This window comes from Vigna unguiculata, chromosome 8 (genome assembly GCF_004118075.2).
Source record: "Vigna unguiculata cultivar IT97K-499-35 chromosome 8, ASM411807v1, whole genome shotgun sequence".
In the NCBI taxonomy this organism is placed as follows: domain Eukaryota; kingdom Viridiplantae; phylum Streptophyta; class Magnoliopsida; order Fabales; family Fabaceae; genus Vigna; species Vigna unguiculata.
Window position 1 is genome coordinate 1915751 of NC_040286.1, and position 68988 is coordinate 1984738.

Sequence of the window (68988 nt, forward strand, 5' to 3'; positions counted from 1 at the left end):
AATTCAAAATTATTTAGAACCCTTTGGATTATGACTAAAGTACAGAAAAAGAAGAAATATATATATATATATATATATATATATATATATATATATATATATATATATATATATATATATATATATATATATATATATATTAGCCTAGTGTATTTATCTAATTTTAATAAAACTCACCATGCAAGACGCGTGTGCGTTAAAATAGTAATTAGTGGTTTTACTTTATCGGGTTATATATCTCATATGAATTGGGTTTCTATACGCCCATACTCCAGAAAAAAAAAATAGTTTACATAATTATAGTTGTATTAAAAGTTTCTTTCAAACAATTTACCTTGTGCTTTTGGTCTATTATTTATCAAACTATTTTACATAAAAGTATATATCACTTATGTGAATTTATTATATTATTAATCTAAATAAACTCATTAAAAATAGTTTTTTTTTTCACATTTATAATATAACCAATTATATATAGGTAATATAGCATGAAAAAATAATTTATTTATAACATGAAAAATAATATATATATATATATATATATATTAATAAACATATATTCTTTAATGTAAGTCAATATTATTTTATAATTTTACATATTGATAATTCTATAAATATTTTAAATAAATGTGTGACATTATTGAAAATTTAAGTGTGATAATTAAGAAAAATAATTAAATTTTATAATTTTAACACACTATATAAAATATAACGTAATAATATCATTATAAAAGAAATCCTTATGTTTAGTTAATTTTGTTGATATTGTTGAAAATCTAAATAAGAATATGTTCGGTTAAAAAGGAAGTATTGAATCATATAAGAAATAACATTTATAAATGTATTATATGCGAGATTAATTTCTTATATTTAGTTATTTTTTCATTAGAGTTTAATGTAGGTTAGATAGTATATATTTTCTCGAATAATTTAACACATTTTTGTTCTTACGAGTTTTACATATTTTTTATATGGTTAAAGTGTGAGTTTAACTCCCACATTGACCAGAAATGAAAAAGTAGAGCACTATATAAGAATAAAGACTCATAAACCTATTGCTTTAAGGTTTTGGGTTGAGAGTGGTATCAAAGCCGATGGTTAATACCGGCTTAGACGAGTGCAGTACCAGTATGGTCCTAGTATCGAAAGTCTTCCTGACAGTGTGGGTCAGGTAAGCGTGTCCCGTTAAGAAGAACAGCAACCTAACATTTACTCCTTTAACTTTAACTTTGAATAAAAAATGGAATTAATCTTTTTCAAAATTTTTAAATTAATTTAGTTCCTCAATCCTATAAATATGTGAATTTAGTACTTTTAATAATATTTTATTTGTTTATTTGACTTCTAAACATATTTTATTATAGTATTTTAGTTTGTTTACATATTTCACATATTTTATATGCAATGTTAATTAAGAAATGCGTATGAAACATCAAATCACCTTAAAAGAAATATCATTTAAAGACTACATCCTCACATATATTGTAAGATGAGAGACTAAATTGATTTAAGGTTTTCAAAAAAAAAATTAATTTTAATTTTCACTAAAATTTGGAAAACAAAAACATATTTAACCCTATTTTTTATTATATTTCACATTTTTTTTTAATTATTTCGGGGGTCAAATATGTTCATTGCGAATGTTTACACAGTTATGTATCTAAAATTAAAACTTGTTACGAGACGACAAATATAGTTATATGTATTCAATATTTTTTTTAATAAAAAACATAAAATTCAAATCGGCCATTATTTTAGTTCTAGCTGTTTCATATGACCGTTGGGATAATATTGTTTTGTTTTTGAAATTTTATTGTTATCTTTATTTTGATAAAGTAACTCTATAGATGTTGGAAAATGTTGCTTTACATGGAAAAAAAAACTGACAATTATAGGTAAATTATAATTTTAAATTTTAAATTTGAATTCATATTTATTCAAAATTTTAATACATTTCAGTTTTTTAATTAATGAATATAATATTTTTAATTCAATGTGATCAGTTTTATCAAATTTTGTTATATGAAATTTCATAATAATATTTAAACAGATTTAAACATGAAACTAAAATATCTTTTATATGTCAAAAAGTTAAAATCAAAATATATCAAAAATTCTAATTTTATATTCAAGTTTAAATACTAAAATCATCGTATTTAACTTATATATCAACAACTAGAGGTCTTGGACATCAAACTTTTTTGTATTATGTATTAATTTTATTAAATATTTAAATGAAATATAATTTTGCTTTTTAAATTATGATAGAGATAATATTGTATTTAGATCCATTTGAAAATAGTTTGAGTATTATTTATTTTTATTTTTGATTGATACTTTTAAATTCATCACTGTTTTAAAAAATTACAAATGATTACATTTGTGTCAAAATTGATCTTTATTTATACTAATGTGATTATAATTGATGTAATTACCAAAAGTCATTAATTAAACTTGATGGATTGACATGATAAGACATTTATTCTTGCATGTTATAAGAACAATATTTATTTTGCTTTCAACCGTTCTTTCTTTTTTCCCTCAAGACTACTAGTCTTTTCAACTCACAGTTTGTTGTGTATAAAATTAAAGTACGATGGAAAAAATATAAACCAATAATCAATAATTCTTGAGAATTTAATGAATTAGTTATCATTTAAACAAGTCAGAAAACAAGAATTAAAAAGTCCTTTATCCCAGCACGCGCCTTATAAAATAATAGTCAATAAATTAGTTAATGAATGATGGTTGGAATATTGTAACTTCCATTCCAATTTTTTAGGTATTTGCATTGACTCATTGACTCGTCATTGATTCAAGTCCATGATGGAAGGTATTAACAATGAATATCACTTATTGTCGTTAATGATGAGTTTTTTCTTTTATTATTATTATTATTATGGAAATAAGTAATCTTCATACTCTATCAAAATTAAAAAAAAAAAAAAAGACACTGAAACAAAAACTTGTGTCACAAAACATAAGTGGAGTTAATCAAGAACTTGATTTACCACATAAACACGTATATATAGTATATTTAACAGAATGTTTATTTGGTTATGTGTGATATAAAATTGATTAGAATTGATTTTAGAGTTAAATATGTTTTTTATTTTTAAAGTTTTAACGAAAGACAAATTAAAGTCTTTAAAGTTAAATTAATTTTTTTTCGAAATTTTGGATCAACTTAGTCCTTCATCTTTAAAAATACGTAGATTTAGTTATTTTAACCAAATTTTGTTAAGTTTATCTAACGTTTCAAACACATTTCAGTTAGTATTTGAATTGTTTACCCCATTTGACACATTCTCGCTTTAATATTAACTCAAATATTATTATAAAATGCGTTTAAAATGTCAAATAAACTTAACAAAATTTGGTAAAAATGACTAAATTCACACATTTTAAAAAATGAATAATTAAATTGATATAAAATTTAGAAAAAGAACTAATTCCAAAATTTACTGAAATTTAATGGACAAAAACATATTTAACAGATTGATTTTATAACACAAAATCACTACCTGTTAAAAGATAAAAATGTTCAAAATAATTAATTATTATTTTTGTGTTGGAAAATTAATTATCTAGGGACGAACCAAACACACAACAACTTTAACACAGATTTTGAATTTAGGGTTTGGTTGTTTGGAATTATTTCTCCACTCTTCTAGAATACACGATTACAATGTGAAAAATTACTCTCAAAACCTTCCTTTTATGTAGTGCAAAAACAAGAACACAAGGGTTGCCCTAAGCATTCAAAATGATTCAGCTGTGTGGTCAAAGATACTGTTTTTAGCAGCCTAAGGTTGAACAATACTAATTATTTTCTTTCTCTATGTACGGTTTGAATTCTAGTATTAGCTAGCGTATAAAAAAATTCCACGCTTATAATAAAAAAAACATATAAAAAATTCCATACGTTTACTCATTGTCCTGTCACCATAAAGAAAAACATAAGTAACACGTGAAAACGATTTAAAATAAAGAAAATTATCTTTTGACAATCTTTTGTATGGACAAACTTCACGAAATTTTCATAAATAGAATTAAATAATTTTTTATTTATTTTTTAACTATAATAAAATAATAAAATAATAATTTTTTATCTAATAATAGGTAATTTGTCAAAGTTGTTAAGACAAATTTTGTGAAACTACCATTTTCCTTAAAATAATCTGAATTTTTTTTTCAAATGTCAATAGTTTTTCCATTTCCATGTTTATCTATTCTTTTATATGTTTTGTTCTTGGTAATAAAAGAAAAAAAAAGTTTCTGTGGCATCAGTTTAATACTATAAATACAATCCATTTTTTTAAAATTTTTGGATAATTACATGAGCCCATGTTTTATTACGAAGAATCTTTATGATTTATTTTTTTAATCGAGTTAATAATTGATTATTTATGTAAGTACTTAAAATTTCAGATAATCATTAATGGATGAGAAAAGATTCATTTAGGTCATAGATTTAACATTTTATTTTGAAGGGTTAAAAAATGGGTCGTGACATTTTTACAAAAAAAATCAATCTTTTTTATGTGAGTAATTTTGCATGAGAAAGTTTAAAATTCAACATAAATGTCTTATATTCTCTATGAGTATCTTCTTCTTTCTTACTTTTCCTTCGCGATTTCGACATCATTTTTCTTTTCTTGTATCGATAAGTCAAATGACATTCTTCTTTTATTTATGTGAGTAATTTTGCATGAGAAATATTTCTGTCCAATTGGATTGTGATTTAGCGTTCTTCATTGAAGTTAATTAGTGGTCTAAATCTTTATTTTATTTTTAAATTAATACACTGATTATTTAAGTCATATAGGATAAAGGACAATCCTCCTCTTTAGCTTATACAAAATAATTTAGATTATTTTCTTATTTAACTCATTTTTATCTTAAATGATACTTCTATACTGAAATTTTATTTGAAAATCATATTTTATGGAAATTTTTTTGTAATACTTCATTATGTTTGTTTTGAGCCAAAACGAAATAAATTTTAAAAAGAAGGAAAATCTCCAAAGTTTATGTTGAATTCCAACATCAATTTATATAGGACCAATCAAGTCTAATATGAATTCGTAAGGTTTACGTTTCACGTACATTTATATCAAAGTCTTACATGACATAAAAAGTAAAAAATATTTAACTTAAAATACCTCTTCTGCTATAAGATGTATACCAATAAATAAAAGACACCCACTTGACCAAAATATTCTTATAAATATAAATCTAAATATAATTCCGACTCTCATACTAAATAAAAATAAATAAGTTAAAAATTAATAAAAAAAAATTCAATTGTATTAAAATTTTGAATAAGAAATAGTTATAATCTAGATCAAGATCAAAATGGATCAATATAGAATCTTTACCAGTTGTTTAAAAAAAAAAAATCTTAATTCATAGATTTATTGATTACCGTGTGATCATCAAACACCGTAATGTCACGTGAAAACTAATTCAACGCGCCAAGAACAAGGCAATAATCAATCGTCAACTTGTTCATTCTTTCCATGGTTTAGCTATATATAAATATACACCTTCTCCTCATCAAACTAAGCCATGAAAATCAGATTTTTCTGAGTAACTTTGTGTAACACTTCATAGTTTTCTTTGCCCTTTCCTAAGCTCAGTTCATTCCATCTCTCTCATTCTCTTTCGTCTTAGTAAGTCATCAATTCAAATCCATGGAAGCATCTCAAGCTCAAAGCAAAAGTGACGATGGACCCATGGTTACTGTGCTGAGTATTGATGGTGGTGGCATTCGGGGAATCATTCCCGGAATTTTACTTGCTTTCCTCGAATCAGAACTTCAGGTAATTAATAATCTATGGTAACCAAGAGAAAACGTTTATATGTGAATTAATGCAGGAAAGTAACTAATAATGGTGCATATGCAGAAACTGGATGGTGCTGATGCAAGACTCGCAGATTACTTTGACGTGATTGCAGGAACAAGCACTGGTGGATTAGTCACTGCAATGCTCACTGCTCCAAATGAAAAGAACCGACCCTTGTATGAAGCCAAAGATCTTAAGAACTTCTACCTTCAGCATTCCCCAAAAATCTTCCCACAGAGCAGGTAAATATATACCATAAACTTCGTACCAAATCATTCAAACCTAAATACACTGTGTACTAATTTACCGTGTGATTTTCCCAAATACAGTAGCTGGAATTTAATCGCAACGGCGATGAAGTACGGCAGAACTCTGACCGGACCACAGTACGACGGCAAGTATTTACACAAGCTCATTAGGGAAGAACTCAAGAACATAAAATTGGAAAACACATTAACCAACGTCGTTATCCCAACATTTGACATAAAAACCCTTCAACCCACAATCTTTTCCAGCTTCCAGGTTCGTCTCTCCCTCTAAATTATTATGGGGTCGCAAAAAGTCACTCACTTGAAAATAAAAATTGCAGCTTTTTTTTTTAACAGACAACATTTGAAGAAAATTCGTAGATAACAAGGAATATATATATGATTGTTTGTGTAACGAAATTATTACTATGATGTGACAGTTGAAGAAGAGGCCAGATTTGAATGGGTTGTTGTCTGATATATGCATTTCAACCTCAGCAGCACCAACCTTCCTTCCAGCTCATTCCTTTGAAACCAAAACCCCCGATGGTACTTCCAAATTCGACCTCATAGACGGTGGTGTAGCAGCAAATAACCCGGTATTATAATTTGTATAAACTCTCATTAATTATTCTTAATTATGCATTTTTCAATGCCATTAAGGAGAATATAATATGATAATAAACTGATAGATAAGTTAATTTGGTGTTTTGAAGGCACTGGTGGCGATGGCAGAAGTGTCGAACCATATCTGCAGTGAAGGTTCATTCGGAAAGATGAATGTGAAAGCGATGCAATACAACAGGTTTTTGGTGCTATCGTTGGGAACGGGTGCTCAGAAACAAGAAATGAAATACAGTGCTGCTGAGGCATCTACTTGGGGTGCGTTGAGCTGGGTTACCACCACCACCGGCACTCCTCTCATCGACGCCTTCACTCATGCTAGTTCTGACATGGTTGATTTCCACATCTACTCCGTTTTCCAAGCACGCCATTCTGAAAACAACTATCTCCGAATCCAGGTTCTTTCAAAAATATACCTACAGTGATTCTCATCATGTGTGTGCAAATGAAACGAAACTCATTTGAATTCTTTGTATTCAAATCTTGTAGGACGATACTTTACCTGGGGAATTATCTTCGGTTGACATTGCCACGGAGAAGAATTTGAAGGGTCTCGTCCAAGTTGGGGAAGAATTGTTAAAGAAACCAGTTTCACAGATTAACTTGAGGACTGGTGTTCATGAAACTGTTGATTCTGGCGAAACAAATGCAGATGCATTGAAGAGGTATATCTCGTAATCTTAAACACAGATGTAATATTTTATAAAATAAAAATTACAATTATTAAATTTTAACAATTTTTTTTTATAATTTTAAGTGTTATTTTTTTAAGTAATTTTTTTTCATTCTCAATATTTAAAAATCACTTAAAAATGACATATGTTATAAAAGAAAATTATTAAAATTTAGTAGTTAAAATATGTCCGATGTTTTATCAACGATGTATTGCTTCAAATCACAGTTTTACGAACACTTTGACTATTTTTTTTGTCAGGTTTGCTGAACGACTATCCAAACAGAAGAGATATCGTAAATCTGAATTGTCTGCTTATGGGAATTTTTGAAAAACTTGTTGGTTGGTCAATATGATATATGATTGGAGTGATGATCCATTTCATAGTGTTATTGAGTCACAATAAATTGAGTGTCTTTACAGTATTGCATCATGTGCTGTAAACGCTCTGTGTTTCTTTGTTTTCCTGTTACCAAAGGCTTTGTAATGTAATCATTTTGGGTTATACCTAAATTCATTTTATTTTAAAAGCATGCCTTATTTTATTTATTAGCCAAATAAAGTATTAAATAATAGACAATTGTTCCAAATAAGTATTATTAAATAGACAACTGTTTTGAAAATTAATTCGACAGGTACTATATTAAATGGGAAATGAAAGTTGCATGTTCATAAACCAAAAGTGATTTAAGCCAAATTTTAAGCAAGGGTTTGATAAACCGGAAATAAAATTTCCAAAATAAATAATAATAATAATAAATAATTGTCGAAAACTTTTACAATAATTAAGAAAAATTTGTTGATAATTATTGATGATCAAAATTCGGTATTAAATATTTACCATCAAAGTCTGTTGGCAATTATCTCTCTTAATGACAAATTTTGAGTGTTAGGTAAATATTATGATTTGATTTTTTTTTTCATTCTTTTCTTCTTCTATTTCATCATCTATCCTCTTCTCCTTTCACTCCTCTCTCTTTTGTCAATGTTGTTGTCGCTTCTGTCAATCTTCTCCTCTTCTTCCTTCTTCACTTTCTTATTCTTTTCTTCTCTTTTTCTTTTCTTTTTTTAACCTTTTATCCATCTCCTACTAATTTATAACAAATATTGAGAAAACTTTGGTGCATATTTTATGGACGAATTTATTGATAAATTTGTAAAAAATTGAATTATAAACGAATTATCAAAACATTCTATTATTAACAAATTTACAAACAGATTAAAAAAATATTATTAATGAATTTAAAAAGAAAAAAAAATCAAATTGGCGGATTTATCGATGGATTTGACTATATTATCATCAAAACTCAGCGGCAACTGTGACTATACACTAACTTTTTTTTTTATCAGGAAATAATATATTATATATAGATAAAACACATGAGGTATCTTACAACTCCTTATACAAAGTTCGCTTCTTAATGTGATATAAGAGTCTGAGTTAAAACTTATCCTAACAAGATTTGTTGTCTGTTGGGTCTATTGTATTATTTGTTGTCGCTATATTTGCTATTTGTTGATCTATCATATTATCCATTATCGGAGTACTACCAGATCACCAATGGTATATACAAATAAGACGAGTTTATAGTATAGTGGATACAAATCTCACTTTACAAACTAATTTTGTGGGATTGAGTTGGACTTAGAGTTATGTTCCTAATCTAAGTTTAATGGTTTAATATTCTCTCACGCATCTCCTCTTGAATATCTTCACTTTAAAGACACGATTATCATGTGAAGAACTACTCTGTATATGTATATCTTCTATGTGTATTAGAAACAAGGCAACAACAAAAGGGTCGATGTATTCAAATTACTATGAGGTTGAAAGCCTTAAAAAGATACACGTTTTCAGTGTTTTAGTACCTATCTAGATGAATCATTGTTAATTTAAATATTAGATTCATATCCCTTGAAATCGATGCATTTCTGGATTGGCCAGTGGACACTATAAAAAAACATGATTAAAATGAGAATAGTATAGCAGGTTCAATAAACAAATGAAGTGTGGAAGTATTCAACGTCAATATCTCTTAGTTTAAAATGATATTATCCATGTTATTTGAAAATTGATTTAACACGCTATAAAAAAAAAGTCAATAATTAGAAGGATTTCCCTGCATGTTGGTGAAGTTTGGTTAGTCTATATATACAGGTTCTCCTCATCAAACCTAGCCATGAAAACTAGGGTTTCTGAGTACCAATAAGCTTGCAGAGAAGTTCAACCTCTCTCTCTTTCTCTCTCACTTATACTCATAATATTCAAATCCATGGCAGCAATGAAAAACCATGTATCTCCAGTTCCAAGAGAATCTGATGAGAAACACCTTGTTACTGTGCTTAGTATTGATGGTGGTGGCATTCGGGGAATCATTCCAGGAATCATTCTTGGTTTCCTCGAATCAGAGCTTCAGGTAATTAATATCTTCAACAACCAATGAATAAATAAATAAATATATGTGTGTGTTTTTGGATAAATTTTTTGTCAAAAAGAAGGAGAATATTATTAAACATTTTCACAACCTAATTCAAAACTATCTTATTATACATAAATGAAATATTAAATTTCAAAAATAGTTACATATATGAGAATTTTTCACATTTTCATTTGTTATTATTATTTTTTTTAATTTATAAGAAGACTTATTTTAAATTTTTATTATTGTATTGTTTTAGAAGTACTTGTTATTTAACCAGACAAAATAAATAACATCATAGAGAAGGTTTGAGTAAATATAAATTTCAATATATGACATTTGATAGATTATAAAACTATATTTTATAAAAAAATTGATTTAATCTCACTTTTGGGTCCTTTAGATTAGTGTATAATCAATTTTTCTTTTCATAATTTTAATTGTTCAAATTTTGGCTTATATATTTAAAAAAAAAATTAATTATCATAGTTTTAATGACTCCATTATCGCCCACAAATTAAAAAGCAGACATTTTAGGTCAAACATTACTGGTCAGCTAATAATGTTTTTGAGAGATTTGGACCATTAGCTTATTAAATTTTCGTATAATAGAAAAACCGAAAGGAAAAGTACAGTAGTAAAGCCAAAATTGTTCATTTTTAAGATGCAAAGAAAAAAAAATGGTCATTTAAAACTATGGAAACATAAATTATTAGTCGCCATGTACGAATAAAAATAAAATAATTAAACCAACAGAGGACCAAAATTGTCCGCATCAGAGGAACCAAAACCAAATTAATTATAATAATTAAGCTTAAAAGTTTATATTCATTTATTTATTGAAGGGGATTTGATCCCTTCCATATACAATGCTAACTAAAGTCTGCTATTGGTTAACGACGTGCATTATTGCTATATTAATATAATTAATTATTATCACATCATGAAAGCAACAATTTTGGTTGATTGTTATACCTTCTGGAATTCTATTTAGTATTATGTTAGGTGCAACTTATTGTAAACTATAAATTAAGTTGGGTTAAATATCTTTTTGTCCTTTAATTTTTAGTAAATTTTGGAATTAATCAATTTCAAAATTTTAAACTAATTTAATCTTCATCTTTTGAAATACGTGGATTTAGTCCTTTTAATCAAATTTTGTTAAGTTTATTAAACATTTCATGCGCGTTTTATAATAGTATTTGACTTAACATTAAAGTAAAAATGTGTCAAACAGTATAAACAACTCAAATAAAATCCTAAAATGCATACGAAACATCAAATAAACTTAATAAAATTTGATTAAAATGATTAAATACACATATTTCGAAAGATGAAAGACCAAATTGATCCAAAATTTCAAAATTGATTAATTCCAAAATTGACTGAAAGTTAAGGAATCGGAATCGTATTTAACCCAATTAAGTTTAGTCTATTTCTTGGAGCTTAATTAAGATTAAATTAATGTGTGATTATGGTGTGTGCAGAGGCTTGATGGTGATGATGATGTAAGATTAGCAGATTACTTTGATGTGATTGCAGGAACAAGCACTGGTGGATTGGTCACTGCAATGCTTACCGCTCCAAATGAAAATAATCGACCATTGTATGCAGCCAAAGATCTTAAGCGTTTCTACCTTGAAAATTCTCCAAAATTCTTCCCACAGAACAAGTAAAAGTTCCTTACTTTACCATAATCTTCATGCCAAAATCAACATGTACTAATTAAGTTTAATGGAATCTAATTAATATAGGTGCTGGAATTTAATCGCTTCTGTGATGAAGTTCAGCAAGACTATGTTTGGACCATCGTACGATGGGAAGTATTTACACCAGCTTATTAGGGAAAGACTAGGGGAAACAAGGTTGCACCAGACATTGACCAATGTTGTCATCCCAACATTTGACATCAAACGCCTTCAACCTACCATCTTTTCCACCTTCCAGGTTCTTTCTCTTTCTGTTTGCTCGACCGAGTGTTTACTACTTCATCAATGACTTAGTTTTGAATCGGACTATAACTTTTTTTATTTAAGAGCTAGTTGAGAATTGAACTCCTGACTTTAAAATGTTTACCACTTCGTTAAAAGTTATAACTTTTAGTCATAACGTAATTCTTTCTACTTATGAGTCCAAGTATCATGATTCGATTGTGACTCGGCCCACCCGTCCTCCGTCACAGGACAATTGCTGCCACCCGCAACACTATTAATTTATTATATCAAATATATTACTCATTTATTGTGGAAAAAATGAGTTTTATTTGAAAATCAAAAAGTTTAATCCCATTTTTGTTATATAATGCCAATGATTTAATGTTTTTTTTCTATTTATTTTTAACTTAATTTGCACGGCAATGAAAATGACTTTAAACAACCAAAAACAAGACAACATGTAAAATAATATAGTTTAAACATAACAAAGGTAACATTTTTTTTAGATGTGACTTAAAAATTATCTTAAACAACATTTATATAAATATGGACTTATTTATAAAAGTGTGGTCTAAAATACACTAAAAATTAAAGTTTTTATATTAGAAATATTTTCTCATTCTTTTTTTTTTCTGAAAGCGCAAAACTTAGTTCCAAAAATGAAAAAATTTAATTTTCTTCCTTTTCTTTAATTTTAGGTTGAAAATGGCAAAAACTCACAATATTGAAATTGTAAAGTTTTATAAAACACGTACATCAAAATCGTTGTCTTTTATGAGAATTTTAAGCAACGATTCTAAAATTATTGTCGTATTGAAAAACATTACCTATTACCTACAGCTACGCTCACCTAGACTACGTCTAAATAATTGTTGTCCAAACTTTACTTAGTTTTTGTGGTTTAACTCAATATTTTATGTTGTTGACTAGAGTGATTTTTGTTGTAACAGTGATTTCATATTTGTAAGAAAGACTTTAGATTAACATTAATATTGTTCCTCTTACTTTTTCTATCATTCATATAAAATATTTATGTAACAGTTGAGGAAGAGGCCAGATTTGAATGCATTGTTGTCGGATATATGCATTTCAACTTCAGCAGCTCCGACCTATCTTCCAGCACATTACTTCGAAACCAAAACCCAACATGGTCATGTCATGGGAAAGTTTGACCTAATAGACGGTGGCGTCGCAGCAAATAACCCGGTACATGCACAATCTTAACTATATTTCAAACCAAAAAAACTAAAATCTCAAACCATATGTCTTATAAATTTAAGTCTGAGTCTAAGTTTTACATTGGCTAAAAATAAAAAAGTGAAACACTATATAAAAATAAAGATCTATAAATCCATTTTCTTAAAGTTTTGGGTTGAGAACAGTGTGAATGTCTTGTGATTGAGCTCAAGTCTCCATGGTATTGTATCTCTCCAGTAAAATCTCTTATATAAACCTAATAAAAAACTAACTCAGTAGAGTACAAATCCTTGTATCGAAAATCTTTCTACAAACCTGATAACATGAACCAAATTAATGAACCAAATTAATCTGGTGTTAACTGGGTGGTGCAGACACTGGTGGCCATGGCAGAAGTGACAAACCAAATTTCCCACGAAGGGCAAGGTGGTAGCTTGAAGGTGGAAGCCATGCAATACGATAGGTTTTTGGTGTTATCATTGGGAACAGGTTCTCAGAAACAGGAATCGAAATACAGTGCTAAAGAAGCTGCTGATTGGGGTATCTTGAGCTGGGTTTCCACAACCAGTGGCAGCACCCCTTTAATTGATGCCTTCACTCAAGCCAGTGCTGACATGGTTGATTTTCACATTTCCTCCGTTTTTCGAGCACTCAATTCTGAACAAAACTACCTTAGAATCCAGGTTCTCATCAATTTTATTTTAACTTAATGAAATATATACAAATAGTGTTTCTCATATTCACCAATATTCAACTTTCTTAGGACGATACGTTAACTGGGAACTTATCTTCTGTGGACATGGCCACTGAGGAGAATTTGAATGAACTGGTCTCCGTTGGGGAATCATTGTTGGATAAACCAGTTTCCAGGATTAACTTGAAGACTGGAGTTTACGAATCTGCTAGACCCTCTGAAACAAACAAAGAAGCCTTGACCAGGTATAAATATTAAGTTGGTACACTAATTATTTATAGTCTGAATTTGATTTAGATTTTTGAAAAAATAAAGTAATTTGATTTTCTTGGATAAATTTTCTGAAATGGATCGAGATTTTTATTAAAATTGACACTAAAATTATGTTAATTATATCGGTAAAACAAATTAGTCTTATCAACATTTTTAATTTTACAGAAAATTTTTTTATCTATTTCAATAAATTTAATAAAAAAGATCAAATTGAAACTAGAAAAAATTAAAAGACTAAACTTAATATTTTTTTACGAAACATGTACCAAAAGAATAATTAAACCTAAAATATTGAATTTTAGTATGATATTTTGAATGAGCTTGTCTAACTCTTATGCTTGACTACAGATTTGCGATACGACTATCCAAACAGAAGCGATTTCGAAAATCTGAGATGTCTGCAAATAATGGAAATTCTCAAAAGACAGTTGTATGATGAATATGATATTATGATTTGTACTGTGTTATATATCTTTTTTATTACCAGTGTTGTGTTAAATATAGTGCATGTGACTTAAGCCTAGGTGCTTGAACCGGGGTCAACGGTTCATAGGTGTTCTTAGGTTAACAGTAATTAATCCAAATAAATTGAGTGTTGTTGCAAGCTTGAATTATGTGATGTAAACGCTTTGTATTTAATTATAATTTTTATGTTAAAGAATGTAAACTTAATGTTTATTTAATTTTGGGTTAAGAAATTCTTATGTACTTTATCTCTTTGGTTTCTTGTAATGAATAAAAGTCTATACCATGGTTACGTTTGGGTTACACTGACCTTCCAGTACACGAATGCATCTTATTTTTAAATCTGCCCTTCAACTACACGAGTGCATTTTATATTTAAAACATGGCATATATATATTAAGTTGAATATCAGAATAACCAAACAGCAACTTGTGGCTAAAATAAAATAAAAAAATAATGCAATAAACAACTCGCAATCAATAAAAAGTGTACCAAAACTCTTATCTATATATATATATATATATATATATATATGTTTTTTCTGCAAAACAGAGTTGGCTTACACAGATTTATGCTGCCATTTTTGGTCTTTTGTAACTCTTTTCTGATACAGTTCCCAATATACAGATTTTTTTTTCTTCTCTTGTGTTTTCTTTCACTATCTTTGCATCTCCCTAATATTTTTCCTACTTGGGATATTTAGCCAAAATTTAACATTCTTCTGATTCCACCTATTAGCAGACTTTTTTAATTATTTAAAATTAGATTTTAAAATTAATTCAATTCTATAAAATTGACTTTATTTATATGTTGTAAATTATTTTATCTCTAATTGACGTTTTAGTTCTGATAAATCTAAATACAAGGACATGGAACCACAATTTAAAATTTCAAAAAGTCTATGCCACACCTTCAATTTTACTATTCATGAAATTAACTGAGTTCTGAAACTAATTCTACAAATCTCAGAATACTTTTTATTACAAAAACATTTTGATTATTGGCTTCACACAATATGATTTATATGACTAGATAATAAATTAAGAACTTAGTCGAATCAATGTATATGAATTATTTACTCGATAACTTATTCAAATAATTCTCAAGAAAAACCAACTTCAGCTACAGTCAAAGTTTAAAAAAGAAGCACTTAAAATATGTAGGTAAACGTTGCAGAAAAAATTTCATTGATAAAAGGTTCATTAGTAATACCATTTAGTAATTACTATATCGATCACTATGAGATGGCTTCTACTATAGATTAATAGTATTTACATTATGGAATGTCTTTAATTAGCTAAGGTTAAACTTCCACTAAAAAAAAATAAAGGTCCCTATAGATGTGTTCATTCAATATTATTTTTTAATAATGTTAATTATTGTAATTAATGTGAGTACTATTATTTTGACTCTCAATACACATTTTGCATCTACTATTTTACCCTTTAATTTCTTTCTTTCTTTACAAATACAGAAGTTAACCTTTTAATGACCAAAATACAAAAAGTGGGTTGTCAAATGGTACGAGAATTGTAAAAAAAACATTTTCCTTAGTGTAATTGTTATTCAATGATTATAAACATATTAACTGTTATCTTATTTGTTACAGGGTCTTAATGCTAACCATAATCCTAGGATCATATATTGCCAGAATTTGTTATGTGTATATACTATTACCATCACTGTAGTTAATGACGAAATTTGACTAACGAAAGAAAATATGTTATAGGATGAATATCAATAAAATCAGGAAAAAGAATTTATATTATTTCAGTTGATTTACAACTAAAGCCAAGTAAAAACTAAAATATAATAAACTAGCCCCACAAGTTTATTCAACAAGAAAGCCTATTAAGAAATGTCAAACAAAAAAACTAGTAGAAAAAAATATGATGAGTGATTAAATTGTATAGAATGATGAAGAGAACTAGAAGGGGTTCTTAGTGTGTGGGGATCTCATTTGAATGTTATCAATTTCTTTTTGTACCCCAGATTTTCTTGTACACGCCAGATTTTTTAAATTACTTATTTTGTCCTTTGTGATTTATACATCAACCTTCGTAGCCCCATTTTTTTTTTCTGCTTATCCGCTAATTTTTCTGCTTTTCTTTTCTCTTAGTTGCATTGGACATTAAGGTTTTGACAAAGGAATTAGTTGAAGATTAAGGTTTTTAAAAGTTTGAGGGTCAGGGACTCATTTTGTTACCGGTATTTTTTTTCATAGTTTCTGAACAAAATGATGATGCTTGCATTGGTTTTCAATAAAATTTTAGATTGTGCAATTTTTCAATAACTCTTTGGTTTTTTATTCTAATAATTATTATATAACTACTATAATTCATAATGTTGGTTTACTTTACTTTTAATTTTGTTTTTTATTTAGTTTTAGGGTATACCGAATTAAGAATTTGGGAATAACAATGAAATCAAGAATAATATATACGAATTTATATTACTGCAGTTGATTTACAACTGATGTACAAAAGGCAAGCAAAAACAAAAAGATAATAAACCAGTCCTGAGGTTATAGTTTTTTCCCTCTACGTCAAACACGAGTTCTATTAAGAAATGCCACAGAAAAGTTACGAGAAAGAAAAAAAAAAACATGATGAGTATAGAATGAAGAGAACTAGAAGGGGTTCTTAGTGTGTGGGGATCTCATTTGACGGAGCCTCCTCTCTTGCGACAGTATTTTTGAAAACCTGAAACCATTAACAATCGATGTCATTCTAAACCAACCAGATGAATGTAGTTGTTATGAACAATGTTGTTGTTTTTGAACTAACCTTGTAAGAGCTTGTTGATTAGTTTCCCCGTTTTTGAGTGGCTCAAAGAGACCATTCTCTAAATTAACCCTAGAGACTGCTTTCTTCAACAGATTTTCACCGATTCTACTAAGCTTCTCCAGGTTCTCCTTCGTAGCAATGTCAACTGAAGAATCCGTTCCAGACAATGTGTCATCCTGCAATTTATGTTCTTCATCCATTAGCTTCATAATATATATATATAGTATTTGACCAATTATGCATGCATGCTCATAAAAATATTAATTAATTACCTGAATTCGAAGGTAATTATCTTCTGAGCGAAGTGCTTGAGTGACAGCAGATAAATGGAAGTCAACCATATCTGCACTCGACTGAGTAAAAACATCGGTTAAGGGAGTGCTGCCATCGTAGGTTAGCCAATCCAACAACCCCCATTTGCTTGCAATTTTAGCATTGAATTTTTCCTCATTTTTTGCTGTTCCAGTGCCTATTGAAATTATCAGGAACCGATTATATTCCATAGGCTTCATGGGAAAAAAATCAGAGTTTTGCTTCATGATTTGCTTTGTAACTTCGTTCATGGCAACTAAGGTCTGCATCATCGTCAAATTCGGAAAACAAAACAAGTTACTGATACATTCCAATATACAGTAATAAATGTGAAAACAAGAATTGATTAGTGAATAATTATGGTTATACGTACCGGGTTATTTGCACAGACGCCACCATCAATGAGATTGAATTCGTGTATGTTCCCTTCAGAATCTTGGTTCTTGAAATTGTGTGCTGGGAGATAAGTTGGTGCAGCGGAAGTGCTTATGCATATGTCTGAGAGTTTAGCATCCAAGCAAGTAGACATCTTCATCTGCATCAATTCATTTCAAACCTTACTCTGTTACTTTCTTTCTCACCTTTCTATCAATTTAATTCTCTTCGGTGTTAATATATATATTAACATTGACATATACATTTAAAAAAAGGGAAAATAAAAGACCGGAACCAACTTAGTTTTACTTTTTCCTAAACTGATATCATCAACGTATTTTGAAAAACTGAAAGACAACTATTTTTGTTTTATTAGGGGAAAATTGTTTAGTCAAAATTTCAACCCCAGGAGTCCAACGAGAACCATAAACAAATAAATATATATAGGTCCCAAACACCAGGAAAGTGGAAAGAAAATTCCTTTGAAAAGTGAAAAGAAAAGAGAAAGAGAGAGGAAGGTTAACCTGATAGGAAGAAAAAATAATGGGTTGCATAGATTTGATGTCGAAGGTGGGAATGACAACGTTGGTGAGAGTCTGATGCAATCGAATCTCTCCAAGTTTCTCTCTGACCACCTGATGAAGGTATTTGCCATCGTATTTGGGTCCTCCCAAAGATCTTACCAAGTTTGCTATTATAGTCCCACCAAGGCCACTGCATATACAAGTACATTTAAATGATCAAAAAAATGAATAAGGAAAGACAGAGATGCATGCATGATGCAACAACATTAATGAACGACAATGACCTTTGCTGTGGGAAAATCTTAGGACAGTGTTCCAAGTAAAAGGGCCTGATGTCTTTGGCAGCAAAAAGTGGTCGATTGTTTTTTCCTGGAGCAGTGAGCATAGCTGTTACAAGACCTCCCGTGCTTGTTCCTGATATCACATCAAAATAATCTGCAAGCCTTGCCTCTGGACCATCCAACTCCTGCATTTTCATCGTGTACATGTATATATCAATATCATTATTTATTTAACATGTCAGTTAATTTCATTTCTCATGAATGGAACTTGATTAATGAATAATTAGTATAGTTTGATGGGTAATGAATTAGGTTTTGGATATACATATACCTGAAGCTGAGACTCAAGGAAATCAATAATGGTGGCGGGGATGATGCCCCTGATGCCACCACCATCGATGCTAAGAATGGTTACCAAGTTTCCATAAGTTGGAGGCTGAATTTGTTCAACGGATGACTCTGATATCTGCATGCTTAATTTGTGGCTGCGAAATCAAAGGGTGTAGTTTGTTTATGAACAGAAAGCAATGTGCAACTAAAAAGATTGAGGGTAGCGAAGTAGGCACGGGTGCAGTGGTGTATATATAGTGGGAGGTGGAGGCAGTAAAAAAGATGAGAAAGTATTTAATATTGAAGGAAGACAGAGTCAATGTAGAAATGTTGTGCCTAATTTTGATGGTAAAAGACGACTGCATAACTTTCCTAGCTGACCCTCTGATGGAGATGGCGATAACTATTTATTTACTAAAATATTTATGAAACCTGTGAATGCCATACAGAGTGAAGCATGAAGCATTCTTTAGATTTGAAGGAGACATGTGAAGAAAAAATACACACGGCACTTAGTGACATCAAAAGAATTTATAGCAATCTATTTAATTCCAAGCATTGTTATTATTATTCATTTAAATCTGTTTGATAAAAGCCGTATAAAAGTACTCATTTTTTTCAAGTATATTATAGCAGAGAGTCACCACCCATAGTTCAGTTCCTTTCAAAGTGATTTAATTAGATGTTGTAAAATGGAGATGGGAAAGTGAGATTGAAAGAATTAGAATAGTACTAACTAATAGAGCATTATACTAATTTTAAAAAGTTTATTAGTGCTTCCTGCAAAGATTGAGATATATGTTTTTGCAACTTGTTACCATCACCAAAACTTTACATTTTCCAGCCGCCTCTCAAAACACTTCTAGAATCTTATCAAAGTGCGCAAATTTTTAATACTTAACATGAAATTATATATCGAATGATTTCATCCCTTTCCAATCTTTAGAACACATAAATAAAATCACAATTGTAAAAGAGGAAAAAACAAGAAATTATAACTCTTTATTCAGTACAACGAAATACAATTCATCGATAAAAGAAAAATTTTCTTGACAGATTATGAAATTTAAAATATCTTTAGAAATATTCACTGACAATGAATTTGTTAGCAATAGTTAGTAAATTAATTTTTCATGCAACAGAACTATCTTTTATGCTGCGTTCAATTGAAAGACAAGATTTGAGAGGTGGACAGATTTGAGTGAATTTAAGAGTGAATTATATGTTATTTTTTAAAGAAATTTAGAGGTAATTGTGAGTAGATTTAAAACGGATTTTTATAAGTTTGTGAGATATTTGATTGGTGTGATAAAATAAAAAATATGTTTTAATAGGAGTAGTTTGTTTATGAACAGAAAGCAATGTGCAACGAGATGTGATGGGTAACAAAGAAAGATTGAGGGTTGTGTGGTTTGTTGTTAGCGAATAGGCATGGTTGTAGTGGTATTTATAGTGGGAGCTGGACCCAATAATAAATATTTATATTATAGTGCATAGTTGAATTGAATTGAAAAGAGTAGAAAAGTATTTAATATTGAAGGAAGACATAGTCAAAAAAACTGAGATGTTATGCCTAATAGGACACATTGGTTCTTTTGTTTTAAATGGCTCCAAACAGTAAAAGACGACTGCACAACTTTCCTAGTGTAGACCTAAACATGCATGAATCCGATGGCGATGGCTATATATTATTATATGATAGTATAATAATATATTTATGATGACGTGAATTACTCGTGGGGATAAGGACCTTTAATTAGCATATGTGTGAATCCTTGTTTGGATTCAAAGGAGATTTGTGAAGAAGAAGAAGAACACAGACGCCATAACTTTGTCTCATTGGTGATTACGTGAAGGTGATGGGTGTTATGTTATATATATATATATATATATATATATATATATATATATATATATATATATATATATATATATATAAGGGCAATCTATTCAATTCTAAGTATTATATTTTAATCTTATGTAAAACTTATAAAAGAAGTGAATATATATTATCGGAAAGAGTTTCTAGATTGACGTGGGAAAAATGAGATTAAAGAAGCTAGAATAGTTGGAAATAAGGAATATAACGTAGTATTTGTAAATTGATTAGTGATTATCTGAAAGTTTAAATATATTATTTTGGAGGTTGTCAACTTATTAGTATATATGATTCATCAATCAAGGCAAGGACTTTGATTTTGAAGCCGCCATTGATAGATATTTAATTGTGAAGGTTCGAACAAATTTAACTAAGAAAATGTTAGAGTACAATAATGTAGTGTTGTTTAAGTTTAGAATGGTTTCTTCCTCTTAAATTAGTTCTAGTTTAATAATAGCTCATGGAATTTATATAATAATTTTAGGATTGGGGTATCAAATGATTATTAAATTATAAATATATTAAAGTTATGAAAATTATTTTTAAAATATTAAAATTTGTTCAATTTCTTCTCATTTTATTAAAGACGTGGCAGTCCTTTAATAAATAATCCGAATTTTAAATTGTCTAAATAAAATATTTAATAATAAGTGGTTATTAAAAGATGTAACTAATTATTTCTCTAAGTTACATTATTTCAATTAAAAAGAAAAAGGAAACAACTTATAGACAATATTCCACTTTATCACAAAAGTCAAGTTGAAAAAAGTGTAAAAGAAGATAAAACATAGTTGTTCAAAAATATGTTCTCGAAGAACTACTCCATTATAATCCTATTAGATGCAGGTCTCTATCAGAACTTCAGTGTTTTGGGGCTTAAGAGAGGGATTTCTTGTTTCTGCATATGATTTATGAGTTTAATCTCTATTCCTTTTGTAAATTTATTTTTAGCTATCAAATACAAAAGATTACATAGCTTCTTTTATTTTTTTGCAGAATTTATATTGCTATGTACATATTTATATTACAGATTTCAGAGTGTACCAACTCATGTTACCAACTCATATAACAATTGTGAGCTTTGAGAATAATTTGTAGTACTTGATGAATATTTTTTGCTAGTTTTTCTTGACTAATACTGTATTTGAATTTAAATTTTAATGTGTATATTTGTTATACTTTAATATAATTTAGTTATCTATAATAAGTGTTATATCTATCTTTTATAACTGAATATAGATAAACAAATACAATAAAATGTAAATAATTGTGGTTGAAAAAAAAATATATGAATGCATAAATGATAAATGAGTAAAAAAGTATTAGTAATTTAAAAATCTATGGAACTTAATGGAGATTTTGAAACTTATGATAATTTATGAAAGTAATTATTTTGCAGAAGTTCTGAAACTCATGATATTTTACGGAGTTTTTGAAACCATGATATTTTTTACAGAAGTTTCAAAATACATGGTAGTTAACCAGAGTTTTAAACTCACAGAACTTAATGGAGGTTTTAAAAACCTTCGTTCAATATAAGAGGATAAGAAACCCTTACAATTGATTGAGATTCGTAAAAATCCCGACAAACACATTTTCCAAGAATAGTTTAGCGGAAAAAATCGAAATCCTGAATAAATAACTTAACAAAGGTTTTAACCCTGATAATATAAAAACAAATCTTTGTTAAAACAATTTTTTCTTGTACTGATGTGTCATCTTGCAAATTGTTGAATAAATTAATTTGATCATTTATGCATATATATTCTTTATACAGTTGGATATCCACATTGACTAATAATAAAACTAATTTACGAAATATAAATGGACCAATCCTCTTTTTACAAAGTTAATTTTATAATATTAAGCCTAACTTTAAAGTCTAATCCTTAACCTGTATACTTGTTGGAATGTTTTTTCGTGAGAGAGGTTAAGAGATTGTGCACATAAAAAAATCCAACCATATTTCCAACATAAAACTTTAAAACACAATATTATTTGGTTTTTCAATGTGTCACCCACCTTTTTTTTTTTGTTACTTAATTTGAGAATTTCAATTTATTCTCAAATTCTTAAAAAAATAATATATGATGTGTTAAGGAGTTACCTGAATTCGAAGGGAAGATACGAATTTAACCTCATTGAATATTTCTTCATTTGTGGCTGACCCAGTAACTATTGAAATTATTTAGCTATCGTATTTCAGAGGCTTCATGGGAAAGAAATCAAAAAGTTTGCTTAATGATTTGCTTCGTTACTATTCATGGCCACCAAAGTCCTCCATCATGAAATTCCAAAAACAGCAAGTCATTAGACATATGCAATGCAACATGATTCATCACCGATCACTTCTCAATTAAATAAAACTTCCAACAACAACACTTAACTAGTGAATAAGTAAACACATATAAGTACCAGGTTATAGGTAATTTTAATTCAGTAACTGAAAATTAAAAGTAAAAACAAATGAAATCATTTTTTTTTCTTTATTTGTTTGGATGAACATAGTGTTAGGTTTATAGAGAGAGTTTTATTAAAGAAATATAACATTAATGAGATCTGAGTCCAATTACATAAAACATTAACACCATTTTTAATCCACCAAAACTTTTAAGACAATAGATTTAAATATAGAATAGACAGCTACTTTGATCTTATTAGTCAATAGTTACTGTTTGAGATAGTTTTGAATGCCGTGTCTTTTGTAGTCAAATTGAAGAACGACAAATTCAGAAGTGAAGAATATGGTAAAAAATATTATTATGTGGAACTGATCTTCGAAATGGTGTTTGAAATGTACTCACCCTAGAACTTGGACCTGAATCTTCAAATTGTTTAGAAAAATGTCGCGTTTTTATACAGTGAAAATATAGTTATACAGAAAAGTCACACCTCATTAATTAACGTAAGTATTTGTTTTTCTAAATAACGACTAGTGTGGGTGCCTCTCATTTTACTTTAAAATTTAAAAGAAACATAATTCTACTATAAGTTATGATGTAATAAATGAGAAAAAATAATTTAAAATATTGAAGAAAGTATCTTAAATTGAATAAAATATTATATACCAGGATAGAATTTTAAAGTGATAGTACATGAGAGAATAAACATTATAAGGATGTACTTTGTTATTCTAATAAAGATTAGTAAAATAATATAATGTTAGCATATTATATGATAAAAATAATGTTATGGATTATGAAGATAAAAAATATATATATATATATATATATAAAAATTTAAAGCATATTGTATGATAATCATATAATAAATTTTCTTTTAATAAGACTGAAATAAACATTTCGTGTCAGTCAAAATTCAATAATAACAAATAAAAATCAATGTTAACTAATTCACTATAAGAAAATTTTGGATTATCATGGTAAAACTTTTCGGTAATCCAAAAATATTGTTAATAAATAAAAATTTATTGATAAGTGACCAATGATAGAAAATTCATTAGAAAAATGGTTGTCTATAAATATAAATTTTACCAATTGATAGGAGAAATCTGTTAATAATTACTAATTACAAATAATAAAAATCCATAAATAAATATTAATGAGATTTGGTAATCAATAATTATCTAATGATAAATGTTGTGATTTAGTTCTTCTCCTCCTTATCTTTCTTTTCTTATTTTCACCCAACTCCAATTATTTATAAAAATATATCATCCGATCTTGACATAAAATTTGACATTCACTTTACCAACAAATTTTCAAAAAATTTTAAAAACTTTATCGACATATTTTACCACAAAAGGATCAAAGCTCAAAAGAATTTGTTGATAGACTTTACCAACGTAAATATTTGTTGATAATGGATATTCAAATTATCAGTAGAATTTATTAATGTTGTGTTACGTGGTAGTTTCAACATTTCTTTTGAAGAGAATTAAAAGTAAGAGAATGAAACGATACGAGATTTATCAATTTTTTTGTTAGGAATTCAAGTGTGATTCTAAGTCTTACATTAACTATAAATGAGAAAGTGGAGCACTATATAAGAATAAAGACCCATAAATCAATTGCCTTAAGGTTTTGGGTTGAGAGTGATGTCAATGACTTATGTGGTTGGGCTCAGATCTCATTGGTGTTGTATCTCCCCAGTGAAACCCCCTCCTCTGTAATCCTAACAAGTGGTATCAGAGCCAATGGTTAAAACCGACTAAGACGAGTGCAGGTCCTAGTATCGAAAGTCTTCCTGGCAAGGGCTGGAGGGGGCTGTACCAATGTGGCTGAAGGGACTCACCCTTGAGGGAGAGATTGTTAGCTAGAAATGAGAAAGTGGAGCACTATATAAGAATAAAGACCCATAAACTCATTGCCTTAAGGTTTTGGGTTGAGAATGGTATCAATGACTTATGTGGTTGGGATCAGATCTCATTGGTGTTGTATCTCCCTAGTGATGCCCCCTCCTTATAAACCTAACATTTTTCGATCTTGCGTATTGGGAGGTCATATAAGCTTATTCATAAATGAAATACAATTTACCCTCTTTGGTTGAAGAGGTGGATCTTATCCCACCTCAAATGAAACATATTTGTGTGGGCATAAAAGTGAGAGATCTGATCATACCTCAAATGGAATGGATCTATGTGGACGTGAAAGTGAGAGATCTGATCCTACATGACATGAAACATATTTGTGCGCTTTAAAGGGAGGGGATTCAATCCCACATGTGCAGATCGAATCCTAAGTACATGAACTTTATGTTATCATGTACTATTGGTGGCTGCTTGATGGGTGAACCTTATTTTTCTTTGTTAATTTTGTTTTTTCAATTTTACCGGTTAAAAAAAGTTTTACTCATATAAATATCAATTTATACTGCTTATTACATAAAGAGCAAAAATCGTAATATCACAAGTACTCCTATTCTAGCTTCTTTAATCTCATTTTTCCCACGTCAATCTAGAAACTCTTTCCGATAATATATATTCACTTCTTTTATAAGTTTTACATAAGATTAAAATATAATACTTAGAATTGAATAGATTGCCCTTATATATATATATATATATATATATATATATATATATATATATATATATATATATATATATATTTATATATATATAACATAACACCCATCACCTTCACGTAATCACCAATGAGACAAAGTTATGGCGTCTGTGTTCTTCTTCTTCTTCACAAATCTCCTTTGAATCCAAACAAGGATTCACACATATGCTAATTAAAGGTCCTTATCCCCACGAGTAATTCACGTCATCATAAATATATTATTATACTATCATATAATAATATATAGCCATCGCCATCGGATTCATGCATGTTTAGGTCTACACTAGGAAAGTTGTGCAGTCGTCTTTTACTGTTTGGAGCCATTTAAAACAAAAGAACCAATGTGTCCTATTAGGCATAACATCTCAGTTTTTTTGACTATGTCTTCCTTCAATATTAAATACTTTTCTACTCTTTTCAATTCAATTCAACTATGCACTATAATATAAATATTTATTATTGGGTCCAGCTCCCACTATAAATACCACTACAACCATGCCTATTCGCTAACAACAAACCACACAACCCTCAATCTTTCTTTGTTACCCATCACATCTCGTTGCACATTGCTTTCTGTTCATAAACAAACTACTCCTATTAAAACATATTTTTTATTTTATCACACCAATCAAATATCTCACAAACTTATAAAAATCCGTTTTAAATCTACTCACAATTACCTCTAAATTTCTTTAAAAAATAACATATAATTCACTCTTAAATTCACTCAAATCTGTCCACCTCTCAAATCTTGTCTTTCAATTGAACGCAGCATAAAAGATAGTTCTGTTGCATGAAAAATTAATTTACTAACTATTGCTAACAAATTCATTGTCAGTGAATATTTCTAAAGATATTTTAAATTTCATAATCTGTCAAGAAAATTTTTCTTTTATCGATGAATTGTATTTCGTTGTACTGAATAAAGAGTTATAATTTCTTGTTTTTTCCTCTTTTACAATTGTGATTTTATTTATGTGTTCTAAAGATTGGAAAGGGATGAAATCATTCGATATATAATTTCATGTTAAGTATTAAAAATTTGCGCACTTTGATAAGATTCTAGAAGTGTTTTGAGAGGCGGCTGGAAAATGTAAAGTTTTGGTGATGGTAACAAGTTGCAAAAACATATATCTCAATCTTTGCAGGAAGCACTAATAAACTTTTTAAAATTAGTATAATGCTCTATTAGTTAGTACTATTCTAATTCTTTCAATCTCACTTTCCCATCTCCATTTTACAACATCTAATTAAATCACTTTGAAAGGAACTGAACTATGGGTGGTGACTCTCTGCTATAATATACTTGAAAAAAATGAGTACTTTTATACGGCTTTTATCAAACAGATTTAAATGAATAATAATAACAATGCTTGGAATTAAATAGATTGCTATAAATTCTTTTGATGTCACTAAGTGCCGTGTGTATTTTTTCTTCACATGTCTCCTTCAAATCTAAAGAATGCTTCATGCTTCACTCTGTATGGCATTCACAGGTTTCATAAATATTTTAGTAAATAAATAGTTATCGCCATCTCCATCAGAGGGTCAGCTAGGAAAGTTATGCAGTCGTCTTTTACCATCAAAATTAGGCACAACATTTCTACATTGACTCTGTCTTCCTTCAATATTAAATACTTTCTCATCTTTTTTACTGCCTCCACCTCCCACTATATATACACCACTGCACCCGTGCCTACTTCGCTACCCTCAATCTTTTTAGTTGCACATTGCTTTCTGTTCATAAACAAACTACACCCTTTGATTTCGCAGCCACAAATTAAGCATGCAGATATCAGAGTCATCCGTTGAACAAATTCAGCCTCCAACTTATGGAAACTTGGTAACCATTCTTAGCATCGATGGTGGTGGCATCAGGGGCATCATCCCCGCCACCATTATTGATTTCCTTGAGTCTCAGCTTCAGGTATATGTATATCCAAAACCTAATTCATTACCCATCAAACTATACTAATTATTCATTAATCAAGTTCCATTCATGAGAAATGAAATTAACTGACATGTTAAATAAATAATGATATTGATATATACATGTACACGATGAAAATGCAGGAGTTGGATGGTCCAGAGGCAAGGCTTGCAGATTATTTTGATGTGATATCAGGAACAAGCACGGGAGGTCTTGTAACAGCTATGCTCACTGCTCCAGGAAAAAACAATCGACCACTTTTTGCTGCCAAAGACATCAGGCCCTTTTACTTGGAACACTGTCCTAAGATTTTCCCACAGCAAAGGTCATTGTCGTTCATTAATGTTGTTGCATCATGCATGCATCTCTGTCTTTCCTTATTCATTTTTTTGATCATTTAAATGTACTTGTATATGCAGTGGCCTTGGTGGGACTATAATAGCAAACTTGGTAAGATCTTTGGGAGGACCCAAATACGATGGCAAATACCTTCATCAGGTGGTCAGAGAGAAACTTGGAGAGATTCGATTGCATCAGACTCTCACCAACGTTGTCATTCCCACCTTCGACATCAAATCTATGCAACCCATTATTTTTTCTTCCTATCAGGTTAACCTTCCTCTCTCTTTCTCTTTTCTTTTCACTTTTCAAAGGAATTTTCTTTCCACTTTCCTGGTGTTTGGGACCTATATATATTTATTTGTTTATGGTTCTCGTTGGACTCCTGGGGTTGAAATTTTGACTAAACAATTTTCCCCTAATAAAACAAAAATAGTTGTCTTTCAGTTTTTCAAAATACGTTGATGATATCAGTTTAGGAAAAAGTAAAACTAAGTTGGTTCCGGTCTTTTATTTTCCCTTTTTTTAAATGTATATGTCAATGTTAATATATATATTAACACCGAAGAGAATTAAATTGATAGAAAGGTGAGAAAGAAAGTAACAGAGTAAGGTTTGAAATGAATTGATGCAGATGAAGATGTCTACTTGCTTGGATGCTAAACTCTCAGACATATGCATAAGCACTTCCGCTGCACCAACTTATCTCCCAGCACACAATTTCAAGAACCAAGATTCTGAAGGGAACATACACGAATTCAATCTCATTGATGGTGGCGTCTGTGCAAATAACCCGGTACGTATAACCATAATTATTCACTAATCAATTCTTGTTTTCACATTTATTACTGTATATTGGAATGTATCAGTAACTTGTTTTGTTTTCCGAATTTGACGATGATGCAGACCTTAGTTGCCATGAACGAAGTTACAAAGCAAATCATGAAGCAAAACTCTGATTTTTTTCCCATGAAGCCTATGGAATATAATCGGTTCCTGATAATTTCAATAGGCACTGGAACAGCAAAAAATGAGGAAAAATTCAATGCTAAAATTGCAAGCAAATGGGGGTTGTTGGATTGGCTAACCTACGATGGCAGCACTCCCTTAACCGATGTTTTTACTCAGTCGAGTGCAGATATGGTTGACTTCCATTTATCTGCTGTCACTCAAGCACTTCGCTCAGAAGATAATTACCTTCGAATTCAGGTAATTAATTAATATTTTTATGAGCATGCATGCATAATTGGTCAAATACTATATATATATATTATGAAGCTAATGGATGAAGAACATAAATTGCAGGATGACACATTGTCTGGAACGGATTCTTCAGTTGACATTGCTACGAAGGAGAACCTGGAGAAGCTTAGTAGAATCGGTGAAAATCTGTTGAAGAAAGCAGTCTCTAGGGTTAATTTAGAGAATGGTCTCTTTGAGCCACTCAAAAACGGGGAAACTAATCAACAAGCTCTTACAAGGTTAGTTCAAAAACAACAACATTGTTCATAACAACTACATTCATCTGGTTGGTTTAGAATGACATCGATTGTTAATGGTTTCAGGTTTTCAAAAATACTGTCGCAAGAGAGGAGGCTCCGTCAAATGAGATCCCCACACACTAAGAACCCCTTCTAGTTCTCTTCATTCTATACTCATCATGTTTTTTTTTTTCTTTCTCGTAACTTTTCTGTGGCATTTCTTAATAGAACTCGTGTTTGACGTAGAGGGAAAAAACTATAACCTCAGGACTGGTTTATTATCTTTTTGTTTTTGCTTGCCTTTTGTACATCAGTTGTAAATCAACTGCAGTAATATAAATTCGTATATATTATTCTTGATTTCATTGTTATTCCCAAATTCTTAATTCGGTATACCCTAAAACTAAATAAAAAACAAAATTAAAAGTAAAGTAAACCAACATTATGAATTATAGTAGTTATATAATAATTATTAGAATAAAAAACCAAAGAGTTATTGAAAAATTGCACAATCTAAAATTTTATTGAAAACCAATGCAAGCATCATCATTTTGTTCAGAAACTATGAAAAAAAATACCGGTAACAAAATGAGTCCCTGACCCTCAAACTTTTAAAAACCTTAATCTTCAACTAATTCCTTTGTCAAAACCTTAATGTCCAATGCAACTAAGAGAAAAGAAAAGCAGAAAAATTAGCGGATAAGCAGAAAAAAAAAATGGGGCTACGAAGGTTGATGTATAAATCACAAAGGACAAAATAAGTAATTTAAAAAATCTGGCGTGTACAAGAAAATCTGGGGTACAAAAAGAAATTGATAACATTCTAGTACTAACAAAATCTATAAATGGGCCGTTTTTGCATACGGACCCAATTACCGTATGAGACTTTCTTTTTGATTTTTATTTCTTTTAACAATTTCTTGATCGAAACGTCAACGTAAGTCGTATTTAATCATATCTCCGTCTTCACTGAGGAACCATAATTATCAGTAACATAAGGATAGTTTCCAAGAGAGGAAGCAATCTTTGTTTTCGTGAAACAAAAGAAAACTAAGATTTGAGGTTCTTCTAGCTTCCATCATCATCATCGTCATGTCGGGGATGGAGAGGCTTCAGAGGATGTTCGCCGGTGCAGGCGGAGCCCTAGGGCACCCCCCACCAGATTCCCCCACCCTTGATTCCTCCGAGCAAGTTTACATCTCCTCTCTCGCGCTTCTCAAAATGCTCAAACACGGTACTTTTTTCTTCTTTCTCGATCCCTTTTCTTGTTTCGTTAGCCCGAATTTATAAAAAACCCTAATTTTCTGTGCAGGAAGAGCTGGGGTACCCATGGAAGTGATGGGTCTGATGTTGGGGGAGTTCGTGGATGAGTACACCGTGCGCGTTGTGGATGTGTTTGCGATGCCTCAGAGTGGGACCGGTGTGAGCGTTGAAGCCGTTGATCATGTTTTTCAGACTAATATGCTTGATATGTTGAAGCAGACTGGAAGGTACTTTTTGGGTTCGTTTAAAGTTTCGTTGTTTTTGTGAGAGAGGATTTGCTTGTGGTACACATATGGATGGTTGAAACGCTGTTGGTTTGTCGTTGCAGGCCGGAGATGGTTGTGGGGTGGTATCACTCGCATCCGGGATTCGGGTGTTGGCTTTCTGGAGTGGATATTAACACCCAACAGGTTTTTGGCTGGTTCTTTGATCTTTAGTTCATCATGGTGGCATATGTTTGTGCTTAAAAGTTAAATTTGAAACTAAGTGAGCAATTAATAGGTGTGTATGACATTTACTTCCTTTTCTGAAATGAAAGATCTGTAATTGAGCTGACTGACACTGTGTTATCCATATAACATTTGTTTTCTTGTTGTTCTTTACGAAAAAATGAGGCACATGCTAATTGTGATACATCTAAGGTTTTAAGCTATGATCTCAGTCACGGTTTTGTTGTGATCCTTGATAGTGCATTAGTTGTGAACAAATATGTTTTTATATATTTATACAAATTAAAACTTTATTTATGTGGAACTTGTGATGTAAAAGTGAAGATGGAAAATTACCTTTTGTTATTGGTAATATGGATGTATAGACAAGTGATATCTGTGCTTTGGCTCAAATAAAGAAGCATTAATTGATTAAAACTAATATATATTAAGTAGATGCTTGGGAAGTGCTAATGGGGAGAGGGATGGATTGCTTGGTGTAGGATTGTATGTGTATCTCATTGCATCCCAATCTTAGATTGGAATGATTCTAGTTGTGAGGGTTGGAAACTCGAGAAGAAATAATGCTCGAGTCATAAAACTTTACTGTACTTAAATATTGATAGAAGAATGCTTAGTATTTTCATTCTTGCAATTTAAGTAGGTACAATGGAATTAAGAAAAGTTAGCACAATATACTCTGTGATATGAATGAATGAATGAATGAATGGGACAATTAATGGTTAAAACTTAATGTGGTTTTAGACAGGTTACACATGGGATTTGGTTAAGTTAGCCATTATAAACCCTTGTTCCATTAGGGATTTTGGTTTTACATAGTTATATGTAATATGTATGTACTTTCTAATGCAGAGTTTCGAGGCTTTAAATCAACGTGCAGTGGCTGTGGTGGTGGATCCCATTCAGAGTGTTAAAGGCAAAGTGGTAATTGATGCTTTCCGGCTGATTAATCCACAAACTATGATGCTGGGTCAGGAACCACGACAGACAACTTCCAACTTAGGCCATTTAAACAAGCCATCTATCCAAGTGAGTGTTCCTTTACTTCCTTATGCTGCTCTGTTTTTGCCTTTTGTTGTTACTTATTGTTTTTGCAATTGTTTTTGCAATCTCCTTTTTAGGCTCTGATCCATGGATTGAATAGACATTATTACTCCATAGCAATCAATTACAGAAAGAATGAACTTGAAGAGAAGATGTTGCTTAACCTTCACAAAAAGAAGTGGACCGATGGTTTGACACTCAGACGCTTTGATTCACATTCGAAAACTAATGAACAGACTGTTCAGGTTAGTTAAGAGTTTTCATTGTGAAATATGAATGTAGATCATTCAACCTTTTAATTTCTGTTTTCTTCTCCCCAGTTTAACTTTTTATTTGTTTAATTTATTGCATACATGAGCCTTGCACAAATAATACACAAGACAAAATACTGTTCAAATGTTACCACGCACTTTCTTGACTTTTCACACTGCAGTAAAGGATTGATATGGCTCTCAATTGGAAATTCTGTGACATGGTTTAGTAAATTTCAGAAACTTAGTATACTAATTGGTTGATTTTTTTATTCTTTCTGTCGTTTCCTTGTCTCTCAACTTCTTTTCCCCTCTCACTCGTAAAGAGATATAAAATAAAATGGTTTTCACTGATTATTGTCGTATAAGGTGCATGATAGTTATAGAAACATTTAGGAACATGAGAATACAAAATTAGCTAACAAACTTTAATCTCCCTATACGAATGAAAAGGACATTGGATGCACTACATTAAGTTATGGTTAGGTATTGAAGGAAACAAATATTAAGCTGGTGATAAGTGACACGACCACAATACACATTAGATTAAGGGGAGAAGGGGACTAGTTGTGGACATCGATTTAGTGATGGGCATGGCATCAATCAATGTGGCCACATAGCTTTATTGAGCTTATAAGCATGGTTCAATAAAGTTAGATCAAGGAAACCTATTGGTTAGTCTGCTAGACATCTATCTTCAAGGAGAGAGTGCCATACAAAACGTTTTTGTTGATGTCCATTTGAATTATATAAATCATTCTTGTTAAAGTGCAATTCAATGAACTATACCAATAGGTTGAGGTCGAATGACTGGACGAACTAAAGGTGTTTTGAAATAAGAACAATAAATTCATCATACATTGTTAGCTTTGTTTTAGAATTTTCTTTGGTGCTGTTGAGACACATAGAGTTTGGAATGGAAATATAGTGATTTTGGTATTAAAAGCTCCATCCTCGACATGAAGATGTTGCAATAGCAGTGTAGTGGTGCGGAGCAGCCTTGTTCTGTGACAGAGTACAGACACTTATTAAGTGTTAATTTCAAAACGTTGAATTAAATATATAATATATTTGAAAAGAAACAAGATAAAACTCCTGCTGCCAGGAAAATATTCTGTTATAAGTTGAAACCTGCTCGTAACGTATATATAAATACTGCCTGGTTGAAAAAAAAAATCAAGGAAATTATCACTTTTCAAAAACTCGTTAAAAGCTGACAATTTCAAAATAAGTTAAACTACAGGTTGGGATTATTTTTAGGAAATACTTGCCTTTATTTCAAAGATCCTCTCTCTGATGAGTAAAGGGGGGGAAACTAGCAACCGTTTATTCAGAAAATAAGCTGAATGAGAAATTCAGGAGATAATGTTTTTATTTCTGGTGATGCAGGAGATGCTAAATTTAGCATCCAAGTACAACAAGGCAGTGCAGGAAGAAGATGAGTTGCCACCTGAAAAACTCGCAATTGCAAATGTGGGAAGGCAAGATGCGAAGAAGCACCTGGAAGAGCACGTTTCCAATTTGATGTCATCAAACATTGTTCAGACTTTGGGAATGATGCTCGACACTGTTGTTTTCTAGAGTTAGCATTGTCCAATGTATTCCTCCTTACAGCAGCATTTCATTAAATACTTCTGACAAGTTTGTCAACAGAAATTGTTTTATCACGGGTATTCGTATTTTTGTGTGTTCTTTAAAATGCAGGAGTTACATGTTAGAGGATGAGAAAGAAACATATTTTAATCCCTCTTCTTGATCATGAGCTAAAAGTTTTATTTATTTGTTTATTTATTATTTGCCAAGAGTAGGATCTTCTACATAAACGTGTTGATTCAGGTGTATCTGGAAACACGGATCCATTAAAACTGCATTTGAGCTTTAGTTCAGTCTTTGAAATTTATAAATAGTCTACTACTAATCAATTTTAGAGACATTTTCACAGTTTTGAAAGCATACTTAAAACACGAATGAATTGGAACCAATGCATTAAATTGAAGGAGGCTGATCTCTGTTGAAGAAAAGAGCCAAGCGTTTGATCAAATCCTGAGCCTTGTCACTAGCCAAGTCAAGAAGATGAAAGACATGACCCTCCCCTTGAGTCTCCTTAATTTCCACCACCCCCATCCACCCACTCCTACTCAAAGCATTGTAATAAATCCACCCTCTCTCCTTCAGCACATCCTTCTCCGCCACACAAACCAGCACCCTCCTGCACCCTAGCCATGCCAAGCTTGGTGCTTCCTCCCCCACCGGGTTAACCCGTGGGTCATCATTGTCCGGCGACTCCGGACACACAAAGGGCCAGAGCCGGTCCAGCACGGCCTTCTTATCCAAATCCATGGTCTCGGATCCGAAAGGAACCGAACCCCAAAAATACGGGTGGACAAGACAAACTCCTAGGATGTCTATTCCAATGTCCCAATCCGGGTCCCCAAGTAACATTGTTAAGTTATGCACTATGTTGGCACCGGCACTGTCCCCGGCCAAGAACACTCTTCCGAAGTCTACATTTTCATTCAACCAAGGCTCTGGTCCAGCGTTACTGCGGTGTGACGCGACCCATTGCAGTGCAGCCCACGAATCCTCGTACGCTGCCGGAATAGGGTGCTCCGGGGCCAGCCTGTACTCGACGGAGACGGCGACGAGCTTGGCTTCGGCGGCGACAGCTGCGATGTAGTGGTGGTAGGTTGACGTGAAGGGGGAGGAGGTGCAGAAGCCACCGCCGTGGAAGTAGACCAAGAGAGGGAGGCTGCGGCGCTGGTTGGTGGTGGTGGATGGAGGTGTCGGGAGGAAGAGGCGAGCGGAGAGAGTGGAATGAGGGTTGAGAGTGACGTCTTTTGATGAAACGGGGTGAGTGGTGGGGGTGGAGGGTGGAACGACGTCGGTTCCTTTGAAACGTTGGATGCGACCGTCGGTGAAGACACGGATGAGGCCGGGGAAATCGTGTGCTACTTCTGCCTCTGCGGTGGCCGGCGCGTGAGTGTCGTTGTCCATTGAAGTGAGTGAGTGATTGAGAGAGAGAAAGAAATGGCGATAGATAAACTACATGGAGAACTATCACCATCCACTTATGTTTTGTGGCTACTTCTTGCACTATTACGATAAGGTTTCATCATGCAAAATTTCATATCTTATGTTCTTCATGTAGTAATATCAAAGTACAATATTTTTACTCACATTCAAATTCAAATAATATTTTGGAATTAATTACCATCGTATCTTTAAAACACTCTGTCTCACGAATGATTATTTTTGTTTTTGAATTTAAGATTTCATTTCTGAAATTAATAGCTTATATCTTCCTCTTCGTCGTTAAGCTCTGAAGAAATTTGAGGATTTGAATAAACAGTGTTGGTGTTCCTCTTCGAAGAATTTTGAAGCTTCTACTCTGATTCAATTAGTGAATCCCAGTCACTTAATCATCTTGCTTTAATATGTTTTAATCCCTAAACCTAATTATTGTAGTCTCCTTACACGTTTAGAGATTAAAATGACAACAAGGGATTATGATTAAGAACTTATTTTGACAAATGAATAATTCCACGTTGAAAATGACTTAAGTTAATAAACTTCATGAATCAAAATGACAATAATGGTAAGCACTTGAATAGAATTTTTTTTTTCTAACGACAAGACTAAACAAATAGATGAATTACATTTTCCGAATTTCTTTCTTTAATTGTAATACTTTCAAGCATTTGATTAACACGGATACTTTTAAGAATCGAAGTGATTGTGTGTTTAGTATCAAAGAAAAATAATATTTGGACATTTAATTTGTGACTTAGTCCAAAATATAATAAGTCTTTTTTATTGTTTTTTCTTTTAAATTAGGGCTATTGGTTCAGTGTTTAAGGCATTAATTCTTATTTATTTTCTTTCATTATGCATGAATAAATTTATTTATTATTAAGTATATTGAAAAGTTGATATTATAGGTGATATTATCTTTTTGTTATAATTTTAGTATTTTAAGTGTTATAAATAAGTTTTCATTCATTGGTTTTGGTTAGATTTTATAGAAATTATTTTAGAAATGTTAAGAACCTTTATTCAATTTTAGTTCATTAGAAAGTACTTTAATGTTGTTTTGATGGATTTGTAAGGTACAATACTTTTACCAATTAACCTTTTTTTTTAATTGACTAAAACTGTTTAAAAATTTAATAAATGTAATTGACTTCGTTTTGATCATTAAACTATATTGTTAATTGACTAAAGTTACTAATTTTTAAGTGGTTTTAGTTTATTAAAATATTTTTTTGATCAACTAAAAAAATTGTGCAACTTCTTAAGAGTTGTCTTAACTAATTAAGTTGTTTTTAAATAAATAAAACACATTTATTTTTCTTACTTGTTTACTTTTCTAATATGATATAAGTTTAATACATTTGGGATAATAAAATGGGTTGGGTCGTGTTAAAAAGGATGAGTCGATTTAAGATTTTAATCCATCAATCTATTTTGGCTTAATTTGTCCAATCTATCAATTTGACAGACTAAAATCCATAGCAATCTGTCCCGATTTTGGTTGATTTTAGTTTACATTAAAAATTAAATAAATAATAATATTTTTTTTTTATTTTTTATCATATTTTTGAAAAGGTATAAATATATAATAGTATTGTAATTTAAATTTAGGTTTTAATTATTAATTATAATATAATAATATAACATATAAATGAAATAATTATTTTAATTTATCTCTAATTAAAAATATTAACTAATCAATTAAAAGTTTAGAAAATATTTTATAAGATTAAATATGTTTTTAATACTAATTTATATGTATACATAAACAAATTTTAAAATAAAAAAAAATTAAAAATTTTGAAAATAAATTGAGAAAGAATAGACCAATTCGGTCGTCCTATATAAGGTGTGTTACTATTATTGGTCTGTTTCTGTTTGATATCGATCCTATCCTTTTTTTCACGGATTACGGACAGATCAGATCAAAATGATTGAACTGACCTGTTTTGTAATCCTTAAACACACATGATTTTTTTTTTTTGAAGAGTAATTTTTTAAAAGTAGAAGTTAAAAATTAATAAATTTAATTAATGGTGATAAGTAAACAAGAAGATACATTTCCTTGTAAAAGTGAAGGTAATTATATAATTTTTTGTATTTTTCTCTTGCCCCTTTATCTCATACAAATCTCATCTATATTAAACTTAGATTATGTGCTTTGAAAATTCAAACAACTTTTAATATAGTATTGTAAAAAACCTAAACCAATTTTTTCTTTAAAAAATTGATTGATTCAAAGTTTATTATTTATTTATTTACAAAAATATTTGACTTTTTTTTTTGGAAAAGTTTAATTCATGAACCTCCAATAGTTTTACATCATTTAGTATCAATAAGATGTGAACCTATACTTTTAAATTGTTTGGTATTAATATGATCAATCAGTATAAATGAATTACATGAATTGCTCTCACCCTTTGAGTTATTGGTTCTTGATCTGAAGGTGAACAAGTTCTTAGTATTATAATTCCTACCATTTTCCTTTACTTAATTATAATCAACCACCTTATGTAATAGAGAGATGAGAGAAACTATAATATGTTGTTAAAAACTAATTTCTCAATATATTAATATTGGGTGGTACAGTAGTAACAACTTGTGCTTCTTAATTAAGTGTTTCAGTGTCCAAATTTTCTTAATTTAACTCTAAATATAGAATAAATTATCATTAAAAAATGTAAGTTAAGGATTTTCCATACAAACATATTCTTATACTAAATATATACTTACATAGCCTAAAATTAACCAATAATATAAATACGTTTCCACTACAGAAAAAAATAGAGGGCGAAAAAAAAATAGTTGCAGAAGTTTTGTTGTGTTAGTGTTGGTAGGTCGCGTGTGTCTTCTGAGTTTTCCCTTTGCAGGCTTTGAACTGTGAACCGAAGAAAGAAAGAACGAACAAACGAAGATGGAGAAAATGATGCGTCTCAGATCACTGTTCCGATCACTGAGTTGCAGATCTTATCACGCTTTTTCTTCCACCAACCATATCCTTCGTTCAACCTCGCTTCTCTCTCCTTCTCCCAATCCCTTTCCTTCTCCCTCTTCCTCAGGTACTCTCTCTCTATCCTACCGTTTCGTCTTTTATATTCTGTTAGGTTTTCCTTCTGCATCTTCTATTGTTAATTCGACGTCGTTTGCACTTTTTCCCGCACAATTTGGATACGATTTTTATCGAATTGGATTAATCTGACTCATTTTCAATGTACTGGTAGATGACGCTTGTACGGACAATAAACTAGTGTAATAGTGTTCGTGTTCCGTTTATTGTGACTGGAATAGCATGTCTCCGTTATTTTCGATACTTCGATTGGTATCTGACTCCACAATTGAATCATTCCGTTGTTATAGTATCGGCTTTGTATGCTGGTTAAAATATTGGCAGTGATTTTCATGTTGTTAGTGGCACCGTTTTCTTTTCGTGATGAAATTGGTTATTCACATCTTCATTAAAGAAAAAAAATGTTGTATCTGGTTCACTCTCGACGTGCTTTGAGGTTTTTTTGAGACTTTGGTTTGTTTGGTGGACTTCTCAATTAGAATTAGAAGATGCTGGAAAAGAAAATAAGAAGAGAAAATGAAGTTGCTAAGTTTCTGTTACGAGTTGAAATTGGTTTTGCATGAGATAAAATCAACTTTTGGAGAAGCTGAATGAGAATGTGCATAAATTAGTTTTAACTAACGAGAGAAGATTAGTTCAGTTTGTCTTCTTGTTTTATTCTTCTGCAAGTGTTTGTTGAGAAATTTATCGAAATAGAATCTTTGCTGATTGAGTTAGAGTGTTCTGTTCGAGGATGGCTGTTGTATGCTGAATTGGTTTTGCTTGGAAAAATATACACAGAATGCAGGTCTCCTTTCTCGATGGGTTTAGGGAGCATGCGATTCTTTAGCGAAGATGTGACTCACCTGCCCAATATTAAAGACCCTGAACTTTACAATGTTTTCAAAGATTTGTTGGCAGTAAATTGGAGTGAGCTTCCGGATTCTGTTGTTTCTGACGTTAAGAAAGTGTTGTCTAGAAACACTGATGACAAGGCTGGCAAGGAGGTTGTGGAGAATGTGTTCCGGGCAGCTCAAGCTGTTGAGGAGTTTGGTGGGATTCTAGTCAGCTTGAAACTGGAAATTGATGACAGTATTGGAGTGAGTGGCGAGGTATTTCTCGTTTAAACTTGTACCTGTAAAATGTTGCACCATTGCATTGCATTCTATTCTAATTTACCCACCTCATTTGGCTGCTGATGATTGGATTTCTTTTTGCAGGATGTAAAGCCATTACCTACTCATATAAAAAGTGCTCTTAATCTCATTTTTGATCGTTACTCCACCTATTTGAATTCCTTTGGACCCGACGAGAATTATCTGCGGAAAAAGGTGGAGGTAGAGTTGGGCGCAAGCATGATTCACTTAAAGATGAGATGCAGTGGCCTTGGTGCTGAGTGGGGAAAGGTATCATCTTATATTTTCACTTGTTATTGCCCGTTTATGTAGTAGTTTGTGCATGGTAGCCAATGGGATTTGCATTGCTTCTCTCTCTTTTTTTCACATGACCTGGGCATAACATTCTATTTCCATTCACTGAATGAGGAATATGAGGTGAGACATACCCAAAATCTGCCACTTTCATGATAATTGGCATCTGTCATTCCCTGTGGTCGACACCATGGCACTGCCATTTGAAGATGGTAACACCATTGGAAGTTTTTGATGAGGGTTCCTCAAAACCATCATGGCAGATATCATCAAAAAGTCTGATTTCCTGTTTTTGTGTGCACTTGCAAGTTGCAACATGGTTTAGTTCTTTAGATCTTTTAAGATGTGTTGTCAAATGTTATTGTGTCTTGTTTGCTGGAATGTCTTTTAACTTTTTGCGTGTGCTTTCTTAAATTACTCCATGCATTTTGTACTCGGTAGTCTATCCTATATGGTTATTAGTAAGAAAAATATAAGTAGCAAGAATATGCCTTCAGAAAATAACTAAAGAAAAAGAAAAAATGTCAGGAAATTTATTTTGATCAGTCAATTGCGTTTTTATTTGTGTTTTTCAACTTCACTTTTTTTGTTCAGTTACTTCCATGGCAAATAGCATTGCTACATTCAAAATTGCATACCAATTCCCATTCCCTTGTCTAATCCGAGGTTACTGTTGCAGGTTACTGTTCTTGGAACTTCTGGACTTGCCGGTTCATACGTTGAGCAAAGAGCTTAGAAGAAATATTCAAGAAACAGTGCATGTAATTGTTTGTTCGTGTTTCCTATCTTGCTTTTGATGTCCGTAGACCCTTCCATTGGTTTTCTTCTGACCTTTCTGCTGTCAAGCGTTTGATAGCGTAGAAATAAGAGCGCTTAACTTTGTTAACTGGGAATATCCTTAAACAGCGTTATATTTCATTTTGAATGTCATTTCCACAAGTTAACAAGTAAATGACAAGTCAAGAAGTTAACTAATTATATCGAGCTACTCATTTGTATATGCATCTAGTCTGCAAGAAACACGGAACAGAACAAGAAAAGCTAGCAACACTTTTTCATCATATTTATGCTATCGATTAAAATTAATTGAAATCCACAAAAAAATTGCTTCTCGTAACAAAAAAGTATACATCGTACATGGAAGCAGCTATAATGGTTTTACTGGAATGCGTATTTATTAAAGATTGGGAGACACCATATGCATGAAGAACTGCTCCTAATAATCATGAAGTTTGCAAACTGGGATTGTAATGGACATATTAATGAGTTGTGTCAATACATCAGAGAAAAAGATTAAAATTACATTTGTTTGAGCCAAACACAGCTTGATATTCTTTTAATAAAACGATCTGATTGAATGAGCAAATAGTTCGCATCATTTTGGTCAAGATTAAGTAGTCAAGTATTACGCAATTGTGCAAGAGTTTGTTTATCTCATTTGACGTATATGTTAAAACTAAATGTAGTCTATATATGAATCTTGAGCCATACATCCATTATTCCAAAATCTTCAACCAACTTCTCTTACAAGTCTACAAGAGACACAACTGGAACTGAAAAGACAGAGCAAGTAAAATAAATTCAGATAACTTTGGTACTTCTTTGTATTTTGCGTGACAACCATGACTCAGATGGTGACTTAGGCAGCGGTGGAAGTAACACAGCTTTACGGCACAGCCCAAAAGGCCATCCTTCGCAGTGGCAAAACTCTTGAATTATCGAACGCCTCCAATGCTCTGACATGTCAACCCCACTCATGCTTGAACATCTAGACAGGTTAGTCTTCACAGAAAAAAATGCCTTGTCACTCACAGCACTCGAAGAACAGCATGACAGACAACTTTTTACGGAAAAAAACTCTTCTCTTTCCTCATCTTCTCCATCACCTATCACCACCCTTGGTTGTGGTGCCACTGTGACAAACAGTTCTCTTGTTGCAGGAGAATATGTCCAGGAAAAACCATCTCTCAATGGGCTTGGCTTCAGCTTCTGTTTCTCCATAGCTCGGCTTCTCACTGCCGAAACAACCATCTGAGAAAACAGTACACAACAGAACAACTCAGATTACTTCATAGTTCAACATGGAACTCACCTTACATTAACATACTCGGATTCATTTCAGGCGATACAAAATCATGTTGAAATATCAGCTAACATGATTTTACCCAAATGTTCACATATTTGGTTTAAGGTAGAAGAAATGATTCTGGATTGAGAATTGATTGAGCTGAAACAACTTAGCAGATATCACTCAAGAACTATTCAAAAGGGTTTGATGAAGGTACTTGATGTACCTCATCAACATCATCGATGATGGGGCATTCCTCCTCAAGGCTTGCAGTTGAAAGCCTCCGGGTAAAAGTTTGACAGTGGAAAAATACTTCTTTCAGAGACCCTGCAAGGAATTTGCATCTCTTGTTCTGGTTCGCTGGCTCCTCATGGTAGAAGACACCACCCATTGTTGGAATTACTTGATCAACTTTTCACATGAGAGGATATATAATACAAACACTTTGTATGTGCTGATACTCAAATTAATATGCTTCACTGATAGTGGCCTGGTACTGAAACCCCCACTAAGCTTTCCGTTCTTTAAGGTAAAGGAAAGTTAAATGGGCTACAAACACTTTCAATAAATGGCAAGAAAATCAACCCAGTGTTCAAATCTAAGTTTGACTGCTTCAAGTAGCAAACCCTTTGGTCCATTATATTTTTTAACCAAGTATTTGTAAATTTTATTGATTTCTAATATCTGTCAAGAAATATAACTGGTTAAGTGAATTTTTTTCTTGCAAACACCTTTTTTTTTATCCCTTGACTCTTACATTCAGAAATCTTATCTAAGAAGATCAATCCCACTTCTTGTTTCAAAACAATGACTTCTTGCAAACTTTGTTGTATTTATTTTTATCTAATTGTCTCTCTGTGTAAGTAGTGGTGCTTATTCAGAGTAACACTTGAAGCTAAAGTCATGCTTAACAGGACGTGCCACCCAACAAAAGGAACTGCTATATCTCATAAATTTGAGTTAAATGGTAACAGTAATCTTCCAATTGAAGCTATTTGGTACAAAAATAATCCAGAAAGGGACAGGAGAATCGCTACGTTTTGCCCTAAGTGACCCTGTTGCATGCTTTTCAAAGTTAAAATTGACTCGCATGATATGACATCAAAACTGATTCTGTTGTACGTGCAAAAGATTAATTTCGAGAAAATGAGAGAAGTAAAAGTTCTGATGAGTCATTGAAAAAAAAAGTAGTAAGGAACGCCTTACTTATTTGGATTACTAATATAAAAAGAGATAATTAATGAAAAAGGGAGAAGAAAGAAGAAAAAAAAACGAATGAAAATATCATCTTTTAGACTCAGTAAAAGAAATTAAAATGAACTTTTTTTATATTAATTAATGGACATGACCTCTTTTTTTATTATTGTAAAATAAATAGTGATTTGAAAGATAAAATAATAAAATAATAATTTTATTTATAAAGTAATTAAATTTATATTAACCATTATTTAAGTGATAAAATGGAATGTAATTATTTTAGTTTAAAATAACGCTTATTTAAAAGATAAAAGTAAAAAAAAAAAGTGTGCATAAAAAATCTCCTTTAAATAAAGATATATTTAAATATATATAATTTTTTTATATTATTATTATTATTATTATTATTAGTATTTATAATTGAAAACGTTACATTTTAATATACTAAATTTCAAGATTATGCAATTTAAATAAAAAATATTCTCTTCTTTTTGTGTATATAAATTCTTATTAATTTTATCTTTTAAGGAATTATTTTTTAAATTTAATCATTTTTTTCAAATTTATCATTTTTTAAATTTAAATTTTCCTTTAAATTAAAATAATTATTTATAATAAAAAATTACCCATAAATAAATAAAAATTATCTAATAAAATTATAACAATTATTTATACTTATTCTAAAAATTATAATAATAATTTTGTTATGTTTGTTATTATAAGAAAAGGAAGAAGATAAATTATTTAATTAAAAATTACAAGATAATTAAAATTTATCTCTATTAAATGATAAAATTTTCAAATAAAAGTAGTATGGATTTTCAATTGATTTTTTTTTATTACATGGAAGATTCTGTCGCCTTTGTTTTTGTTATGCTTTCTCCTTATATCAACAAGATACTGTAGTTGACCAATTATTTTCAAGCATTAAATGTAGAAAAGATTCCAAATTGACATTTTTTTCCCTAGACACAAGACTTGAGTTCTTTTAGAATAATATAGTAAAAAAAAAGGTTACCCATAAGTTCTTTTAAACTAATGTGGAAAAAAAATGATTTATGTTATGGAAAAAAGTGACTGAAGTTCTTTTAGAATAGGGTATTGACAGCATTCATTTATTAATATTTTAAGGAAATGGGAGTCCCATTACATTATTTTAGTGAAAGAGCAATAATGTCATTATAGTGTAAGATATTGTTATAAAAGACTATGTATTGCTGTTAGGATTGCACTGTTTTTGTTTGGCCTAAAATCGTATAGTCCCTAAATCGTATTGTGGTGCTCAAATCGCATTGTTGTTCTTCTCTATTGAAGTTGCGTGTGTCCTTTTATGTCATAGCACTGCACACCCCAAAACAGTGAAGCTCTGCATTGTCTCTTCTCTATTTTAATGTTTCAAATACATATACAAATCTTTAATTCACAACTAAACATTTTAAAATATTCATTTACCAAGACTTAAAACAACTTTATCAATTCAAAAGAATGCTAACTATTTATTTCCAACCACTAACTAATACAACAATAATCTCTATTGTCTTCCAACGGATTGCAAACAACAATCATCAAATTCACAAAATGAAATACATACAATATTATTTTAATATTTTAAATACACATTCAAATCGTCAATACACGACTAAACTATTTCAGTACACTTACATTATTTTCTCTTTCACCTATTAAAGTATATGCTGCAAACTTGCATACACCACATTAATAACAACAATCAATAGTAAAGTACTAAAGTATTCATTTACCAACACTTAAAAATAACATTATCAATTGAAAAGAATGTTAACTATTAATTTCCAACTACTTGATACAAAAATAATTCAAATGTCTTCCTACCGTATGTTTTGGTTCCTAACAAATTCACACCAAAGGCTTTTCGAAAAAATTATATTGGAAATCACTGCTCACCCAAACTGTTACTTTCAACATCCATTTGGTTTTTTTCAAAAAAGTGTTCATAAATATTATCAAAACACAAACCAACATCCTATACGAAAAATCCATCCCCATCTAACTATATTTTTATATATAAGTCACTATTTCCAAACATTGTCATCCTTCCCTCTGTTTTGAAATATCCATTTTCAACTTAAAAAACAATTTTCCAAACCAGTTCTCAAAATCATAACAATTTTCAAAACATTTTCACAAAAATAAATGACCATTTACATCTTTTATTATCAAATCAAAACTGAAACCCTGTATAATTCTAAAAATCATTACCTGATTTTTTTTTTCCACTCAATGAAACCACCGAAGCACACATACCACCAACAAAAACAAACACACCGCAAATCCTCTCAAAATCCATCAAAAACAATGCAAGCCACAAATCACCACAATCCGGAAACACGCCCTACAACCTAACAACCATCTTCAACAGCAAGGGGAGAGTGAATAACAAATTGCAAACAATATTCTACAAAACCACAAAATGAAATACCCCCATAACACTGTGATCTAAGACTCTAAGTCAGGGACACTTTTATTCAAGTCAAAGTCATGTATTTGACATTCTCAACTATAGGTCTCTACCATAGAGCAGCACCAGACTCAAATATATAAGATTAGGAGGAGAAAATAAAAAATTTTCAGATACTATAATTTTAACAGGAGATACACATCTCCACTCTCGTGGATATATATAGGTAAGCCATTGCCCACATTCGGGCGAATGAAGACGAGGAGGAACAATCACAAACCTGACTGACCGGGAGATGGAGTGACAATGTGCATGATTAAAAATTATGAAATTCACTTTTGAAGCCATAAAAATATAGATGAGCAAAAGAATTAAGGTGGAGTTGTTGAAGATTGAGAAATGCAAGCTTTGTTCTTCAGTGTGGGAGTTAGAGGAGTGAAAATGAAAAGGGATGGGTTCATTGTTGGAGGGATAATTCTCAAAACATGTATACGCCAGCTTGACTTCGGTTGCAAGTGTCACTCCTAATCAACGAAAAGTACCACGAGTGAAAACCCTCAGAACATCCTTTGTGATCCCCTGAAAATCAGCTCAAACAAACCATTACAATTATCTCTAATCCAAAGCTAAATTTGTAAAATTAACTATGGATTTAACTTATATTTACAAACTGAGTTTCTGAAACTAATTTTTCTTCTGCAAAATTGAGTTTCTGAGTCAAACTTAAATGTGAAATTATTAGGTATGTTGCGATGATCTTCGTTTTATTTTTTTTATGTTAAAGACCAGCGTCTCCCACTGTATTTGTCATTGATTCTTCATGGTTGCTACATTCTACGATGTTGTTAATATGAAATTATGATGAATTTTACATTATTGCTTGTTTCTCTTTGATAGGAACGGGGATATTTTGTTCTTACTTGGAAAAATCCATTTCCTGTCAATGTTGCTATTGGTTAGAATTTAGAAGTAACAAAACCAGATATCATCGATCACAATCATATTCCAAACAATATTGATAAAGAAAAACAAGATCAATTCGAAACAACTTACAGTTCAAGATTCACAAGAATCGCGACGAAACGAGACGACGCGTTGTCATTTGGAGGAGGCTTGAAGGTGCTGAGAAGCGAGATCGATCAGCGAGTTTAGTTTTGCGAGCGCGGAGGCTTTGTCGGGAGGGCACTTCGCAAGAGAAAGGTTCAGTGATCGGAGCGCCTCGTCTAGATTCCCGGCGGCGAGGGCGGCGCAGCCCGCCTTGTAGGCCTCGTCGGCCACGTGCGCGTCGTATCCCTCGTCTGCGTCGAGCATAGCGGTGGCGCGTGAGTGTTCCATAGCCGAGATCGCAGAGTCGATCTCCGCCATCAGCGCCTCCGGCGTCGCCGCGATTATCTTCACGCCGTCGAAAACGTTCCAGTGGTGAACCTTACTCGAACCCGAAACAGAACCCATGTCCACGAGATCCCGTTAAGCGGTTAGAGTGTTGGTGAGAAAAAGAGACAAACGATCGAGAAAGTATTTTGCGTTTCTTGCATAGAAAACCGTTTAACAAAGGGAAAATATTGCTTAACTTAAAAGGGTCTGAATTATTTATTGTGAAAAAATTTTGTTTATATTATACGATGGTAACTATTTTTATTAAAATAATTATAATAATAATTTTTTAATTTTAATAATTATTTCTTTTTATGGTTATAAAAAACATATAAATACACAAGTGAAAATCAGTTTTCACAAGTTTTGATTATTAAAATAATAATTACAATAACCATAGAGATTTATATATATATATATATATATATATATATATATATATATATATATATATATATATATATATATATATATATATATATATATTCTAAAACTGTTTTATGATCATCTGATAAAATTGACAAAAGTAATTCTTTTAATTTAAAAAATAGTATTTATTTATTTAAAAGATAAAAACAGTAAACAAATATGTGTATTAAAACGGAAAATTCTCTATATATAATAGTATAGTATAGATAACACCTGAATAGAAATTTATTCAGATTATACAATTTTACATCTTATCCTATACGTACTTAATTTTAATTAAAATGTTTTTGTTCTTTCCATTCCTATATAATAATTATTTAATATTTTTTCATTCAAAGAATATTATTTTTGTATACAATTTTAAGTGAATAATCTATCATACTTGCTTTAGTTTTCATATTTCATGTACATCTAAGTGTGTTAATATATTTTTTTTTCTTCTCTTACCACAACTAATAATTCTTTCACCATGTAAATTAAACTGATTATAATTTAAAATAATACTATTTTATCTTACAAATTTTAAATGACAAATATAAAAACAACTTTTTTATAAAAAAACAGCAATTAAAAACGAACAAAAGAGAAAGAGTAATCAAGAACTTCAAATATATTTTAGTCTTCAACCCACAGTTCATTCCTAAAGAGCTAAATCTTATAATGGAAACCATTAAGGATCTGACTGAACAAATTCTTGTAATGCTTCTATGAACAAGAAATATAATAAATATTTTGATTCCAATAAAATAATTATATTACTTTCTTTCTCTATTCCACACGATTATTTAAAGAGCAGAAGACAAATGGATATAATTGATAAAAAAAAAAGTAATTAATGTTACATGAACATTGTAACTGACAAATACATAAAAATAAAAATTTCAAAACAATCAAACACCTAAAAATATCTAATAAATGGAATACCTATTTATATATTCACATACATGAACTATGATTATAATGGATCATATGAAAGGCAAAGAAGAGACAGAGGATTTTGATGATCACCACCAACATGAACAACATTATAAATCCCAGATACAAGTGAATTATGATTTCAGCTACCTCACAACAAAACAATTTCCTCATCAGTTAGTGCATGTTAGCTTCACCTTTTGGTGAAGACTCAACAGGAAAACAACACTTCCCATAGCACTTTCAAAGGAACGAAATATTTGACCAAGAATCTACAAATCCCATTACATCATCTAAGAATCTATCTAAGAAATAAAACAAACAAACCTAATTCACCCCACCTCAGTCTTGGACTGGTCTTCTTGAGGGAAAAATCCTTGGCAATGAGACAGAAACCAAGTCTTAAATATGTAAATGACCATAAGGGAGAACTCTTTGATCCCCATCTCAACCATTGATGATAAAGGCATAAACATGAAGAACAAACAGTACAATCCACAAAGCATGTCAAAGCCAGCTTTGAGTGTCTGCAATCTACAAGGTAGGTCTGCACTCTATTTGATCATGTTAACTTTGATTGTTTATCTCATGTGCTGACAACTCCAGAGGCCCATGGAACCACCAATGGTGCAGTTGGGTGTGAATTTCGATACCATTCAGGATACTCATCCTTAAAATTTAGTTTGGGTTTCTCAGCCTGTGTTCAGAATACCAAGTACATCATTGAATGTTAGTATGAAAAGCTATTACAGTATGAGTGCAGTATGAAGCTTCTTATACCTTCATTCAATCACAAATTGCATTGTAAGGTGACTTTGTTGAACATCAACAACTTTAAAATTCAAGAGCATTTTGTATGAATCACATTCATAGATTGCAACTTACATATTTGAGCCAGCATTCCTGATATTTGTGCTGATAGATATCTGGTGAATGACACCCATATTCTGATGGGCAATAAACCCAAATATTGCATTTCTTTTCACCTTCTTTGGCACGTTTAGCCTGGTCCAAGCAAGCCTTACAGCAATCGGCTGCACTATCTTTATGATGAGTAAGGCCCCATCTCACGGCGGCGCCACCATAATCCGTATGAAGTTCGTTATTGCATTCAGGTGGAAGAGGCCTACCAGGAAGAACTTCCTCCTCTGAAGAGAATGTGGACTTAGTACATACAAAAATTAACTTTCTGCATGCAAAAATATGTACACACTTCCACATTCTAATTAGCAACTTTTTTACCTATCTCTGACTCATCCTCAGGTTTGTCATTATGTTCTTCATTAGCAACCTCAATAGGTATCCAAAGGCCAATTTCTTCAGAAACCACAGCCCAATCAGACTCCAAAGCTCTTAGTAGCATTCCTACGAAATTGAAAAAAAAAATTATATACGAAAAGCATTCATTGGTAATGTGTAAAGGAACAAACTTCGCCTAAATGTGTCAGCAACCCATTCAAACGGCAAAGAGGAACATAATATTTTGTTCATACCTTCCTCATCATGTGGAATGATCGAGTTTGAAGTCCCTTTAACAACAGCCAACTTAACTTCTTCCAATTTTTGTTTGCGCCAATTTTCAACTGCTTCTGTATAAGTTAATGTTAAAAATATATCAGCATCAAAATATCTTCCACATTGTACACAAATTACCATTTACATAACAACTTGATATAAAATGGCCTTCAATGCAGAAGATGAATCGCATTCTAAGGCATAATTTGACCATGTGACAGTGAAATAAATGATTAGTTATGCAATAAAACAAACAAAATACAAACATATAAATGTTCAGAAAAAAATATATAAAACATCTCAATACAACAAAATGAAAGATTTCCTTTTCTTATTTTTTTTTTGGCCCAACACCAAAGGCTGTTGTCTATAGGGGTTTACAGTAGGAAACCAAAAGGGGAGGTTTTTACCTTCAACACCATGAACACAGTCATTTTAAATGAATTAATCTGTACAAATCTACATAACATGCAATAGTATGAGGAAAAGAAACAGTTATATAGGCCTCCTGCAATAAGCTATAAAATAATTGCTCTTATGAATGTTTTACATCCTCCCCTTCCCAACCCCAAAAGAAATGATAGATACATCATTTCTGTAAATATAACGTGAAAATACTGAATAATTTCGTTCTTTCATAAATCAAAGGCATAATGAAACTTTTGGACATTCATTAGTGTTAAAAATGTCCCAGACCAAATTAGGAATATGGCCAAGGTACTCATTATCAGGCTTGGACAATCCTTACCCCTTCAGCTAAATTTTAAACAACAAAGATCTAGTTTCCTCATTAAACAACAAAATACATACTATATGACTAATCAGCAAGAAACAAACATTTAAATAAAAGAAAACGTCTATTAACGCATCATATCTGAGAAAATTCAAGTTTACTCTAGAGCTTTTTACAATGCATCAGTTATAAATGCAAGTGGCGATAAAAAACTCAATGTTTTAAGGACAGAAAAACGACAAAACTAGTGTTAACAATACTATTCCTGAGATCCTGTTCCTCTTGTCTCACATGGCAACAACATTAATTCTAACAAGAAATTCTTATCGGCACACACTCACCTCGCTCCTTAGCCATGAACTGGGAGTGGGAGACATTTTCGCTGTTTCCCTTCAAGCTACCTAGTTTCTGCATAACCTCATCAATTATTTTCTGTTTCAAATGCCGTGGCAACTCAACCACCACATCTTCTCTTGAAAACTCCCCTCCTAACTCCTCCACCTATTTGCAGAAGTTTCACAACATCAACTTCAGATTAACTTCACAAAAAATGTTTGCTCCTGGCAGGTACAAAAAAACGGTTCATACTTCATACCAATTTCACTAATTCCGCCGGTTTGTAATCCTTCCTGATTCGGTTAGACTCTTCCATCTTTCGAATCTGATCTGGCTTATACACCGCAACTGAAAACACAAACCAAATTAAAAGCGAAAAGTGTTGAAAACAAAGAAATTGAACATTTTCCTGTCTCAAACAAAAGACCTTGTAGGGAAGGTTCAAAATTTTCCATATAGGATAAACTTTTTGCCACCATTTCTTGTGTTATTAGGAGAAACAGAAAGAAAAACATCCTGAAAAGATTGACATGACTTACTGTTTCGTGCAACTCTATCAGAGTAGATATAAAGAGAAGCATAGAGAGAACGCAGAGTGTAGAGAGCAACAACAATGTTGAAAAAGCAAACTAAAAGAGTTATTTTCGTGCAGGAACAATTCCAGTTCCCTCTATGGTGAAGTTGAAGCCTCCACTCCCCTCTCGCCATTTCCCTCGCTTTTTCTTCCGTTCCCCTTCTATCCTCATCCCACCATTGCCCACTTTCTCTTTCCGAATCAAAACCAGGAAAAGGTTGCAACTTTGGCAAGATTTTGCGACCCCAAAATGAAATTAGATCGTGGGTGCCTAGTTTTGTTGTGGGTGCTGGAGCATTAAGACAGAACTGGTCGTGTGCTAACGTACGCTTTGTCGTCTGAGAACGGTTGGAATTGGATGGATCAGTCAATCATTTCGGTGGTTCCCCCTCATCATTCGTGGTGGACCTGCTGCTCCTGCTAAGGTGCACACCGATTCAAAGCACTGTGTTGTTCCTGTGCATGGCAGCTAACGTGCGCCTATCTGAAAACATTGATGGAGTTCTGTTACTTTCATGCTTTTTATTTATTTTGATCAAATTAGTTTTAATTATTATTAGCTATAAAAATAATTGTATTTGTGTTTGTTAATTGCTGTCATTGATTAAAACAACGATAAATAACATCATTGATATCAATAATTTGTCAAAATTAAACTTTATGTATCGATTTATGTTGAAAAGTAATTAATATATTGGCTTAATTACTTATTCTAGTTTACGTTTTCCACTTTTGATGTGATATTTTTCATTTTTTTTAATAAATATTATGATCTATTTCATTTGTTTGTTAGGATGATTAGTTACACATGCAACGTAACTAAACATTAATTGAATAATGTAAAATAAATAAGTGTATGTTTAATCATACCATCCATTTCATGACTAATTATCTTATAGAAATTGTAATTTCATCAACTGAAACATTAAATTATACAAATATACATGATTTCGTTTTTGACTTTTAAAAAGTATTTATTAATTTTAAATATTTAACCTTTTATAATTGTTTTCTTTTAGTCTTTATTACTAAGCTAACAAACAATAATTTAAATTTGGATAATTAGATAATATGTATGCATAATTTAATTAAGTAACACGTATATTATTCAACATGAATATGGTAATTATATATATATATATATATATATATATATATATATATATATATATTACTTTAACTTTTACAAATAATTTAATTTTAATATTGTTTCAGGTTTAGTTAAGACAAACTCTACACGAAGAATTTAGTTAACTTTTATCTTCATTTTCATTTTATCTTAAAATCATGGTGGTAAGAAGTGAGTCATTGTAACTTTAAATAAAAAAAAAAATGTTATATAGATAACAGAAGAACATTTTAATATCTTTTTACAGGTGAATATGTTTTTCGATAATTATACCATTAATAAGTGTGGATCTTCGTCCGATAATTTCACCTAAGGGACTGGGAATAAGATAAAACGATTGTATTCTAATCTTTTTAGCAAGTCAATTTTCGGGAACGAGGCCTAAAAAAAGAGCATTATTTTAAGATGCATACTTATGATAATTTTTCATTTGTGAATTGTGTAAATTTTTGCATTGATATACATAAATTAAACTTTGTTAAATAGGTCCAATTTAGCTATTATTCTAATAAAAACAAAAACTTTAATAGTTAAACAGTGTCAATGTAAAAATATTATCTAGAACTAGCGTAACGCTATCCCGTATGTGTGTATGATTGTTTAAATATGCATAATATTATATTAGTAGCAGGTGGTAATATTATAATGTTATTAAGTTAATATATATATATATATATATATATATATTAAAATTATATTTATTAAAAATAAAGTAAAATATATCAGAACAGATAAAAGAATACCCATTGATAAATAAAAAAAAGAAAAGAAGCAGAGACATCTGATTTTATAAAAAATTTATAAAAATAACAATCAATTTTTAAAAATTTAATAAATTATTATATTTAAAAGATAAAATCGATATTTTAAAAAATAAACACAAAAAATGAAATCCTTTATATATAATTATAGATTACAATTAATTTGATTTCTACGATATTTATTATTTATTATAAAAATAATAAATCATCATCAGGTAATTTTGATCGAAAAAAAAAAACCATGGATAGCCTATATTTTTCATTTTCAAATAAAACGGAAAGTTTTGTCAAAGACGCAAATCGGGTATATATAAGGAACCGTCAATGATTTAGGGAAACCCGACCCGGTGGAATATGGCGGGAAAATCGCCTAGGGTACAAGAGCATAGAGAAGAAAGAAACTGTATCACAAATTTTCGTCAACACTGTTTCCTTTGTTTCGTTGATTGAAGAATGGATACCAACGGCAGTTGGGACGAGGACGAGGACGAAGAGTTCGAGTTCTCAAGAAACTATTTTCTGGCGAAGGAGCTTGCTTCCTCGGCCAAAAAATCGAAGCACAAACTCACAGACATCGACGTTGTTGACGAACAGGTATCACTCATAATTGTAATTTTTAAAATGATGTTCCATTCCCCTTCATTATCCTCCCCAATCACTGCGATTTCACAATTTACCAGGAATTGAGGGAAGCTGCATCGCGAATTCAACCCAAGCATGAAGACGAGATCGCTCTCTTATTGGACTCCTATAAAACTATGTACCCTGAATGGCTTTTGGCGCTAAGGTTCGTTTGAATGTGGTTTTATTTTTTCCAAAAGTGAATTTTGTTTTTTTTTCTTATTTTTTGTTTTTTGTTTTTTGCTACATGGATGATTCAGGTGTGGTTTCGGGCTTCTAATGTATGGATTTGGATCTAAGAAGACTTTGATTGAAGATTTTGCTTCGACGGCTCTGACTGAGTATTCTGTAGTTGTTATTAATGGATATCTTCAATCCATCAACTTAAAACAGGTTTTTTTTTTTTTTCTTCACTAACTTTTTTCCATTTATATGATATGTTTGAATAGAACTCTTTCTGTTGTGTAAAAAGAAGGAGAAAAGTAAAAGATCAAACTTAGGCATTATTTGTTTACTATAAAGCATTTGTTGTAAGATTTGTCTGTCTCTAGAGCATATTTGCAAGTGTTTTTCTCCTTAGCAGATTTTTTTATTTTTTTCTAAATGTCTGGTTCCTGAGCACTCGAGTAGAACATGTGAAGAAAACAGAAGAGGATGATGAAATATCCTCCAGTTCTGCTTTTGTTTTTTAAAATGATTTCAAAACTTAAATACACACTCTGGATGGGAGATTGGCTGTTAAGCACTGTGGAATTGTTTTACAAAACAATTTTTTTAAGAAAAAGTGAGAATAGAATCAAACATGCCCTTATATTTTGCTCCTTAAGCATATTTGGAACTGTTCTTCAATTAGAATTTCAGTTTCACTTTGCATTAAAAAATAAAATAGGTTACTAAGGTAAAACTCTAAATCAAATAGGAGAACAACACCAAAAGCACGCAAGGGAAGTCTTGTTCTATAGTAAATGCTTGTATGAAGTTGATGAGTGTGATGTGCCCTTCTAAGCATGTTCTTCTCGTCGTACATCACTAATACATTATATGTTTTCTTAAAATATATTAGGCTATGATAGCTTTAGCTGAAGTTCTGTGGGACCAAATAAAAACAAAACGAAGGGTTTCACATCGGGAATTGCCAAAGAACCAATTTAATTCTCAATCAATGGAAGAACTTCTCACATTCTTGGATCAAGCAGAAATAGATGATGTTGATTTTTTTGTTTGTGTCGTTATTCACAATATTGATGGACCTGGATTGAGGGACTCTGAAACCCAACAGTACCTTGCTCGACTAGCTGCCTGTGCCCGTATTCGCATTGTTGCCACTATTGACCACGTCAATGCTCCACTGTGTAAGTATAGTCAGCAGTGTTACTCTGTCTTTGCAGAATGTTTTATCTCTTGTAAATTGTAATTTGTAAGTGTTATCTTGGATGTGCCTTAAGCATGGGTATAGTTATATATTATTATTTCAAGGTTTATTTTGTTCTGCTATATTTTCTATTTGTGGTTCATTGAGTGCTTGAATAGAACTTGAATGATGCAATATTAATTTGCAAATAAAGGTATAAATGCCTTTGTAAATGAAATGCTATAACTTTTTTTATCTATACTGCACATTCTTAGAGGTCGTCTGAGGTTCTGATCATATTTCATATGTTTAACTGACAATAGGACTAACTAATATCACCCTTTCATAAAGTTGAAGAATCCAAACACTTATTGGTCATGGTACATAAAATTGAAACTGTTAATAACGTGCACTTCTTTGAAGTTGTTTGTAGGAAAAAGAAAATGATCAGGTAATAAAATTTGGAGTCCGCTGTCTGAGGAAAAGATGGTTAAATAATTCATGGGTTTGGTCATGTGAGAAGAGGACCTGCAGAAATGTTTATAAGAAGAGTCGATCAAGTGGGGAGTAGTCCAATATTTAGAATTAGAGGTAGTGGAATACCTAACGAAACTCGGTAGAAACATTGAAAAGGACTTCTTAGATCTAAATGGCCTCTTTGAAGACCTGATTCTGATATAATACAAGGCTGTGGGAAGTTTTTTATGTCTTTTTAGCAATAGAAATGACGGATATTTCACTTAAAGGTTTTTTGTAGTCTCTGTTTATTGCTTAACAATTTCATCTTCTGATGCAGTTTGGGACAAAAATATGGCCCACACGCAGTTCAATTGGTGCTGGTATCACGTTCCTACTTTTGCCCCTTACAAGGTTGAAGGCATGTTTTATCCTATGATTCTTGCTCATGGCAGTGCCAGCCAAACTGTCAAAACAGCCACAATAGTTTTGCTAAGTTTGACACGTAATGCTCAGAGTGTATTCAAAGTTCTTGCTGAACATCAACTCTCTCACCCTGACGAAGGCAAGTTTATATCATTTACTTGGATTTGATGTTCTTTTCAAACCCAAGATTTGTTAAATATTTTTCTTTATTTTATAGGAATGCCAATTAGTGATCTCTACTCAGTGTGTCGAGAACGTTTCCTTGTTAGCAGTCAAGTTACCCTGAACTCTCATCTAACTGAATTTAAAGACCATGAGCTGGTCAAGATTAAAAAGCATTCTGATGGTCAAGATTGCTTGCACATCCCACTGACAGCAGAAGCACTTCAGAAAGTGGTGCTTGAGATCAATTAGTGAATTCAAATGAAATTGAATGTGGAAGCAAACTAGTTAAATGGAAAATTTCCACTATTGGATGATTAAGCAGGCTCTGTTTATGAATCAATGATAACCATGGAGATTTAGGTCAAATATGTCTGTCTCCTCAAATTGAAGGTTGTAGGATTGTTGAATATCACAAGTTTTAGGCGGAGAACAAAGGTGATACTCATAGGATGTTGTTCTTAACTTTGGGAAAATGTATAAAAGACAATGGTTTATTAAATAAGTTATTTTGGTAACTCCAAATTGAAATTGGTACTTCCAAAAGTTTTAATCTTTTTGATATTCAATGTTTAGTAAATATATTAATTTGGTCCTGCAATTGTTATTTCTACATTAAAAATATTGACATGTTAATTTTGATAACATCTCACACACAAGTAATACAGATTTTGGAGATACTAATTTTAATAATAATAATTGTGTAGATATCATTGAAAAACAAGAGACAATTATAGTGTGGCTACAGCCACGTTCTCTGCCGTGGTAATAAGACGTGGAATTTGAAACATAACAAGAAAAAGAAAGAAAAAACAAGAAACGCGTCCCATTTGTGAACCTTGTTGGATGGGGGCAACATGTCAAGAGAGTAGAGACCATGTGTTTTGGAATCCAAATCACACATAACGTGGGAGGATGTATTCATTAATGAATTATTAATTCATGGTTTTGACACGGTCTCACCCTTACCCTGCATGGCAATATAATCACTGCATTTTCATGGAAGACATGTATTACCAAACCATTGTTCGCACATTAATAAGCAGAAAAAACATGATTCAACCCCTTGGTTTTGGCTTATGATGTCTGAAAGCAGCAGAAGCAATGAATGAGGTGTAGTGAGCTGTACCCAATACGCGTATTTGAAATTTTGATGGCAACACTTGCTTGAGAATGTGGAAGTTTACAGCTTCCAAAAAGCACGTTCAAGTCCAAGCCTTTCTGGCTTGACTAGTTGGTGGAGCATCTTATACGCCTAAAAGTAATAAAAAAGAAGAATATCATAACTTTGGGTTCGGGTCTACCCTCTTCATCTCATCCTCATTATAATGCGTTACAGAAGGATGGAATCACAAAAAAAAAAAAAAATTAGTAGACAATTTTATTTATTGCATGGTTAGCAAAAAACACTAACCTTTTATGAAGAAAAAATGTCTAATTTCTATTATTAATACTTGTTTAGAGTTTAGTCTAATAAAAAAATAAAGGGTTTAAATATGTTTTTGGTCTATTAACTTTCAATGAATTTTGAAATTATACTTTGGACCAATTTGATCATTTATCTTTCGAAATACGTGGATTTAACTCTTTTAATCAAATTTTGTTAAGTTTATTTGATGTTTCGCACGCATTTCATGATTATATTTAAGTTATTTATATTGTTTGACATATTTTTGCTTTAATATTAAGTCAAATACTATTATGAAACACGTTTGAAATGTTAAATAAATTTAACAAAATTTGATTAAAAAGACTTAATCCACGTATTTTCAAATATCAAACACTAAATTAGTTCAAAGTTTCGAAATGAACTATTCAAAATTCATTGAAAGTTAAGAGTTAAGAGAGTAAAAACATATTTAACCTAAAAATAAATATCATATATCTTACTAAAAATGCTTCTCATACCACTGAAAACCTTTTTAAGAAATTACCATTCGATATTACGATATTCATTTGAAAGTAACTAATTTTATTTACCGTCAAGTTTACAAACCCTACTTTTTTGGGACACTGCCCCTGTTCTCTAAAAAGCATAGCCATGACTGTGTGAGATGAGCCATGAAAAGTTAGTTGGTTGGTACAAACTTCAGCTTCAGCACATAAACCACGGCTCCGCAAAATTAGACTATCAAAAGCATAAAAAGCACTAATAAAAGTTAAATAGGTATAAAGAATAATATTTGCAAAGCTTTTTCTGTGGGAAAAATTTATAAAGTAATTTAATTTTCTACAATTTGTAAAGTATTTTATGATAAAAATATGTGAAAATTTTAAAAAGCATAGGCGAATAAAATAATTTAATTACTTACAACTAAATAAAGTTAAGCTTGGTTTAAAATTTGAAATCCTTAATACTCTTCCTTATCTCTTTTATTTGGATAAGAAAATTTAAATAATTCCAAAAAAATTAAATTCATAAGTTATGAATAACTAGGAAAAGGATTATCTTCCTTCTTCGAATGTTTATTTGGATAAAATAATTAAAATATGTTATATTTTAATTAAAGTAATTAAGTTTTCATTAACATAAAAATTCATTTTAAAATGCAAAGTTTAATATTAAATTTTTCTAAAAAAAGAAATATTAGTTTATTTAAAACACTAAAATAATATTTAATAATTCGATTTTGTTAATACTGGAATATATTTAATAATTTGAAAATATAAATATTAATATGTTTTTATATTAGTATTGATCCATTTAAAAAAGAAAATGTGAAAATCATAATTATCGTATATAACATAAAGTGAAATCCATTGGTAAATATAATTTAGTCCGTAATTGGAATATAAACATGTAAAATCACTTTCGTAGTGTATCTGTTAATGGGGTTTTGTTTAATGTGTGTTTTGCAATCGATTATTATTCAATTAATAAGTTTTCAACATTTATTTTAATCATATTCAACATATTTGTTGTATAAAAAAATAACCAAAATGTTCTACAACTAAAGAAAATGATACATACACCAAAAAGAAAATTATAATAGTTATCTACTATTATAAAATCTCAAGATTTATACCATTTATATAAATGTGATTCAGCATTCTTGTATACACATCTCTTTTTCAATTTTACTTTTTAATAAGTAACATTTTATTTTTTACATTAAAATAATTATATTATTGATTTTTATTTTAATTATAAAAAGTCAGAGTGGTCGGATTGACCAATTAGTCCATTTTTAATTAAAAATTAAAATAAAAAATAATTTCAAATTAATTTTTTAAGATGAAAATATGCAATAATATTATAATTTAATTTATTGACATTTTTAAATTAAGTTTTAATTATTAATTATAATAGGATAATTTAACATATAAGTGTAATATTTATATGATTAAATATATTTTTAATTAAAAACATTAATTAATCAATTAAAAACTTAAAAAATATTTATATGATTAAATATATTTTTAATGTTATTTTGGTGGGGTGGGTCACAAAATGTAGTCCGTTTTGTTACGGTGATTCGAACTTGCTCTACTCGTTTTTGACAGACCAATTACAAGTTGAGTCAAAACGAGTTACACTTGTCATTCCTACTCTTAATTATAATGGCGAATAATCATGTCTTTAGCACACCAACCCATTATATCATCCAATTTGAAATTGTTTTGAATTGATTATATCTAGCCTTTTTATAAGACTTGAAAACAACAATAAATAAGTCAATAATAATATGAACAACTACAAATGTGTTTTGAATAATAAAAATATAAAATAAATTATTTACATTAACATACTCATCTCATACTCAATAAAATTCATAATGGCCAAGGATGTGACTAACAACTCTATACCATGATCTCCAAAGTTTATTTCATTGGACTTTGAAGTAGATGGTAATACTACAACTATAACATTATATATAACATTTTTTCAAGTTTTGTTGCTCTTTGGTAGAAATCACGGAATGGAAAAATAACTTCAAACAAAAACACATCTACGAATAAGAACAAAAAACAAAATAAAAGCACATAACTCCAACGTGATTTGACACCTCGAAGCCTACATCCACGAATACTCAACAAAAGTATTATTACTTCACATACAATTTTTCTAACAAAAACTGCAAACCTTCATACAAATTTTCTAAAAAAAATTGCAAACATTCTCATGCAATTTCCAAAACAAAAATTGGAAACCTTTTAATGTAATTTTTTTTTTGGAGAAAATTGCAAACCTTCTAGTGCAATTTCTCAAGACAAGATTGGAAACACTCTGATGACGTACAACAACTCAAACTTCCCATACATTCAAGAAACTTATTGAGTTATGGTAGTCATTCTCAAATCAATTATTCATTTTTATAATAACTTTCTTCTACAACCTTTCTTCATATTACTTTACGTGGGACTTTGGTGAACATCCACTTACCAACCAACACATCTCCATTTACTACAAGTCTCACATGCTTTGAAACAAACATTTGACACATTGCCAACCGATATGCTCCTTTAACATACGTCCACGTCATTGTCACTGACAACTTACAGATGCTCAAGGTGCAATCCATCACCAACATCATCTCGGTCAAACTAAACTAAACTACACATGCATCAACAAAGTCATTGCATAAAAAAGAAATCATCAAGACTAACCTCTCTCCAAAGACACAACACACGCAACATTGATTACGGTCAACATTTTAAAATACTCATCTTCCTCAATTGATCAAAAGTTAAAATTTTATACTATTGTTGACAATCACACAATAAAAAAAAGTAATATCTTCAAACACAAACACACAAATAAGAGCATAAATCTAAATTAAAGCACATGAGATAATTTGGTATTTCACTAAATAATCCAAACATAATTCAAACATAACAATAAGTTATCAAACTCTTTTGACATAATTCAACGAATAAACTTATCGTTTTAATCATTCATATTAAAACTTATTTAAGTAATATTTTTATTAATATTTGAGAAATTAAGTTTATAAAATAAACTAATAATAGTATAAACATATATTTTTATTTTTAAGAGCAGTTAATTTTAAATATTACTGAAAAATTTTAACTTTAAGGCATTATCAATTATTTTTTTATTCATTTCAATTAGAACTTCTTTTACTGAATATTTTTTTTATATTTAGCTAACAAATAATTTCAAGTAATATTAACTAAAATATATAACTTATGTTTTTAAATAATTGAATATTATTTAATATTAAATTCATTTTTTAGTTGGTGGTAGCTAAAATATTTTATAAAAAATATAACAAATTTAAATTATTTTATTTAAATAAAATATTTAAAATAAAAATTATTCAAATTTGTTACATTTAAATTTCTTTATAAAATTTATTATCCAAATACACTCTCACTTAATTTTTGTTTGGCATGACTATGATTTTTCACGAAAAAACTATTATCTCAAGTTGAGTAATACAATCAAAGGTGATAGAAGTAATGTAATTATATATTAGAAACTCTCAATATTAAATATCTGTTTAGTTCACAACCCGCAAATTCTTTAGTTCAAAACACAATAATTAAGCTAGAACAATCCTGCATTACTTAATTCATATTAAATTAATTTGATAAAAAATATGAAATATATATATATATATATATATATATATATAAAGAAATTAATTATTTTATCCCTATTCATATTTACTTTAAATGTTTACCTTTCATCTATTTAGTTATGCAATCATGTTTTTGCTTTTTTTTTTTACGGATAATTCCTTGTTCCAAACAGCCTGACACATAACAGTAAAACACAAAAGCACTTCAGTCAACGCCACAACCGTGATTATTTCTGAAGAAACTTTTTTCTAATCCGGCCAAATAAACTTTTGATGTGTACATTAATACATACTTTTCCAAGAAGGTTGTGCCTTGCATGACACCCTATGCCAAATGGATTTCTGCCAAATAAGTCCTTCTGGCCTTAACTGGCGCCAATTCGGATAATAAAGCAACAAAAACAAAGCAATCAAAAGCACGTTTCCGAACCATTATTATTATTTTTTTTCATTTGATTTGATTATAAGGAATCACATCAGAAGCAAATTTAGGACCAATTCAGCCTTCAAACTGTCCAAGAATTCAGTACACAAGTCACAACAATCCACATAAACATTTTTCTTTCACTTGAATATTTTTTTCATTCTCTTAAAATATAAACATGTATTTTAGAAAATCTATAATTTTGTTCTAATATATAATTTTTCTAATTTTTTTATTTGATTGAGTTTTTTTGACGGTACATTAAATAAATATTTTACTTTTAGAATTAGTTAACCCAAATAAAAAAGATAAATAATTAATCTGAAATACCGTGCATCACTTGAAAACAAAAATTAAACATTTAGATTAAAAGGAGTATTATTAGATTAAAACAAATAAAATCGAATCCTAATTTTATATCAAAATTTATGAATTAAAAATATATTTAATCATATCGATAAACTTAAATAGTGGATATATAAATATGAATCCTCTAATAATCTATAAAAAAACTAATATCACATTTTTTAAGAAAATCATTAGTAATAAAGTCCATTTAACTTCATTACAAGAAATGAACACAATACTTTACTTTTTATCTAATTTTTTTTAAAAAAATATAAAGTTTAAGAAACATAACAATTTTTTATTTTCTTTTTATATTACAAAATATATATATCTGTATATTACCATAAAATTTAAATTATAAATAAATTAAATTAATTTTTTTGAACAAATAAAAATGATGAGTAATATTTAGCAAGTAGGTGCAAGAGAAAGTGAATACTCTCCAATCTCTAAGCTCTGGCTCACACAGAGCCGAGCCAAGTGAAAACGATGCGTTTTTGCCACGTCATTGCATCATGCTTTGTGTAATTTTTCTTCTTTCAAAATGAAATGGTTCATTTTTATGCTTCTATTTTTCCTTCTCTTTCTTTCTTTGTCTGTATCAACGAAAACCAACAATGGAATATTTGCAGGACGTTGGGATCCGTGTTTCTCGATCACACAGAATAATCCAATTCAGCGTGTCTCCACATTTTTGCGTGTGAACCTCATCGCCGTTTTTGTTCTCCACTGTAAATCCTCGATTCCGATTTGCAATTCAAAGATATTCTATTTTCGCCAATTTATTTCTGCCTCATTGATGTATTTCTATCGGTTTAATTGAATCTCTTGTTGCGTTTCTCTTTATCTGCTCGAACAACGATGAACGTTCGAAGTTATTTATTTATTTGTTTATTTGTTTATTAATTTATTTATGTTTTTTCATGTGGTGGTGTTGATATGATTGTTTCCTCACTCTCTTCATTCTGAATGCATTGCGATCTTGATTGTAGCCACATAGGTTTTTCTCTTAATTTGCATGAAAATGTTGGATTAATTGTGAAATATAGAAATTGCCGTTAAAGTTTTGATTTATTTGCTTATTAATTAACGCGCGTTTGTTTGTTTCCTTATTTAGGATTGCATTTAATTGCACGGAATGGAGGAGGTTTAAAGTTGCAAAGGACGTGTTGTTATTGGTGTTGTTGCTGCTCTACTTCTTATAATTGTTGTTGTGGTGTGGTAGAGGTATTTGGAATTTAAAGATTGAGTGGGAGCGAGAGAAATGGCTGCCAGGAGTGAACAGCAATCAGTTCCTCTTTCGGTGCTCCTGAAGCGTGAATTGGCTCATGAGAAAATTGAGAATCCTGAGATTGCTCATGGTCAAGCTGGCCAAAGCAAGAAAGGGGAGGATTTAACCCTGGTGAAAACAGAATGCCAAAGGATGGTGGGGGATGGGGTGTCTACATATTCAGTTTTTGGGGTATGTTTCTGACGGCCTTCCTTTCCAGATTGAATGACATGTTTTTTATATAGGATTTGAGGCCTGAAACTTGTCACTAGATTTTAATATGATATATCATTCTATGGCACGGGACATTATGAACGAGAGAATCCTTATAATTTCAGGCTTATGAACTTTGACTTATTTTCGTAAATTTATTTAGAATCCATTATGTTGTTTTCATTCTTATATTTGATTTACTTGAGTTTATGGCTGAATTAGACTGTGGAAAGACTTTAGTAAGTTACATATTGATTTTATGGCCACGTTTATGTGAAGGACTGACATTTTCAAGGTGTTTTTGCCTCAGTTTTCATTTTATTTTCCAGATTTGTTTTTGTGTAGTGATTTTAGTTGGATCACAGGAAGGACTATAGCCATTTACCCTCTGAACGTTTATAACTCTTTGCACTGTTATTTATTTATTGTTATTGTTCTTTTTTTCAGTTTTCTGTGGTTTCATTTTCTGATGTAGAGGTTTTACAGGTGTTTGATGGACACAATGGATCTGCTGCTGCTATTTATACTAAGGAGAATCTTCTAAATAATGTTTTAAGCGCAATTCCTCCAGATCTTAACAGAAGTGAGTGGGTAGCGGCATTGCCCAGGGCTTTAGTTGCTGGCTTTATAAAAACTGATAAAGATTTTCAAGAGAAAGGTACGAGTTGTTAATTCCTTTTAGTTTGATTTGTCCTTTGTTAAGTATTTGTGTAAGAGGGAATTCATGTACAGCAACTTCAATATCCATGTTACTATCACTAAAAATATTTATACATATTTCTCACTTGAATTTTCATCCAACGTTTGAAGTTAAAATGTTAAACAATAAATGATAAGGAAAAGCTTGACCTTATTTTGAAACCTTGGTGTAAATTTCATATTTCTAACCTCTATAAGAAGGTTTGCTACTGGCGCTGCTTGAAAACAATGATAGGTGCAACTTGTGCAGTTTCATACTTTCTTGAGTCTGCTAGTTAAGTGTGTTGTTACCTTTGTGAAAAATATTTACGTAATTTCCCCTTTTTGGAATTTTAATGAATTTTGCTTAGTTTCAGATTGAGAGATTCTAGAATTGAACATACTGAATTCATTTATTGCTTTTGTAACATCTTTCCCAAGTTTTTTTCCCCTAGCTCTTGTTGGGAGAGGGGCGGTAATTGCCTTATGTTGTTAGAGGGGGGTTAATTGGCCATATTGGTAATATTTTTACTTAAGCTTGACCATTAAGATTGTCTAATGCATGATTACTGTTATTTGTTTATTTACATGGACAGTAGAGTTGGCTTAGGAGTTAAGTTAGAGATTGCATCACATGATACACTGCAGTTGCTGGCACCGTTTGATTTGCATCAAACTGCAACATGATTGTGACTACAATTGCACTGCGACCAAGATCTAAAACATAATGCTAGTTGTTTGCATATTTTGTATTAGATTGTTGATAAAGAATGTCATTTACTAATAAAAGTAATTAGTATGGAGTACCTGAGCTTGACTGATGATAGTATTTAAATTTTCCTCTTTGCTATAATGTTTTTTTCAGGACAAAAATCTGGAACAACTGTTACCTTTGTGATTATAGAAGGTTGGGTTGTAACAGTTGCATCAGTTGGCGATTCCCGTTGTGTACTTGAATCTTCTGATGGTGAGATTTATTACTTGTCTGCAGATCACAGGCTAGACACGAATGAAGAGGAGTACGTTGTTAATTGAATGTTTTTTCCTTTTCAACAACTATTTGGAATTTCTCTGTTATAACACAGACTTGCCTTCTTTTACTTACATCAGAAGGGTGCGGATCACCTCTAGCGGTGGTGAAGTTGGTCGGCTAAATACAGGGGGAGGTGCAGAGGTACATTCCGTTTTAATCATGAGCCCTTTTAACTTAAGTGGTATTTACTCCATAATAAGCTTCAACTACGCTCCCTATGGCCATAAAATAAAATAGAGAACGGCTTGTTTTGTATTCGATTCCTTCTATTTTTGGTACATATACTTGCCCTATTACGCTACATAAAAAAGAGGTTAAGAAGTAAACTAGACGAACCTGGAGAACTGAGAGGCAAGGGTACATTGGGTGATAAGACCATATCAACATAAAAGCATAGTACCTCATTAAAACTTCTACAATCTTTTGGGAACACTGTTTAGGTTTTGTACTATACAGACGATATTTGTTGTTTACCAATATTCTCTTTGTAAGAAGTGTTTGTCATACCAATATGCCTGACTAGATTAACTTTTATTTTAGGTTGGTCCTTTGAGATGTTGGCCCGGTGGCTTGTGTCTCTCACGATCTATTGGAGATATGGATGTTGGTGAATTTATTGTCCCTGTACCGCATGTAAAGCAAGTGAAGGTTAGTCACTAACACTACGTCACTTCAAGCAGTTACTTTTGTTGATCAGTAACTTTTCTCTTGCACACTTTTTGCTTTAAAGGGTTTACATAGTTCCTTTATGTTCTTCTGTTCGATTCTACTCGGATTTTCATTTGCTTCAACTCTTCTAAGCAAGTATTTCTGCCATCGGCATGATGGTACAGGACATTGTGTGGATCAAATTATTGGATTCTTTTGTTGTGAATTTATCTTTTGTGTCAATGTTATCCATTGGTCTCTTCTTTTTTTAAACGAAGAATTTAATTTATTCCTTTTCCTCTCCCCATCTTTTTTTTTATCTTTATTTAGTTGTCCACTGCTGGAGGCCGGCTTGTTATCTGCAGTGATGGTGTTTGGGATTCTCTACCTGCAGAAGCAGCACTTGATTGTTGTCGTGGAATGCCACCTGATGCCGCAGCACCACATATTGTTAAAGTGAGATTAATGTACAAATTCTGAATCATTTTGCTTCCTGGGGCTGGTTTCTTGATTGGTGTAATAGTAATCTTGACTCAAACATCATAAGATACATTGTTTGCAGATTTGCTTAGCTTCCTTGATAACTGTTATATGGTGCCGGTAGTTATGTTTTTGTCCCGTTTGTACTTTGTCTCTTTCTATCTTTAGGAAGCTGTACAAGCAAAGGGACTTAGAGATGATACAACCTGCATCGTTGTTGATATATTACCTCAGGAAAAGCCATCTGTTTCTGCATCACATACAAAGAAGAAGGGAATGCTCAAGTCCATGTTTCGTAGAAAGTCTTCTGAATCATCTTCTTATAACGACAAAGATTACGTTGAGCCAGATGTTGTTGTGGAATTGTATGAAGAAGGATCTGCCATGCTTTCTGAGAGGTCTACTTTTGCAACAACTCGTCTAAGTTAACCACTTGCACTCTAGTTTTTTCTCCTGACAGTATAATGTTTGTCTAAATCGCAGGTTCCATACTAAATATCCAATCTGCAACATGTTTAAGTTGTTTATGTGTGCAGTGTGTCAAGTAGAGATAAAACCTGGAGAGGGCATTTCAATACATGAGGGTGCACCCAACTCTGGAAAATTTCGTCCCTGGGATGGTCCTTTTCTGTGCTCAAGTTGCCAAGAGAAGAAAGAAGCCATGGAAGGGAAAAGATCATTAGGTGTTTTGATAACCCTTGGATGTTGCCTATCTTCCTTTGATAGACGTGTCCAAATATAACCCAATATTTGTTATTCTAATTTCAGGTAGAGTTAGCAGTGGAAGTGACGACTGAGCTCTCATGTACATTTGCATTTTGAGAGTGATAAAAATTGTTAATATGATGGCAAGGTCAACCATCCAAGCAAGAAAGATTCCCTTCTATTATCAAAGGGGCTTTATGGATATAATTTGGAATTCCAAATGAAAATGCATATGAAAGCGAATAGCATCCCGTTAGAAGATTCTTGACTTGAAAGTAATGAAATAGCAACAACCAAGTGTTGTGAGCGGTTGTGTTAAATGTGGCAGTGCACACCAAGCTGTCTGAGGTAATGCATTCTTTTTTATATCGTTTTTTTTTTGGGATCCGTTCATTTGTATACGGATCTATTGGAATCACTATTGACCTTTAATGAAAGTGGCCTTTGTTATTGTAATGTAATATAGGAAGTTTAATTAGAATTCATGGAATCAATTTATTGTAGGCTAGATGTGTGTTTAAGTCTATTGAATGATTTGTTCCTTCATTGGAATTTGACATTTCCTTTTTCCACGCTAACATTAGGTCTTTTGTAACAGATTTTGTTAGGTAGAAGTACCCCTTACCTTCTTCAATTCCCCTACTCTCTCCAAAAGTCTCCCAGAAAAAGAGGGAACGAAACCACATTAGTACATTACACATTTACACCCCACCCATCATTTCTGTTTTTTTTTTTTTGTTTACCTATTAGATATATGAGCATCATTGCACGCATTTGAATTACCACTGTCAAAATAAATATTGTAAAATACACCCTACTCTTTAAAAACGTTTTTACTACTATTGTGTGCTTTTACGACATTTCCTTTTTGGAGAATTATATTAGAATCCAGGAACCAAAAATAAGAGCAATTTGTTTACTATTATTGTATCGCTTGAATTGTACTCTAAATAGAAATTTGGTAGTTACTTTCTCTGCTAACTAAAAGTTAGTTTTAAAATATCA

General features: G+C 30.9%; 12 protein-coding genes across 14 annotated transcripts; 7 read left to right on the forward strand and 5 right to left on the reverse strand.

The window, feature by feature from the left end:
* The first annotated feature begins 5558 nt into the window (after positions 1–5558).
* On the forward strand, positions 5559–7924 carry LOC114193620 (patatin-like protein 2). Its single transcript, XM_028083489.1, has 7 exons — positions 5559–5825; positions 5910–6091; positions 6179–6371; positions 6538–6696; positions 6814–7119; positions 7211–7386; positions 7656–7924. The coding sequence occupies exons 1-7, from the start codon at positions 5697–5699 to the stop codon at positions 7723–7725; spliced, it is 1215 nt and encodes a 404-aa protein (XP_027939290.1). The 5' UTR covers positions 5559–5696; the 3' UTR covers positions 7726–7924.
* Positions 7925–9511: 1587 nt separating this feature from the next.
* Positions 9512–14625, forward strand: LOC114193125 (patatin-like protein 2). Its single transcript, XM_028082828.1, has 7 exons — positions 9512–9811; positions 11302–11486; positions 11569–11761; positions 12790–12954; positions 13320–13628; positions 13709–13884; positions 14261–14625. The coding sequence occupies exons 1-7, from the start codon at positions 9668–9670 to the stop codon at positions 14346–14348; spliced, it is 1260 nt and encodes a 419-aa protein (XP_027938629.1). The 5' UTR covers positions 9512–9667; the 3' UTR covers positions 14349–14625.
* A 1491-nt stretch (positions 14626–16116) lies between these two features.
* On the reverse strand, positions 16117–19420 carry LOC114193735 (patatin-like protein 2). 2 transcript variants are annotated; one of them, XM_028083648.1, is made up of 8 exons: positions 18987–19420; positions 18659–18840; positions 18375–18564; positions 17849–18010; positions 17436–17738; positions 17164–17339; positions 17016–17079; positions 16117–16313 (listed from the first exon to the last, which is right to left on the reverse strand). In XM_028083648.1, exons 1-8 carry the CDS (start codon positions 19125–19127, stop codon positions 16305–16307), a joined length of 1227 nt encoding a protein of 408 aa, XP_027939449.1. In that variant the 5' UTR covers positions 19128–19420; the 3' UTR covers positions 16117–16304. The 2 variants fall into 2 exon arrangements, with proteins under 2 accessions (XP_027939449.1, XP_027939448.1); XM_028083647.1 differs by lacking the exon at positions 16117–16313 and having other exon boundaries at positions 16793–17079.
* A 7964-nt stretch (positions 19421–27384) lies between these two features.
* Positions 27385–30012, forward strand: LOC114194125 (patatin-like protein 2). The gene is made up of 7 exons (XM_028084191.1): positions 27385–27818; positions 27965–28146; positions 28241–28430; positions 28795–28956; positions 29067–29369; positions 29466–29641; positions 29726–30012. Exons 1-7 carry the CDS (start codon positions 27678–27680, stop codon positions 29796–29798), a joined length of 1227 nt encoding a protein of 408 aa, XP_027939992.1. The 5' UTR covers positions 27385–27677; the 3' UTR covers positions 29799–30012.
* Positions 30013–30566: 554 nt separating this feature from the next.
* On the forward strand, positions 30567–34450 carry LOC114194127 (26S proteasome non-ATPase regulatory subunit 14 homolog). The gene is made up of 6 exons (XM_028084194.1): positions 30567–30875; positions 30954–31131; positions 31233–31314; positions 32206–32382; positions 32475–32642; positions 34038–34450. The coding sequence occupies exons 1-6, from the start codon at positions 30734–30736 to the stop codon at positions 34227–34229; spliced, it is 939 nt and encodes a 312-aa protein (XP_027939995.1). The 5' UTR covers positions 30567–30733; the 3' UTR covers positions 34230–34450.
* Positions 34451–34503: 53 nt separating this feature from the next.
* Positions 34504–35838, reverse strand: LOC114194126 (probable carboxylesterase 13). The gene has a single exon (XM_028084193.1). It carries the CDS (start codon positions 35640–35642, stop codon positions 34635–34637), a length of 1008 nt encoding a protein of 335 aa, XP_027939994.1. The 5' UTR covers positions 35643–35838; the 3' UTR covers positions 34504–34634.
* A 2611-nt stretch (positions 35839–38449) lies between these two features.
* Positions 38450–41129, forward strand: LOC114194641 (succinate dehydrogenase subunit 5, mitochondrial). The gene is made up of 4 exons (XM_028084989.1): positions 38450–38737; positions 39526–39836; positions 39945–40130; positions 40834–41129. Exons 1-4 carry the CDS (start codon positions 38593–38595, stop codon positions 40888–40890), a joined length of 699 nt encoding a protein of 232 aa, XP_027940790.1. The 5' UTR covers positions 38450–38592; the 3' UTR covers positions 40891–41129.
* Positions 41130–41600: 471 nt separating this feature from the next.
* On the reverse strand, positions 41601–42829 carry LOC114194642. Its single transcript, XM_028084990.1, has 2 exons — positions 42449–42829; positions 41601–42185 (listed from the first exon to the last, which is right to left on the reverse strand). The coding sequence occupies exons 1-2, from the start codon at positions 42611–42613 to the stop codon at positions 41736–41738; spliced, it is 615 nt and encodes a 204-aa protein (XP_027940791.1). The 5' UTR covers positions 42614–42829; the 3' UTR covers positions 41601–41735.
* A 2062-nt stretch (positions 42830–44891) lies between these two features.
* On the reverse strand, positions 44892–47413 carry LOC114193157. The gene is made up of 2 exons (XM_028082864.1): positions 46910–47413; positions 44892–46435 (listed from the first exon to the last, which is right to left on the reverse strand). The coding sequence occupies exon 1, from the start codon at positions 47306–47308 to the stop codon at positions 46955–46957; it is 354 nt and encodes a 117-aa protein (XP_027938665.1). The 5' UTR covers positions 47309–47413; the 3' UTR covers positions 44892–46435; positions 46910–46954.
* Positions 47414–48577: 1164 nt separating this feature from the next.
* On the reverse strand, positions 48578–52277 carry LOC114193751. The gene is made up of 7 exons (XM_028083666.1): positions 51698–52277; positions 51418–51506; positions 51164–51323; positions 50068–50163; positions 49817–49939; positions 49460–49722; positions 48578–49271 (listed from the first exon to the last, which is right to left on the reverse strand). The coding sequence occupies exons 1-7, from the start codon at positions 51864–51866 to the stop codon at positions 49161–49163; spliced, it is 1011 nt and encodes a 336-aa protein (XP_027939467.1). The 5' UTR covers positions 51867–52277; the 3' UTR covers positions 48578–49160.
* Positions 52278–53972: 1695 nt separating this feature from the next.
* On the forward strand, positions 53973–57169 carry LOC114193377 (origin of replication complex subunit 2). The gene is made up of 6 exons (XM_028083143.1): positions 53973–54216; positions 54303–54409; positions 54504–54636; positions 55307–55595; positions 56391–56615; positions 56694–57169. The coding sequence occupies exons 1-6, from the start codon at positions 54076–54078 to the stop codon at positions 56888–56890; spliced, it is 1092 nt and encodes a 363-aa protein (XP_027938944.1). The 5' UTR covers positions 53973–54075; the 3' UTR covers positions 56891–57169.
* A 6354-nt stretch (positions 57170–63523) lies between these two features.
* On the forward strand, positions 63524–68540 carry LOC114195688 (probable protein phosphatase 2C 12). Of its 2 annotated transcripts, none has more exons than XR_003606529.1 (10): positions 63524–63687; positions 64074–64418; positions 64926–65097; positions 65983–66136; positions 66228–66291; positions 66691–66798; positions 67129–67265; positions 67447–67676; positions 67762–67961; positions 68047–68540. XR_003606529.1 is itself a non-coding variant. In XM_028086232.1 (10 exons), exons 2-10 carry the CDS (start codon positions 64221–64223, stop codon positions 68073–68075), a joined length of 1281 nt encoding a protein of 426 aa, XP_027942033.1. In that variant the 5' UTR covers positions 63524–63687; positions 64074–64220; the 3' UTR covers positions 68076–68540. The 2 variants fall into 2 exon arrangements, 1 of the variants encoding a protein (XP_027942033.1); XM_028086232.1 differs by having other exon boundaries at positions 67129–67254.
* The last annotated feature ends 448 nt before the right edge of the window (positions 68541–68988 follow it).

Coding starts and splice junctions, on each gene's coding strand:
- LOC114193620 (XM_028083489.1), top strand. CDS start 5,697: ATGGAAGCATCTCAAGCTCAAAGCAAAAGTGACGATGGACCCATGGTT. Junction 6,092..6,178: donor AAAATCTTCCCACAGAGCAG/GTAAATATATAC, acceptor TCCCAAATACAG/TAGCTGGAATTTAATCGCAA. Junction 6,372..6,537: donor CAATCTTTTCCAGCTTCCAG/GTTCGTCTCTCC, acceptor ATGATGTGACAG/TTGAAGAAGAGGCCAGATTT.
- LOC114193125 (XM_028082828.1), top strand. CDS start 9,668: ATGGCAGCAATGAAAAACCATGTATCTCCAGTTCCAAGAGAATCTGAT. Junction 12,955..13,319: donor GCGTCGCAGCAAATAACCCG/GTACATGCACAA, acceptor TGGGTGGTGCAG/ACACTGGTGGCCATGGCAGA. Junction 13,629..13,708: donor AAAACTACCTTAGAATCCAG/GTTCTCATCAAT, acceptor CAACTTTCTTAG/GACGATACGTTAACTGGGAA.
- LOC114193735 (XM_028083648.1), bottom strand. CDS start 19,127: ATGCAGATATCAGAGTCATCCGTTGAACAAATTCAGCCTCCAACTTAT. Junction 18,841..18,986: donor TCCTTGAGTCTCAGCTTCAG/GTATATGTATAT, acceptor ATGAAAATGCAG/GAGTTGGATGGTCCAGAGGC. Junction 17,340..17,435: donor ATAATTACCTTCGAATTCAG/GTAATTAATTAA, acceptor CATAAATTGCAG/GATGACACATTGTCTGGAAC.
- LOC114194125 (XM_028084191.1), top strand. CDS start 27,678: ATGCAGATATCAGAGTCATCCGTTGAACAAATTCAGCCTCCAACTTAT. Junction 28,957..29,066: donor GCGTCTGTGCAAATAACCCG/GTACGTATAACC, acceptor ACGATGATGCAG/ACCTTAGTTGCCATGAACGA. Junction 29,370..29,465: donor ATAATTACCTTCGAATTCAG/GTAATTAATTAA, acceptor CATAAATTGCAG/GATGACACATTGTCTGGAAC.
- LOC114194127 (XM_028084194.1), top strand. CDS start 30,734: ATGTCGGGGATGGAGAGGCTTCAGAGGATGTTCGCCGGTGCAGGCGGA. Junction 32,383..32,474: donor TAAACAAGCCATCTATCCAA/GTGAGTGTTCCT, acceptor TCTCCTTTTTAG/GCTCTGATCCATGGATTGAA. Junction 32,643..34,037: donor CTAATGAACAGACTGTTCAG/GTTAGTTAAGAG, acceptor CTGGTGATGCAG/GAGATGCTAAATTTAGCATC.
- LOC114194126 (XM_028084193.1), bottom strand. CDS start 35,642: ATGGACAACGACACTCACGCGCCGGCCACCGCAGAGGCAGAAGTAGCA.
- LOC114194641 (XM_028084989.1), top strand. CDS start 38,593: ATGGAGAAAATGATGCGTCTCAGATCACTGTTCCGATCACTGAGTTGC. Junction 38,738..39,525: donor TCCTTCTCCCTCTTCCTCAG/GTACTCTCTCTC, acceptor AAATATACACAG/AATGCAGGTCTCCTTTCTCG. Junction 39,837..39,944: donor GTATTGGAGTGAGTGGCGAG/GTATTTCTCGTT, acceptor TTCTTTTTGCAG/GATGTAAAGCCATTACCTAC.
- LOC114194642 (XM_028084990.1), bottom strand. CDS start 42,613: ATGGGTGGTGTCTTCTACCATGAGGAGCCAGCGAACCAGAACAAGAGA. Junction 42,186..42,448: donor TCATCGATGATGTTGATGAG/GTACATCAAGTA, acceptor CTGTTTTCTCAG/ATGGTTGTTTCGGCAGTGAG.
- LOC114193157 (XM_028082864.1), bottom strand. CDS start 47,308: ATGGGTTCTGTTTCGGGTTCGAGTAAGGTTCACCACTGGAACGTTTTC.
- LOC114193751 (XM_028083666.1), bottom strand. CDS start 51,866: ATGGCGAGAGGGGAGTGGAGGCTTCAACTTCACCATAGAGGGAACTGG. Junction 49,723..49,816: donor TGAGGATGAGTCAGAGATAG/GTAAAAAAGTTG, acceptor CATTCTCTTCAG/AGGAGGAAGTTCTTCCTGGT. Junction 49,272..49,459: donor AGGAATGCTGGCTCAAATAT/GTAAGTTGCAAT, acceptor TTCTGAACACAG/GCTGAGAAACCCAAACTAAA.
- LOC114193377 (XM_028083143.1), top strand. CDS start 54,076: ATGGATACCAACGGCAGTTGGGACGAGGACGAGGACGAAGAGTTCGAG. Junction 54,410..54,503: donor GAATGGCTTTTGGCGCTAAG/GTTCGTTTGAAT, acceptor TGGATGATTCAG/GTGTGGTTTCGGGCTTCTAA. Junction 55,596..56,390: donor CCACGTCAATGCTCCACTGT/GTAAGTATAGTC, acceptor CTTCTGATGCAG/TTTGGGACAAAAATATGGCC.
- LOC114195688 (XM_028086232.1), top strand. CDS start 64,221: ATGGCTGCCAGGAGTGAACAGCAATCAGTTCCTCTTTCGGTGCTCCTG. Junction 65,098..65,982: donor TAAAGATTTTCAAGAGAAAG/GTACGAGTTGTT, acceptor TGTTTTTTTCAG/GACAAAAATCTGGAACAACT. Junction 67,255..67,446: donor CAGCACCACATATTGTTAAA/GTGAGATTAATG, acceptor TTCTATCTTTAG/GAAGCTGTACAAGCAAAGGG.